This window comes from Argopecten irradians, chromosome 16 (genome assembly GCF_041381155.1).
Source record: "Argopecten irradians isolate NY chromosome 16, Ai_NY, whole genome shotgun sequence".
NCBI lineage: Eukaryota > Metazoa > Mollusca > Bivalvia > Pectinida > Pectinidae > Argopecten > Argopecten irradians.
This window is the reverse complement of record NC_091149.1, coordinates 9,102,758-9,165,169: the sequence shown is the minus strand read 5'-3', so window position 1 is coordinate 9,165,169 and position 62,412 is coordinate 9,102,758. Positions and strand designations below refer to the sequence as shown.

Below are 62,412 nucleotides of genomic sequence, written 5' to 3'. Positions count from 1 at the left end.
CGGCTGCTTCTACTTTTGATAGCAAAAAAATACCATTCGTCAGCGGCGTAGCATCTTTAAAGCTGAGACTTATCAAAACACTATATTTGGCGATGAATAAACTTTGGTTGATTAAGAGAACGCTTTGATGGAGAGTCTAGATCGAATGATTAAACATATTCTCATTTGGACATTAGATATTGACTTAATCTATGTAGTATATATTTGCTAATCTGTACTGCATAGATGTATTGGTGGAAATCATCATGGTTAGTCATATACGTCTTGTAGTTCCAGCATGCAGATTAGTTTTATAATAACTGTTATCAAATGAAGTTAATAGTTTTCTTTAACATCGAACTCAATTGCATTCATTGTTAATTTATGCTGTTGTTTATTTTGATTCTTCTGGCATTTCATTTATATTTGGTATTCAGATGTCAATTTCCTCAGATCTTGTGCAATCCCTTGTTCTGCATCCAGTCGCCATGTTCAGGTTATTCAGTAAAACCCAGAGTTTTACCTCAGTATGACTGTGTAATCTACGACAGAAATTGCCCCTAGCCATTAACACTACATAAACATGACTGATGGGGCAAAATATATATATATCGATGAATAAAAACCTTTGTTTGAAACAAATTGCCAAAATTGAACTCATCAAAATTTAACTTTCGTTACAATAATTGGGTGGGGAATGCAAACAAGATATTCACTATAGTCATAACTCGATCGTCTCAAAAGTTGTCGTATGGGTACAGAATGGACTATTTAAAAAAAACATACAAATTTGTTAGGTTAGCTAGATCATTTTATATTTGGAAAAAGAGTTTAACTATGATTAGCCTAATCGCCGTTAGAACAACTGGCCACTGGTGTTTAATGTACATGGTCTTTTAGCTTCATTGTCATTTTATGTGAGGCAGACATTTTGTTTGCAAACTGGATTCTCACCAAAGTTTGCAAACATAATTTATTTCATAATCCAATGAAATTAAAAACATAGTGACATCGATGTTTATTTATAGTTTTCCAGACTATTTGATAAATAGGCAATACCAACCATATGTGTTGATCTGACGAGTCGGATCGTATGAGTTTGTTGTGCGGAGGAAATATCACGAGTGATATTTTCCATCCGCGCAACAAACGAGTGCGATCCGACTCGTCAGATCAACATATATGGGTGGTTTTGCATTTATCACATACCGGGTACCAATATTATTGTGAAGTTTTAATGATTTTAAGTTTTAGTCATTACCGTTTCTCTTTAGGTTTACATATATTTGTCAGTATCGTAACAAAGTTGCCCGAGAACGTAAATTCTCCTTACTATTTGCCAATCTGAGTATTTAAACACGAATTTCGCATTTAAATGATACTAGTCAAACTATAATTTAAGGAATAGATACATTAAATTTCCTTAAGCTAATGTTATCTCGTCGGTAACATAAATTCTCCCAACATAATCACTACGTTATACCTCGTCAAAACGCGTCACAATTCATTCATAAAAAATGAAAACACAATAATGGAGGTCACTCTGACAAAATCATGTGTCATATTGAATTCTACTGTGTTTCTCGTGTGGTATGAGAAGGAATATATGTAAGTTTATAAAAAGGACTGCGAAAAGTTGCAATATCTACTAAAACATCTCCGTGGCTATCATTTTAGTCGCTAGAATAACCTCGTCATCGTGGCCGGTTCATGCTAGTTGTAGTTTTCGTGATTAAATGTTCCTAGTCTAGATAAGTGCAGTTGGACGCGTGCATATAGGAACCGTTTAAAAAAATGGATAAATTCGTTTCCTATCAGGTGAGTAGATAAATTTACAGTTTGTTTCTTAACTCTTATTGGGTGGGTTTCATATCTGTACTGTACTGCGGGCTAAACTTAGTTGGTGAACCCGTGGACAATCGAACGCAATGTTTAACTGATACAGTGAATGCTTTATCCAGAATTCTCGGGAAATGCTCCATTAAGCTATGTTGATAAATACATATGCAACGTACTTCTAAAATATTAGCATGGTATTTTTGGAAAGCATTTAAATACAGGTGTTGTGTTCTTGATTTTCTATTTCATGTTTCGACTGCATAGGGGAAATGCGTGTATTGTGTGAAAAGGGAATTCCCCGTAGAAGTAGTTCCGGCTAGTAGGGTGATACAAGATGTTGTATCACACATATGTGATATAATCCAACAGAAAATCTTCAGCGAAGCTAGTTGTATCACTAATGTAACATAGCATAGGTATGTGATAAAATAAAATACATTTACATGTACGATTTCATTGATTTTCCAATGGGTTATTTTTTCGAATCAATACAAAATGTCAATGTTTCTATTGTGACGTCACGACAACGTCGGTTTTTCGCGCCATTCTCGGATTTATTTTTCATAGTGGTATGGAAAAAAGAACCGGTCAATCAGAAAGCCCAGATTAAGTATGAATACAAAGAAAAAATAATTATTATCTTATAACGAGGACATACTGTCGTATATTGATATATTGGGATGTCTCTGTATGGAAAGACATCCAAAAGAAATCAGAACTAATATTGAAATTCGCCACCATTTGTGTCACATAGTTAACCCCAATGATTAACTTCCGGTCCTCGTTGCCATGGTAAAGCTATCACCACAAATGCGTGTCGTCTGCTTCCTTCTGCCTCTTTGTACTGTGTGTGAGGATGCAGTATAAGTAGATATGTGCAGTCACCATGAGCCGGGAGTAGCTACGGAAATAACTGGGTTTTGACGCCAAGTCCATGTAATGAGAAAAATTATACATAGCGAAGAAACCCAATATGTTCCGCAGCATAGAAGCTAAATAACTTCACAATTCCAGAAGTGATTTCCAGTAGCAATGCATTCCGTATATACATGTTGATCGTCTTTTGAAAGATTACTTTAGAACCAAAATGAGTCGGTGTAAACTCGATAATAACTTATACCTCAACGCAGGACCAATATTTAGTACAGTAGACAGTAATGGAGCAACTTTTTTGGTGCTGATTTGAAGTGCATCTTCATTTAACGTGTATATACTATCAATGTTAGTTTACATCAGAATATTTCTTAATACCGGTATAAATGCGACAGTGCAATTAAAAGTGTAAAATGAATTCGTACAAAGATTACAACACTGTAATTTCATATGGTGTAAAATAATTTACAGCATTATGCTATCATCGTTGAATGCATGATTCGTAATAAGAAAACACCCACGTAAAAGTTTTATCATGATGCTGTTCCCGATTATGTTATATGTCGTCGTCGTTATTCTATCACATATTACGCGTAGCAATTTGGAAACCAAATTTCTTTGTAGATTGTAGGTCGATGTTTTTCCTTCTAATACTCCGATTTTCTGCCACATCAAATAAATATAACTTGTGCATCCTTAAACGACCATTGGTTTTAATAAGAAAATCAGCAAATTCAATCATATATATGTATATATTTTTGATGTATTTTCCCAGTAATTGATTCAGACTATCCAGCGGCCATGTTTTCTTTTCCAGTTGTCCCGTTTTCATTGCAAAGATTACTAGATCTAAATTAATTGTGTGTATGAACTCTTGCTTTAGAATAATCCGCTAAGTGCGTTCTTCTATCACTCGGTCTGTCATATGTCATGCTATGCTTAATGTAAGAGAGATGTACATAGAATTCGACTGTGTTCTATATAGTTATCTTAGAGAGTGCACTCAATAATGTTAGTTGTGTAAGAACCCAGAATGTTATCGGAATAATATACATCTTTCTTGAGTTGTATAGATTCGTATTTTATGAGGCGGTTGATGTGATGTTTGAAATAATAAATTAATAATGATATTGTAACGTTTGAAATAATATAATATCACTTATGGAAATCAACGCTAGGTACATGTAGTATATTCAGAAATAAATGTAAAGATAAGATGATTTTTTGATCAAACGAAAATATGTTAATTGGACATTCAATCAAAGCTGAACATTTCGAAAAATATTTAAGGGAAATAAATGATTTGTATGGATATATGATATCAGCGTGTAAATTTAAAATACTTTCTTGGAATTGTTTTATTGAGTTTTGTCCTGTCTTTTTTTTTATAGAAATCGCAATTTTGTTTACCGAGAAGGATATACATGATTTCGTGTTTCAAAATAAATATATTTTATGACTAGTCTTTCAAAAATGATGCAACATTAAAGTCATGTTTTTGTTTTCTTTGTAAAATTTGCAAACATATATTATAATTAATTTATCAATCCTTGTAAACATAGCATGAATTTGAATTGTGATTTCATCAGTGAAACATATATGAAATTCTCTTTTTTCATCGTTTTAGTGTATAGTTTTCTCACGCAAAATGGTTCATATCCCATTTTTATAAAATTTCTGCATTTTGACTACAATTTATATTTTTACCTTTATAAAAGTACATTCAAACTATAGTTAACATGAACGTAAAGGTCGCAAAACAATCGACATAATTGATAATCCTGATAACGATTTTCATTTATGAATAATCAAGCTGTAAGGCTTTCCTCCTGTGAATTTATCTAATATACTATCCTTTAAATCCGCTGTATTAATTTCATATCTTCCGTATGTCTGTGGGATGGATATAGTGTTATTTGGCTTCGAAAGTAAGACTAAATGATATGGCTTCTGCAACGATACCACTGCTAAACAGGATATATGAAAACAGGAATGGCTTTATAACTGAATGCACCGAACACCCATACCTCAGATCTAGTCGGAGGAGGGGGAGGGGGGCAACAACAATGTAGAGAGGTTAACGTTTTTGTTATAGTCTAATGTAAACATGGTTACTGGTGAATGTCGAATAGCACATGTCTAACAGCCGTTCCCTTCACGATTATGGCTTCCCGTCTAAATATGGAGAATAAATTAAATTTGCGATCACAACACTCCAATATTGCAGACTTTGCTCCTAAAACTCCAATTAATAATTGACATATCAATATTTAATCTAATAACAAGACCATAACGCACCAGGCGAGTAAAAAATAAACTGCCGCAAGGACATTCCCTTTTTCCTTTAATGTTAGTCATGAAACATTATTATTTGTAGTGTAAATCAAAAATAAATTAATAACGCGTTATTTGTAGACAAGTCTTTTGCAAGATTGATTGAAACATTAACTCCATAACTGTCACTTTCTGGACACTGATTTTGTTGCTATAGCACTGCTAAATAAACGCAATATCACGAATGGTCATAATCACAAGTCGATGTGTTCCAGTTATGGAAACGATCGGCCTCATCTGTTTAAAAGGAACTGCTGTAAATCACTCGTTTCCTACGTTACATAAGAATATGTCTTTTTGCTTTGCCACTTACATACATGTATGTGGTCATAATGTTGCTTCTTTCACTTTTTTCTCTCACAATAATATTTCAAAAATAAGGTACTTTTATCAGTATTTGCATCTTAAACACAGTTGATTATAAACAAACACAAATGAAAAGTTTGCTAAAGAAAACGTCGTTACATTGAAATCATAAAAGTAACATAAATTTATTCCGTGGATGTTCATTTTAAGTTGTTTTCTGGTTTTTGTTTTCTGTAGAGAATCGATTAAGAATTCCATAGAATATTCCTATCTCTATTCGATTTAGATTTTCGTTTTACTATGGTTGGTCATCCACATCAGTCAGAGTTCAGTATGCTGCCAGGTAGGGCTACGATAAATAAATAACTTTGTTTTTCCCACCGAAATCCGTTTCTTCTGTTTTATTTTTCGCAATGGATATGTGTAATATACATCGCAATACCGACCATCCAGAGGGACACTTCCTGTCACATGACGTGACGTCATCCCTCTGTTGGCTGGAGTGCTATACTTCCGTTTTTCTTAGCAGTTCCTCTGTTGTCACAAGTCCATCACCTACAAATAGGAGCAAGGAAAATTGAAATTAAATAATCTAAATTATGAATTATATATATATTTAAAAGATTATGTCAATATTTCGTTATAACGGTTTATTGTAATTTAATACTTTTATCATTTTAGACCATAATGCTGGTAATTAAGTAACATTGATGTCGTCACTGAACTGGATTTTCAATACTTGACGTTGATGCTATCTAATTAAAAAAATAAGATGTCCACTTATATCAGACTTAAAATTTATTTACCGTTTTGTCGATAAAAAGAAAAATGACCATTTCATATTGTTCGGTATATTATTTTTTATGTGTATGTCCCTTAACGTAAAGAAGCAAAGTGATACTGGGAAAATGTCATGCCATTTTATAGCATAAACATTAAGATATCATCAGTTACATATAAAGGATATAAGATACTGTATATCAAGCTATTTTGCGGGTCAAAATCTTTGAAACTTTAACTTAAATCTAAAAATGAAATTTTAAGTGAATCATGATTTCGCGAGTTGGCTTCAAAAATATACATAATCTAACCGTTTCATTGATATTTTACGGATCATTTTTTATCGACCATGGCGATGACCCGAGAAATAGTGAAAATAGGATTCCCTCAAAAATAAGCAGTTATACAATATTTTACTATTAAAGTCATTTATGTAGATCACATACCATTTGTATCTACAAACTTTCGAATCAAGGCTTCGGCTACTTCCGGATGTTCTGCTAACTGTTCTGCTAGTTCTTCCACTCGCATTAAAACCCTGAAATGTAATTTGTCAAATTTAATAATGCTTCGTTGTCATACAGTGAGAGTTAAATACCATGTAGTGTTAATGCATAACCTGTAAAGAGATAATAATAAAAAAACATCAATACAAAACATTATATGTTTCCACTGTTTTTCCATTACTTAAAAGCTATGTCGATAAGAATTCCCTATTGTATTTATACCATTACATAATCACGTGAGATTCTGTCAAAGGAAATTGTGACATTAACACACAGGTCCCTATGGACGAGAGCTCCTAACGCTAATAATCCTATATAACACACCTTTCTGACATCTAGGAACACATTTATGGTTTCGAGGCCCTTCAGAGTGAAGATTCCGTAACAACGAATGCATTACAAAGTGTTTAACATGCATCTTTATATTGTTATATCTGCAAAAAATAGGTGACAAAATTCAGGATCATTTTAACAAACCTACAGAAAATGCTTTTTAAACTTAAGAAGCGTGATTTCAAACTCGTCCAAATGTCCTTTCTATTCTAATGTGATCCCGTTGTCTCGAATCAGACGATCCTTTCACACAATGCAGTCATATCTAATAGTATCTTTGTCACAATTCAGTCACTACTAATGGTGCTTGTAACATTTGAGTTGGCATAACGCAACCATTATGATATTTTCCGTTTTGCCGAATGCCATTTACTGAAGAAGTTGCCTTTCAATACGAACATTTAATATCAATTTGTGTATTTTCTAGTGATAGACAGTTCAAGTTCCCTTTAACAATATTTTTCTATATTCTTCTGTTTTCTGACGAAATTGTATTTGTTGCGTTAGAAACCTTTGAAACGTTATAGGAAATAACAACTCCCCTCAGTTTTGGTTATCATTAGCTTAACGCCCTATTAACAGCCAGGGTCATTTACGGGAGTACCCGGATAAAAACTACCGACAGCGATTAGTAGCTGGCAATTGGTCCAGATGGGATTCGAATTCGTGACCCAGCGTTGTAACTCTTGTGGTAATATTTCGCGACATCTTAACCACTCGGCCACCGCGGCCCCATATTTAATATTACATGCATAGTAGAAATATGAAAATATGTCGAACCACCAGGCCCCATTCGGTGTGCCTTCATAAATATATTATGACAAGCATACATGACCCGTAGGAATTGTTTTCCCTGTTATCTTGCATTCCTAGCATGACTTACTTCATTATAAATTGACTAGGTGCCGGGTTGCACTAATGAGTGATCGGTCGAAATCTTATTTGCAATCACCTGTTAAGATTTAATGCAAAGTGTCGATTATATCTTTCAATGTCGCGAGCATTTTTACTCAATGACATTGAACTTCAGATTTGTTAGAGAGATTTAAGCTATTACAAAGTAGATATTAAACAATACTACAGGATAACCTATATACACGATTTGGTTAAAACGTCAAAATCATTAAAGGATGCGTGTCGCGCCAAGTGTAGATGGTGGATGAAAGTCGGAGTACCTAGAGAGAATACCACCGATCATTCATTTTATAACATTTTCTGTTAATAGTCTGAACTAGCAAAAGTAAACAGTAATTTATTATAACATTTTATTGTATATAAATAAATATTCCCTTTAACGGCGTACCAGAATTAGATGACGGAGGACAGTCGGAGTACCTAGAGAAAAACCACTGCCTTGTGGTCAGTACATGACGATTGGCCAAAATGGATTCGAACTCAGGTCCCAAAGGTTAAGGGTTTGAGGTAATATGTTTGAACAGCTTAAACACTGCTGTCTCTTTTACACAAACAAAACCCAAACAAAAGGTTTTGTTATACCCCTATGAAATAGTTCCTATTTGAACTCTATTGCCAAAAAAGCCAATAAATGAACTGTTCCGTCGAGCGGTCCAAAAAACTGTTAAAATCGACTGTTAAAATGTGCTGTTGGACCGGAGTGACGTCACACCTACAATTCGTGACGTCAATGCATTGTTTTGAGTCAATGGGTATAACAAAACAGTTATCGACTGGGATTTCGGGCAACAGATGATTTGTTGGACCCTCACACAAACTGTTGCCCTCGGCCTTCGGCCTCGGGCAACAGTTTGTCTTCGGGTTCAACAAATCATCTGTTGCCCTCAACCCCAGTCAACAACTGTATATTAATGATAAAAGTTCTGAAACGTTGTATACAGCTTAATAGTCTTTTGTTGCTCGGCCTAATGTTACGAACCAAAAGTACAATAAATCGCCGAGAACAATCTAATAGAATGTGTGTTAAATACATGTATATATGACTAGATGAATTGCGTAGGCTGATCGTTCAGATTCCAATATTCTTTGTCTCCTTAGAAACCTCACTGCAATTGGTATCTTATGGTCGACGATAACGTAATTGAATGAGCGACGATAACAAGACACACAGTAAAACGACAGCGATAGCTGAGGTTGGTCATGTCCACAGCAATAAGCGAGAGGTGGAGTGAAAATACGGCAAACAATTCAGTTAGTGGTTTATGATTAATTTAGTTTGTCTTTCAAGCAGATGCTTATCACCGTCAATTGATTAATATAGTTTAAATTAAGACGCTGTCCACATGTTTGATAGACGGTCGTTTTGGTTGTAATTTGCTTTGAGTGAACATGCCGCTCCAATTTGAGAGAGCGTGTGCCAGGTCTGGACCACCGGCGAAGCGCTCTGTTGCTATTAAATACACTGTCGTTTAAGTTGTGGAAACTTAACATCGTCTAAACAAAACTTGGGATTTTAAAGATATTTCTAAATGAATATGTGAAAGCTTCCATTCCGAAGACAGAAACTTTTTCGATATCGTTCCTACAAATGCATTGTTACTGTCATTAGTGAACGTAATACACATTACCCTGTGTAATATTTGCATCTGTATAGACGGTTCAATAGAATCATATTTCTTGTTTCTCCTGTGTGGGGCAATTGCCAAGTATTGACCGTTAGTCGCTGGTTTATCTCCTGGTACTCCGGCTTTCCTCCACCAACAAACCTGTCATGTCTTTACATGACCCTGACTGTTGATAGGCCGCTAATCTAATCAAACTAAAAACCATCTCATATATTTTTGGTTTGTTTTATAATTTGGCATGTATGTCATTTATATACCACATTAACCAAAATGAAAAAATAACAATCATGTTATACTATTTTCATGATTTTCACTATTTACAGAAAACCAACTTTCATTGGCATGTGATTTATCTTCGCGAATTTCACAATCCAACTTTATTCGCGAAAGTTCATCTTCGCGAACTTACATCTCAATTATGATAGTTTTTTGTTCTTTATTTGCAAATGTTAATTTTCGCAATTTATTTTGAAGCGGAAACCGTGAAATTTAATAGCCGCAAAACTTTCGTTTGGGTATGTAATGGGACCGATATGCTGACATGATCACTGCAGGAATTGTCAAATTAAAATTTTGGATCAAAAACACAAAGTGTATATGATACACTTTGTTCAGTAAATATTAAATATCAAAGAAACACAATTTAGCAAAACATGGCAATTTATTGACGCATGCCCTATCTTAAGTTCCTGTAATAATTTATACCGCAGGACATCTTCAGATACAAGTCTTTTAGATTGAAATCTCGAATAGCTATATTTTGTAACTGCATGGAGTACCTAGTCTGGTTTTTTTATGTTTTATGTTTGTTTAAATGAGGTATACCTGTAGAAATCAATGTACAATTGCTAAAACTGTAATAATGTGAAAAGAAATTATAGACCACAAGGTTGCTTCATAGTCTGAACGTATGTACTCATTTCACTGCAATGTAGATTTGAATATAAAGATTATTGCTAAAAATCAATTTTAGCTCTTATTTGCGCTTTTAAAATTAAAATCTATGTATTGAAAGAATGATGACGGGGATTAACATATCGAGAGCACTTCTTGATTCGAAAATGTGAAACATTATAACTTTAAAAGTTAGGTTCGGAGCGCTTGAAGAGATGCATGTATTATGCCTTACGTTAAATAAGTGTGATAAATCACTTCTGTGGGTACTCCAGGCATTTACTAAACATGGATGTTCGATATTTCAGTCTGTTTGACTTACATCTGATTACTTTGAATGCACTTCTACTCTGATAAAGCAATGGAACCAACGCAAACATACTAAAGCACAGCTATCTTGGTACATGTATGTCCAGTATATCTGTAATCATTTAGGATATGAGAAAAACCAAAATCAACAAACCGGATGTAAGCAGGCAGGATCAGAAAACAAAACCAACAGACCGTAACGCATACAACATTTATTATTATGATGCATAAACTAACGCAATGTTATTTCACCCTGTCAATAACATTTACTTTGACAGGTGAGTTACATCAACTAGCAACAATTTGTGTTTGCAAAGTCACAAATTGTCTCCGCCTTTGTGTACAAAACTCAAGGTTACTATAACCTGCGCAAGTTTATATGTTATGATATCCAGTCATGTGAGCAGGCTAAATTAATAGTAAGATCAAACACACTTTTATCAACTAATGGTATAAACAAATGCCCGATAAATACACAGATTTACTGCAATGCTCGTCAACGGGCGATCCACAAGGGGATACACATTTCGATATTGACCTTTGAGATCGCCCCCATTGATCAATAGAATGACCAATTAAAACCGTCGTCTCATTAGTCCTTTGGGAGATTATATTGACAAAAGCTGCAACCAAGCAACCGAGAGCAATAAACTCGGCAGACTGAGCGTGATACATTAATACGGAATCAGGGCATTTGTGGTCAAATGATTCCATCAGGAGTGCTGCCTGTCTCACGTGCAGGTGACTGATCGCCCCATGGACCAATCAGATGGCCGCTCTTATCGCATTTTGTCATGTTGTGGGATGAATAGGATGATGCGTATTGTGAAAATGTTAGGGTGATTTTGAAAGCATTTGTTCAGCAGGAGTTCACAAATATTAAAGAATTTAGTAGTACTGTATTTGAAATAACAGTCGATGCGTCGTTTACGTATGGGTGTACCTTTTTTCATGAATACTCATTTAGATAGTGCAATGACAAAATACGAATTGAAATACAATGCCAAATAGTCTTTTTGGATGCAAAAGATGTGTTTTCTTTATCATACATGTAAACTGATCGATTAATGCAATATACCAATTATTGGATAATGTTGTGTTTTACAGTGAAATGCTTTATTTTTTATTCAGAAGTTTTACGGCCTATCGTATATATTTTGTCACACATTTATTACACCCGTCGGATCACGATAATCAGCAGTTACATCTTATTACACATTGTAGTAATAGTAGTGTTATACCTATGATTATGTTTGATATTAGTTTTATGTCCCTTGCCCCTGCTCTCTTGTACAAGAACCCCGGAATAAAGAGATGGACACACAAGGTTGCTAGAAACGTGTTTACGTTATCGTTGGTTATAAACCTGCCTATCGTCGTCGATGTGCTGCGATACAGGAAACCATTACACACATCAATCTCAATATTCCACCCATGGACTATGTCATAATAAATCCAAATGCATTTCAGGAGACAACGAAATATACTGCATCTTTTGAAGTTGATAAAGAGAGCGACTCATAACTAATGGTAGTAATATATATCCTTCAATTTGGTATCTAGGTCTTCTAGATATCAATTTATGATTAAATAGACTTTACTCCTTGAGGTATATCATAACGTTGTAAATAAGTGCTATGACTTTACACTTCCACAAGAAGCAATGTGACATATTTCCACGATATAACAACACAAATGCTGTATCATTATGTTGGTGCACTTGATCTATCAGGCCCCGATTTCTCGAAACAAACTTAAGTCAAAAACTGACTTAAGTCAATTTGATTCACATAAGTTACATAAGGAGAACAACTTAAGTTTTGATTTTGACTTAAGTCAGCACTTTTTTTCGAGAAATCGGGGCCAGGACGGTATACAATGTACATACAGGGCTACACCTAGAAAGAAACCCTAAAACTACTAAACGGATTACCCACGAATGGATTGAGGAACATGATGATATGAGATAGACCCAGTGCACATCAGGATGACACACCACGACCCTTCGCGTTACTCCCACAGTCTAATATAAGTGACACAAGAACTACTATCATAAACATCTTTATGCAATAAATCTCAAGTTTGATATGGCAAAACATCATCATCATTTAACAAAACTAGGAGCAGTGGGTGTTTATTCATATTCCGAGGCAAAATACTATTGAATTATCAAGAAGAAAAAAGCGTTACAATTGTATACTATTAAAGAAATATTAAAACCCTATAAACGTGTGCAATAACTTCCACAAGAAGCAAACCATATTTCCACAGTGCAACAATATACCAACACTGATGCATATGGAAACAGAGGCTGTATAACATACTCGATTACACTGTGATGGGAACCCTTCCACCAATAGACGGGTTATTCACAAATGAATTTAAGAACATGGTTATATAAGATCGACCTAGTCTATTTCAAGATGATATACTACAATTCTCTCATTTTATTCTCAAAGCCTGCAAATGTTACTATGTGTTGGTCACAGCGTAAGAAATGTATGTGTGACTAGACTGAAGTAGTTCTATCCAGGAACTTGTCTCATCAACGTAATTTTCCTAGTAGGAAAACATTACCTTAGTTTAGGAAAGTTCTTTAACTCAGGTTTCTCCCTTGACTTATTCGATGCTTTTTACGGAAAAATTAGGTAATGATTCCTTAAATTTAAAGAAAGCTCGTGAAACTGGACCCGGACCTAAGTTTCATCATCTTAGTTGGGGTCCAGATTCATTAACATCCTTTAATTTTAATGAATTTCTTAACTTAAATTTTCCGATATAATAAACATTACAAAAGTTAAGGACAAAATCTTAAGTTTAGGAGCATTTTTATTTAAATCAGTAATGTTTTCCTATGCAGAAATTAAAGTTAAGGAATTCCTAAAATTTAAGGAATGTTCGTGAAACGGGGCCCAGGTAGTACCACTGGTAATGCTCCTGGTTCGAATCCAGGTCCGACTGCTGCTTCCATCTCCTAGCGTTTGAAATGCATTGCCAGATGTTCTTAATTTGACATCAATCATAGCAAATTCGATTGCAATAGGCCATAATAATTCTATGTACATAAGTCATCTAATATTTGGGTCTTTTAATTGTCATTTATTAGTTTTAGTATTGAAATGAAAGTTGTATCTGCAACACACATATAATGTGTGCGCTAACATAGAGATGTGCTATTACTATTGAGTGTAGTTTTTAGTGCACCACTTCGATTTTATTGCTTAATGCATTGCTTCAGTTAGACATATGCGAAAAAATGTAGTCTAGGGGGAAAGTGATAAAATACTGTAGTATTTTATTGCTGAAGCTTATTGGAAAGGCGATGTTGGAGATTCATCACCGACTGACAAGCCCTGGATGTAAATGATTTATCATAAACCAGAGACATTTATGGCATCTATGAAAGTGTCATACTAATCTAGCAAGAGAACATAGCACATAATCTGTCATCGTTGACAATGGTCCGGAAAGTAATTTAATTAAGACGGTCAAAGTTTACCGTGGGTTTATCGTCACATCACACCGCTTATAAAAATACATCCGAGTCTATGAAATGCTTGTCGCATAGCAAGTATTTAACACCGACGCAAGATCATGTTCACACCATAAAACATACAACAGACCGCGATCAAACCCATATTTCCGCACGTGTTGTATCAAGCAATAAAAACTGCACTGTCGAAGAGGAGTTTTGTTATTACACCACGTACAAAGCCTATAATCCTTACTGTGCATAAACAATCCTGATATAAACCAAATCGATATGGTCATGAGGATGTTGGAATTGGTGGTGTAATACTACTTCTACAATTTTTGCGTGCGATTTATTTTCGCGATTTTCGCAATATTTTATCTCGGTGAACAAATATCTTTCACATGTCTTGCACAGTCAAACTCAAGAGTACGCATTCCGATTCAATTTCAAGTCGCGAAATTTAATCTTCGCGGAAATTACTTTGAAAGGAAAATCGCGAAATTTATTAGCCGCGAAAGAAAGCCGATTCACAGTATTCTGAAAGGTTTATATTATCAAATTTAAACAAGTGATCTCTAACCACAAATAAAAGACATATTGTATTTGATTTGACATGCCACGTATATTTTGAACAAGGAATGATGAGTTATCGAGTAGAATGCAATCAGGTTCCATCAACCATTCACTATCGCATTATATGATACTCTGTGGGTCAACATATGGTTCAAAATTGAATGGGAAATATGGAGGAGTGGTTAAGTTGTCTCGATATATTACCACAAACCCTCTACCCCTGGGTCGTGAGTTTGATGTCCATGTGGCACAGATGTCAGATAAAGACCTCTGACGGTTGGGTTTTGTTTAGGAACTCGGCTTTTCTCCACCTCATTGATCTCGAACTTCCCTTAATTGTCATGTTTGTTTACATCATAACGTTAAACCAAGCAAATCAAAGTATTATTGGGATTTTCATAATTCATATACCTTCTGATCGTTCACTTCTTTCGATCCTCAATACTCCAGGGTTAACTTTTACTGTCTTTATATCCATTCCTGGACTATCTCATAGTAAAACTGGAGACGGGAGAAGACACATGTAATTTGATCCTTTGATGTACATCAAAATAATCGTATAAAGGTACATTGTGGTTAACTGTGTGATTTGAAATTAGGCGTCTCTTCAAAGGAAGTCTTTGAAGGTCTGTGATTGGTCAGATTTGTTTTCTTTTGAACTGCCTTCAGTTCTATTATGATATAATCCAGGGGTGGATATAACGTCATTGATAGTAATCCCTGGAATATCGAGGATACCTTTCTGTAATGTAAGCATTCTGTCCAATACGTTCTTATCATTCACATTGAATATCTTAAATCTAAGATTCTGATTTTACTTACTGTGATTCATTATCCTCTTCTGAACCTCGATCAAAATCTTCAAACATGTTATCTCCCCTTTTTCCGAATCCGTGTCCTATACGCATGACGATTCCTTGTCTGAAACCACGTTTTGTTCTCGTGAGAGTTCTTTGGGGGAATGCATCAATTATGGAGACAGTCACAACACATAGCACTAAAACGCAGCAACAGGTCCTCATGTTGGGAATATCTGTAATCAGAAACAAATGGCGTTAATTGTCGAAATTATATTTGTTTTACGATAAATTGTTTACGTAAAGGCAAAACAAGTACAACAGACCATCTTTCTTTTGCGGCTACTAAATTTTGCGATTTCTATTCCAAAACAAGTATAATATTCGCGGATTTGTCAACTGAATGGAGTGCCTTTCAAATTCACTTTAGGTGATATACAGCTGAATATATTGACAAACGTAAATCGCCTGAGAAAAAAAATGTTTACAGTACATTCTATAGGCATTTTTCAATGTATTAAAAAGTTGGTAAAATGCGACAAAATTAAAAAAATATATTTCTATCTGAATCAAAACGATGGTTAGACATGAGTCTATATATTTAAAGCGTTGATCAAAAGGTGATTAGCTGAATTACTTGATTTACTGCAAAAATTATTGTTCAATATTTTCTAAAATGAACAAGTATGTAGAGTATCGAATACTATGAATGTCATGAAATATTTTAACGTGTTTAAAAAAAAAAAAATTTATGTTGGTTTCAAAATTATCGTTACATGTAAGTTGTGATTAGTCAAATCTTCTTTAGAACAACTGGGCCAAGTATATCATTTGAATACTAAACGCACACTCGATACACACACCTATTTAAGATAATAAAAAAAATATCAAACAACTCGAATGACTCGAATACGGTCGATACGACTTTCAGATAACCGATGCCAGTTACCTAGTCCAAGAGGAAATAGCCATCGTGACGTAGAAATTACTGACTATGGACAATCATATCAATAATAATGACCTTGACAAAATCACTATGGCAACAGCTGGAATTTAAGCTGCAGTATCAAAATGGCCTGCAGGTTCGTATACTGACCATGCTGCCATAGTTCCTCTGAGCAGACGCAGATGGATTTGTACTCAGACGTACATCAAATCGTCAGATAATCTGACATGTGACCTGGAATGTCCTAGGGCCTCACTGGTTAATTCATGAATCAAGGCATGGACAATTAGACTATTAATTAACTTGAACACAAGCACTACGAACTACAAAAACAAACAGGATTTTCTATTATTGGACGTTAATAATTCATACAGCGCACGGAATCACAGATCCCAATCCTGCCCCGAGGGATCCTGCACACGATAAACCTTCATACAGTGTCCGACACATTATTTCGTGTTACTCCTAACTCGTGTGGAATAAAATAAAACCTGCATTATTTATATTCCGCTAGCTTAATAACATGCTTTGATTTTCAAATTATCATCGTGAACACCATGCAAAGATCACTTCTTCAAAAAGTACGGCTTTGTATCTGGTTAGTGAAACAATATGGAATAGAAACTTTGTATTTGAAAACTACTAGCGTAATGCGTTTGTTGTCCGTTCACAAATTTTATCAAATGTTACCCTATCCTATCACAAGACGTAAAAATAAAGAGTCACACTCAATCTCATGTTTATCATAATGTCTTCATGTTTTTAGCATCACGTAGGAAAATAAAAGACACATGTGATGCAAAAGTATTCATATCTGTAATAACAGATCTGATGACATGTATTCTGTTTCTCGTAAGTTCCAGTTTTGGTTTTCAGTATATTGTCCATATCTTTGCGTTAATGTGGTGGAATTATCAAAGAAAATATAGATTTGTATCTACCATCTATTGACAAAAATGTCTCTATGCGAATGGGGAACATGTTGTATAAAATAGAAATTTAAAAAAAATGATATTGTAAATTTGAAGATTTTGAATAAGTCTCTTCTACCTTCACACAAGAAGAGAATTCCATGTATTGATATTATGCTGCATTAACTGATTTCTATCTTCAAATACACGTTCGGTTTTTTGGTGTGCACTAAGTGTAAACTATTACATTTGATCACCGAATTCACACGTTTCGGAAGTTTTCAACACGTAACCTGTTTTGATGTTCTACTCATTTTCTTAACATCACGCCAGTTACTGGGTTCCGCTAGCGCCTAGGACGTGATTGTGTGTCATAGCACCACCAACAGAAAATTTCTGCATCGTTTCCATTAATCGTCACAACGATGTATTATTGATGAATCTGATTCAACTTTCTCAAATTTATAGTAGAATTAATGATGGTTGTGTTGGAAATATTGATCTTTTGATACCTAAGGTTTTTTACCCCTCTTTAAATCCAATACTGATGTATCAAATTTACTTATTAGCGATACACTATGGCATAACGCGATACAAGAGCAAAACGTTGCATTATTGTTTTTTTAGTTTGCAGCCTCAAAAGCATGTTCTGTCTTTTCTGCACACCAATAACAGTCAATTACAAAAAATATTATGTTGACGTCTAAGTCTACATGATAACGGTATATAAGGCATATTGGGGCACCACAGATTTTATTTGTGGTTACATGAATTAATTGATACCCAAGGAAAATATTAAAGATCACGAATGAAGACAGGTGCATAATGAAGCTCTTTATGATAGACCGTTGTGGATAAGCTATAATAGACCGCGAGGGATGCCATTTAAAACATATAAAGAATATAAGGAGTCTAAAACTATATTCCGTAACATGCATCAAATTGCGTACATATCATATATGGACACAGTTAACAACGAACTTAATAGCACAGCTGATCTTGATACAAATTGTTCTGTCGAATGATATGGAACACCAAGGTAAAACATTTGTTAATATCTTTAGGTCAACTGATATAAGAGTTCACAAAAGAATGAAAAAACAAAACAGTTAACAAACTTCTTTTGCATTTAAGAAATGTGTGGTTATCGTGTTGTGAAGAATATTCAAGGAATACAACGTATATAGCAGTACCAAACGTCTTCTGTATTCTCGAAATGTGTGGTTCAACGGTAGTAAATAATGTGTAAGAAAGACAACAGAGAATGCTCAGAATATAAATTATACACACAGAAGGTGGAAAGGAAGTTAAATTACGTTCCAATAACTGATATCGATTGATAGAAGGCATTCTGTGTCTTAAGATAATACTTCTCAATTCATATTTTCTGTTCAGTAATGGGAAAGTTGATTTCATTCAAGTGATGAAATCATGTATTGCTTTAATCCTACCATATCGGGACTTACTAGGAATTCACGTCCAAATTCTTATAGCACAAATGATAAGTAAGAAAGGTAAAGGAAACCTCAATACCAAATCTTCTTCATTCGAGAACTTTGTCGGGTCTAGTGTTATAAAAATATGTAAGAAAGACAACAGGGCATGCTCAGAATGTAAATCCTATAAAGAGAAAGTAGGAGGGCGCTAAATTATCTAATTTGGATTCCATCGCCCCTAATTGGTACAATATCGATTTCTATTTAGATAAGCCATCCTATTAACGATAACTAGCGTAGCCACATACGTAACCATACCATTAAATGTTCCAATCACTTATATCGATCTAAAGAAGCCATTTCTTGTCTTAAAAGAATGCTTTGCAATTCGTATTCTCCAGTTAGTAGGCGAGTTTATTTCATTAGAGTGATCAAAACTGTTATGACTTAAATACAAATTTGAATTCTGCCTTTGATAGAATGCATGTTTTGACGATGAAATTGTTGTGTTTGTTAAATGATCAATTACGTATTACTTTAATACAGATTTGAATATTATTTTCGACAGAAAAAAACCCATTATGACAAGGAATTAGTTTTTGATTAAGCGTACAAAACATGTATTATTTCTATACAAATTAAAAACTGCTCTTTAATAGAAATCGTGTTTTGTTAAAGAATTTGTTTTTGAGTGAGGTCAAAATTACAATTAACACTGAATGAAAGACATACTAGCCGATGTATCGATCAAAACATACTTTGATAAAGATTCGGTTTTTTGAGTGAGGTCAAAATTACAATCAACACCGAATGAAGAAATTCGTAGACGATGTATCGATCAATTGTATAGTTGTCAGTCAACCCGAGGCACCATTAAAATGGATTCACGAAATGCAAAACCATGTGTGAAAGAGAATAACATGGAAAATACTTTCGGAATAATGATAACCGCATAGAAGGCATCAAGATAGTGGATATATTTAGACTGTGAAATAAGATTCAAAAGGATGAATATTGATAACTGTCTACGATGCATTAAGGCTCCGACAAAATATGACCACCTTGATAAACTGTTTTGTTTTCGTAATATAAAGAAAATTGTTTCATTTTTTTTTTGATATTTTTCAAATTTTCAGTAAGCATATATCATGAGATAACATTATATTTTGGTTAAGGCGAATCCTGTCTCAAATATCCAGAACAAGTTGTTTTTCAATCTACACAAATTGATTTGGAAATAACCCAAGTATTTAAAATTATCACTGTACTTTTGTATTTCATTTTATCACACAATTTGCCTGATATCCAGTAACTTCTTCCATATAAAATTGTTTGCATTTGTCGCTAGTGTTCTGTAACCTGGAACATGTTCTATTGGATGGAAATTCAATTTGACGTCATGATTTGACAATAGCAAAAATGTCGTCACGTCAGGATTCGATGACGTCGTGACAAAATGTCGGTCTCTGAACGTAGTTATTAGATGAACTGTATTTTACATTTGAGCTCATGGTGTAGCTGGTTTAATAGCTTACGATTTACAAACTGAAAATTTCAATATGATGGTGGAGAGATTAACGGGATGTAACGTTCAGTCACTAGCCAATAGCTTCGATTTCTCAAAATAAAAATGCTTACGTTCTCCTCATGTAACCTTCACGCAAAATTTTAACTCAAATCCATTTTTGACTCAAGTTTGTTTCGATAAATCGGGACCTGGTATGGTGGTTGCTATTTCGGAATGAGGTGACTGGCAGATACTGTTATAGTAAGTCGTGGGTGTATTTTGTATTCTTGATTTCCTTCTCCCACTAAACCTAACAAGTCCTTATAACATATACAACTATAAACCAAACCATTATCAATGGTAGCCTCATCATTTGTTGCTCGTTGACCTGAAATTATGGTTGATAGACCAAAACTGATGACACCCGTTAGGCTGAGCTGTACCATCTAAGCCATTGGGAGAAAGCATTCTCGTATTCTGTCATGGCTGTCAACCATCTAAATGATATCCCACTAAACCATTGAACTTTAGACATCCCATTTGTAACGATATGGTTCATTTAGAGTCTTCCTCACCGTACATTTTCTTTCCATAAATAATGGATATGGGATATGTTGGTTAACAGCCTAGGTCAAGTAAAACTATTAACAATGCTGACCTCTAGGAGAGTCTTTGTAATGCCGTTTTTAAAGCACTGATATGGTGTCATTGGGATTTGTAAAACGTCTCCACGCAATAATCATGAATAGCAGAAGCAGAGTAATTTATTATAACACTTTGCTTAGTATATATTTGTAGAGCTATTCATTACATTAGCCCTTACTACTGTAATTCACTTTATTTTAGCGTGTGAATAATGCATCCCGTCTCCGCTAATTCAACACTCGCGTTTCTGTTAATTCAACATTTGCGTCTCTGTTAACTCAACATCAACATTTGCGTCTCCATTTATTCAACAATCCCGTCTCTGTTAAATTCAACATATTCGAAAAATATTAATTCTTAAATAGAATTACATATATATATATATATAAGTTTCCTTGTGTCATAGGTTTTGTATATGAATTCGCAAAACAGTTGAATTCGCATATCAACTTAACGCGAAATTACACAAAATTTTGTATATCGCAAAAAAGTTATTTATGGTATTTGCATTTATGTATTAAAAGTGATTTAATTAAATGTATAATCAAGAAATGATATGCATTTGTAAGCTTTTGTAAGATATGTGTTCTTGTCAACATTGAAACCAAACTTTTATATAACACCAAAGGCTGAAGACAGCAGTTCGGTTCAAAGTTATAACAAACAATTCAAACATATCTGTTACATCACCATCATTCTTTTCCCACTATAGAAGAGTGAAGAGAATGAAGACAGAGGATATGGTAAATGAATTTCTATTTTGAACAATTTTATTTAAACGAAAGTGCACGTACCATATGTCGGAACATGCATTTAAATTGAAAATGTTACAATATCATTGCAGGTATCAACAGTGCGGTGATTCAGAAGAATATGACTTCACTATATGTCCCATCATTAGTGCGTGTGTAGGAAAACCCATGACAGACTAATCCGTACGTTCTAAATATTACTGAAGAAAATCGCGTGCATGAGTGCAATAAATCAAACTTGAAATGGCATTATATTTTCTAATAAAACTCAATTTTTAAATTTAGAAATTAAAAATAAAGTCGGGCCTGCAAGACTCCAGTAAAATTAGCTTCCTCTTGTTAAAAGAATAGTATCTCTAGTTCGTTGAACATCCATAAATAAGAAGATCATAAAGTTTCCTGCATATCTTAATGATTTAAAACGGATTCCAATTAGTAATAGATGTTGATGAGACATAGGGTGAACTATCAAATGTGACTTCCAAACAAGCATGTTTGCTGTGTAATGGTGAAAAGTGCATGTATTAGTCCAAAACACCCACATGCAATTAAATGTGGGGACCAACCCAGAGGCCATTGCATCAGGTGTAGCTTGCCGTCTTAGAATGACAATAGTTGTTGATTGGTAGTTGATGCAATATCAGAAACAAGCCCAGGTGTAGTAAAGCACAAAATCTTCAATTTATGCCGATATGAAGTGGAAAAAGCACATGAAAATAGAAGCGGAGGTGTCACGGCGTCTGGGTCAACGAAGATTCCCTCAGGACCCAATAATTTGCTCCATCCGAAAGAATCGGTATCTGAACAATCGGGCGTGAACACCTCGTGAAAGTGTATTTACAAACTATTACTGTTTGTCCTTGGAAATGCACGTGCAGGTTACCCCTGACAATGCTATTAGACTATGATAGATCGATGGGCGGCCGGAGCTGCTTCTAACCGACGCTGAAGATAATGCGACAGGTCAAAGAGACAACGCGAGGATTGAAGGATTACCAAACGGATATATGATGATAATGAAATCTGTTCGGAGAGTTTTTCTGTTAGGCTGTAGGCAAATTGTCCATCATTGGGCTCTAACTATAACTATTATATACATAATATGTTTCTGCTCGGTTGTCTAGCATTGTAATAATCTGTATGGAATTTGATATACTGTGCTTGGTGTTTGTGAAGCGACAGTTTTGTTCCCGGTATTTCATGTGATTAACTGGTGATATCTTCCTAATAATAGAAAAGTACAAAGTTAAGTCGGAGAAAATATACGTAACAGAACTCTATCTATCGTTCTTTCTTATTGATTCCCATACCAGGCTATAATGAATGACCGCTTCGATTATCGGTGACCAGGTATCTAAGCTGTTGAACATTAGGCCAGTGTTCGGAGGTCCCGGGTTCGAATCCTGTTCTGCTCCTACATGTTCTTCTCTCCTATAAACCGTTTCACCATTACCTTAGATAGCGGTATTTGGGAATAGCCAGTCCATAGTCGTTGGTTTTCACCCAAAATTTCCATATAATTTGTGTACCCTCTGTCACAGTTTGTGCAGTAGACCAAGTGCATGCAGGTGACGCCTTTTACGCTAGGACCGAGTTCTGGTCGAATATGTTTGTAAAGTAGATTAAAATAAAAAATAAAAAATAAAAAAAAACTTAGACATATTAAAGTTGTATTTCCTGTAAATTTCACCATCACAAACTCTCATAAAACATACAATATGTGTGTATGAATGCCTATATATGATGGTTCAGATCCATAAAAATAACAATACACTATTGACATAACGGTAAATGTCGCATGAAATATCACACGTTTTGAAAGGGCCGCCACAGTCAACGCCATGTTTCAAACTTTCGGGTAATATCGGAAAACCGAGTTTCATCATGTGACCGATATCGACGATACTCGTATAGATCGGAACCTCCCGAGCCGTATGGCGTGCTCAATATCGGCAATACTAGTACAGATCGGAAAAGATCGTCACAGTTCAAATACGTCCGAGCTATTTTAAACGTGTACACGTTAAACAGTATTTTTTTTACTTTTATAATTAAAAATACTCCCAGTGCTATATAAAAAGTGGTAAAAATATAACGTTTAGACCTCGGATAGACGGAGAAAAATGTGTATAACACTTAAAGAGTTTTCACTATGACAAAAAAAAGCGGAATTGATAGACCATGCAACTTTTACGTGAATGATTTAGAATTAGCTATTGATCAGTTACGTTAAAGTTCAGAAGATCTAAAACCGTCATATTAATCGAATATATATAATTAATATGGAATATATCTCCTTGGGTGGTAACCTATATTGTCACATTTGGAGTCAAAAATTATCTTTGATAAAGAATAGTGCATAATTAAGCACATTTCCATAACGATACATATTACAATTTCAAAATGGTATGGATATGAGATATTATATACGAAAATAAATATTTGAAAAATATGTTAGTGATAGTAAAACTTTGACTTCTCAGTAGAGAAGATTCTCAAAATGTTTTTGTCAGGACGTCAGCACCAAGGAATTAGAGCTAGGAAAATTATCATACAATTAAATTTGACATTAAGATAAAATGTTAAAGAATCTAATCGACTATTAAAATGACATAACACAATATTCAATTTCTAATTGGTTTAGTACATGATACTGCTACCTTACATATACCACATAAAACAAAACACTATTTCCACTCTGAAACTATTTTAACTTGACCAACTATATAAACAAAAATAAATAAATAAATAAATAAACGAGCTGACGATAAGACGCATGGTCTCATATCCGCTTGCTCAAAAATATTGTAGATGCAAGTGAATATCAACATAAAATACAAAATTTATATACATTAATTGACTTGACATATCGTTTTACTATTAATGATCGTTATAGTATCATTTTGAAAAAAAAAAAAAAAAATGAAAATAGATAATACTCCCAACGGGATGAAATGCGGCAAATGCATGAATTTCCCATCGGATTTGATACTACTGTCGAGCAAGGACATAATTCACCTTGGCGCAAGTAAAAGCTTGACGATATGTCAATCAGGGTGTAAATCTCCAGGTGTAATTCTATTCCCTATCGCACAATCTATCAAATACCAATGATATCTATAGATGTATAAGCTGCAATACATTGTGATTTATTATGTCTGCTTGTAATAAATAGTACATAAATGGCTTTGTTTTGATGCAAATTTGAAATGTATTACCATTTGTAGTGATATTGAAAAAATGACTTCATAAAAAAGACACCTGAGTTTCAACAATGGAGTGATTCAGTTTAAATAATGTTTATGTGAGGCAATAAAAACATACGATATACGATGCATGAGAGACATAAATTTGAAGATAGTTAAATGATTAGGGAAATAAACACCTGTTAGAATGTACGTATATCAAGACAATTTCATTCCTCATGGTTACCCCATGAATCACCTTGGTGGACAATTCAATCTCAGAAGAAGTATTCTGTAATTGATGGATGGTGATATTATCTTTGCATTTTATTATTCATTTAAACATAGATGTCACTATTTTTTTAAAATTTCAACGGGATATGAAGAATTTTTTGTTTGCGAAATGTGTCAATCCGCCGCTAGGATTCTCACAAAAGTTTGCAAACATACCATTCCATTGATTTTTCAAGGGATTACTTTTTTCCATTTTATTACGCAACGTAGATGTGTATATTGTGACGTCACGATAATGTCGGACTTTTGCACCATTCCAGAATGTTTTTCCATAGAGCTAGGAAAAAATGCTTCAATCAGAAAGTTGGATTTCGTATGAAAGTAGAAAAATGAATTATTGTCATTTTTTATATGTTATACGTGTTTAGTTTGACGATATCTAGATAAGGAAGGTTAATCAACATAGTCCGTCTTTGCATATTACAGAGTTAGCTCCCTTGCAGGTAGTTGTTGATTGTGACCTCATTATTTTGTGAGCGCAATTCACGTCGTTTTCTCCGAAAAGTATGACGTTACGCTCGGAAATACATGACGTCACAAAATCTGTGGTTTAAGTGGCCGGAAAATCTTCGATAATAGTTAATAGTAAGTAGAAAATACTATATACTGATCAATATACACAATCGCTTTAATTTTAAGGAATTTCAAAGTCAGGAATAGATTCGTTCTAGTGTGTTAATCGGTATTCATATGAGTTACGAAGTACAAAGTCGTAGGAGTGCAAAGCCTGTTTAAGCTGTATTGACCATGGTTATATAATGAATACAATAGGTATTGACGTTTAATGGATACTTTCATAAGTGGTATAGCCACAGATGCTGCAGCTATGTGGTTTCGAGTAACAACATGATCTAATATATTTACATTCATTAGTCACTTCTACTATATACTTTAACAATGCAAAGTGAAGTCAGTGGGTGTATAACTGACACCCAAAACGTGACCATTATGACGTCACTAATGTTGATATAGTAACGTCAACTGATCACCGTTAAAATGGCTGTTCCATCTTGTGGATTAAATCGTCGTTGATAACCAGTGTTTCTGTTATAACTGAACAAACAAGGCTAAGTGAAGTCAATGGGGGTATAACTGACACCAACAAAGTGACCATTATGACGTCACTAATGTTGACATATTTTCGTCAACTGATCACCGTCAAAATGGCTGTTCCATCTTGTGGATTAAATCGTCGTTGATAAACGGGTTTTCTGATCTAACTTAAACAGATCCCTGAGATGAGTTAATAATGTAAATATAAGTACTAAACTATCTTCCTACATTATTTTATGGAATCCATATAGACCAAATATTCCATTGGAAGACAGTTTAATGCTTTATATCCAATGTATTTGCTTCTAGTTACCTCGTTTTAAATTCATATATTTACATTTACAACTACTTGTCACTTCTAATGTGAAATATTTGCTAGTATTGTTATCATAAAACAAAGTAGAGTTTACACGTGTGCTTCTTAAGCGTATATTATATACTATATTTATAAAAAAAAAACGACGATGGCATAAAAAGCATTTCAAGACAAAGTGTAGAAGTATATCGTCGTTAAGGAACGATTTTCCAGTTTTAACCTAATAATCGTTAAGGCAGAAACCCGCAAATTGAGCTAAGAGTTAAAAAAACAACCCATTAACATATATTGTTCTTACATTTATGGTATATATAAATAGGTCTGAAGAAGGTCTGAAGAAGCATCTACATAGTTTAATGCGTAACTTTATCAATTTAGTAGTACAGGGATAAATATACGGCAACGTCAATTGCTCCTGACGTCAGATGTCACAGTTTATCGTCTAAGTCACCAAAAACCTGATGGACTAATATTGATCCAGCGACACAATCAACTGTAAATACATATAAGTATTTTATACAATATAAATAGAGAAGTAAACAGTTATTGACCGCTGATTGATGTTTTTTCTCTGATGAACTTACCTCCATTTTCTAAATATATCAGATCATTTAATGACTCTGGCTGTTAAAAGGCTAGAAAAAATGCAAAAATAAATAAAATCCAGAAAATAAATTATTTAATTATTTTTAACGATTAAAATTACCGTTATTCACATTTTGTTTCTGATTGAAATTGGTTAATTAGAACACGGTTTAATTTTCTTTTAAACTCAGGATGGCTTGAAATATTTTGATGCATTTTAAAGAAAATATGTTATTATATGTTTGCCTACTGATTGGGTTTTGTTTGTTGCTTTCATGAAGGCGTGGATTGCATTTAACATTGACAAACGATAGCGGTGTATAGAACCAGTGACATGTTAAGAGTAGAAGAGGCCAAGGATATGGCTGCTCGCCAATGTGGTATCCAGGAACACTCCGAGTGCTATACAGTCAAATTCAATATTGACAATCCCTGATACATGTATGATGCATTTTATTTCCCCCTTTTCTACCCGAGATATGCAAGCTCTATTGTAGGAGAACAATGGATGGTCTGGTATTTCTTTATAGCTTTGGCTATAGTCGTTATCACCTTATCAATCTAATTGCATTCATTGCAAGCATGACTACTTTAAGCCCACTGTAAATATTTGTAATTAACACGGCCGTTTCCAATGTAATAACATTTATGTAATTATACATGACATCGGTAAGTTAAGTGAATAAAATACCAAATATATATATTTTTATTGGATACATTTAGATGTAAATTTCTTTTTGTGATTATCAAATCAATATTGTAGGATTATTCTTAATGGATATATGTAAATGTGAATTTTATTTTATGATTATCAAATCAATATTCTAGTTTAGTATGTGACTTATAAAAACTTAGATTAAATGGATACGTTTGAATATGAATTTAATTTTGTGATTATCAAATCAATATTCTAGTATAGTATGTGGCTTTTAACAAATTGAGTTCTGATTAAAAATAAAAATTTGACATCGCGATCGAAATCAAATTACCCAAAGAAAACGTCTTTTATTACAACTAGCTATAATATTGACAGTTATACTGGTATCGATGATATACAGCCGTTTGGCATTGTAATGCGATATTATTGCGTTTGCTATTTACAGTTTCCAGATTAACATCAAATGCACGACCATTACACATTATGAAGATTCCTGGCACACTATAATATACTCATGACATGGAAACTGATATGGATTTTTTGTCATACCACTATGGTTTTGATAACAGGCTTCGAATGCTAGTTTAGTTAATAGCGGTCTCTTGTTGTTTCTTCACTGCCTTAGGTCCAGATATAGGAGAAAATTATATTTCCAATCACAAATGCAACGTTACTGTTATTGAGCTCAATGTGTTAGGAATATTTTGTATTTAAGTTCTTAATCTATTTATCGTGATGCATAAAACTTGTACTTGAAACGCTATTACTTGAACGCATGATAGACATTGCTACATGAATTTGTTGTCTACTATAGCTAAAATCTATGGTTTCGGTATCTTATCCGTAAAAGTCAAAACGTTTAAGCGAGAGAATACGGAAATATCAAGAGGACTTGTTAATAACATATAAATGCTGTTTTTTTTTCTTTTTGAAATTTTGAAATAAAACTTAACCACATCACAGACATATAACTTTTATTCATTTTTTGTTTGTGTGTGTGTGTGTGTGTGTGTGTGTGTTTTTTTGTGTTTTTTTGTTTGTGTTTGTGTGTGTGTGTGTGTGTGTGTGTGTGTTTTTTTTTCTTTTTTTTCTTTCTTTTTTTTTCGTATCCGCAATGATAATGAAGGGAAATACATCCATTCTATGAAGCATTTCTAGTAGAACTTGTATACGTTAATACGAATTGCTGGATATCTGGAAGTCTTTTGTATCTACAATATTTACATTTTTATTGTAACCACAGTTAAATTCGCGGCAACGGAATGTGAAGGACGATCCTATATAAATACATATGTTTTGTAGAATATTTCTCGAAACATTTCAATTCGCATTCAAGACCTTTGTAAAAAATGTGTATCTCTCAAAAATTTGTCTTTTACAGTACTCTATTTTATATGATATTTCATAATTGAAAAATATGCGTTATCTAGTTACTTTCACACTTTACCTATTATTTATGGTATATATTATTCTTTTTTGAGAATGATCAAGATAAATAAGTTTCAAAGGTTCGATATTTCCTTGTCGAAAAAGTATCATGTCTGAAAACTGACATGTTAAGTTAAGAAAAGTGGTTTAGAACTTCTGTCGTCTTTATCAGAGGGGTAGATTTTAGATTTTAAAATAATAGTATATTACGAGTTGAAACTTGAGGAGCATACTGGTTATACAATAGCTCTCTCCCTCCCCCACCTCTCTCTTTCTCGTTCTTCCCTCACTCTCTCCCTCTCTCTCTATCTCAAATACAACTTTATATATTATGTATATATTCTCTTGTAAATGCCATCTTGTCTGTAATTTGAATGTTTTATTATTTTTGGGAACGGGCTTTATATAAGTTGTATAACTTGTGCCCAATCCCATTGCACATTTTGCAATAAAATATGTTTAAATCAAAATAAAACTGACATGTAATATACAGTTATGTAAAACACGTTGTCTCGTTATTCACTTTCAGAACGTTAAATACGAAAATAAGGTTTGTTACGATAAACATTCAATACCCTAATATGTGTCAATATCGGCTATTGTAGCGCTTACTCCTACACTCAATAGCTCTGTAGCTATGCCAGATTGATTGATAGTAAAACTCAAGATACGATGGTCTCTCCGAGTTTCCCGTCTCAATTAACCGTTTCCGGAATCTTCGTCACGTCTCTTTTACATCCATCACTCGAATACAACCAATCACACACTTCCGGTTTCAATAGCTTTCGATTTTTATGTCGAGATGCACGATAAGAGCATGGCCGATTGGATTTCCGGTAATTCGATAAAAGTCAAAGAAAAGCGCGTCAAGTATGCACTTGATTACATTTTCGACATTTAATTATATAAACATTAATAATCGGCCAGTTTTATTTATAAATTAATTGTCTCAACATAACGAGAGCTGTTACGTTACACCTACAAACACGAAGACAAGATTGTTACAGTTATTACACGAATAGTTTGATTTATCGATGTCATTTATCACCGTATGTATCGCTCTGACTCCTTCAAGAAATGTCAATTTGAACTACGCAATAGTGTCAGGGTTCGTAATTCAGAAATCTGCAACAGCTATCAATCATGTTTACTTTGATATACGCGCTTAGATGTAATTCAAAACGCACTTCACGAACGCTAATTTTTATTAAGAAAATTAATCAATAAGGAAATAACCTTTTTTAGGTAAAATGTGAGAACTCTTTCTATATAATGACACCGATACCATATTTCTAAATTTAAATGTAACCGAACAATCATAAACATGTTTTCGATAAAAGTCCCTCCCACTAGACTTGAAACTAAAAAACTGGAGGTTTTTCAATAATTCAAAGTGATCGATACATATATTGGAAAATTTATTAATTAAAAAGTATCAAAATTCTGCATATTACTGTTTATAAATTTAAACTGAAAATAAGTCAAAATAAATCAACAACTTTAAATACAGTTACCAAATATCCTAGACTGAAACATTAAATTGACTATTGTGATGTGGTTCCCCTTACTTTAACAAAAGTATTGAGCCTGAATTTTCTTCATTTCGCATCAAGCGTATAATATTGTCAATATCACAAACATATCTAATGGTTTCTCGATGAGACAGCGGTATGAATATAGGAATTTAGTAATATGTCAGGTAATGATAGAGACAGGTGGCTAGTGACCGAAGGGTCAAGCTGAGAAACGGCAGTTCAGTGGTGGGTCATCTGATTTGTGATAGAAGTATTACCATTAGCATCTATGTACTAAGATTGGGAATGAAAATATAGATCAATATGGAAATAAATTAAGTTCACTAATGACGGTCCTTGTGCGTTACAGCAGTACCTCCCTTTCGGGTAAGTATCAATTATGAGGTCCTTATTTTATTTGCGAAATTCGCATCATTTTCTCTTGAAAATATTACTCTCACAAACATATAACACCACAATAAATTCCCAAGGGTAGACAACTCTGTAATAAGCAAATGCAGAAAAGTAGTTTTGATGTATTTTATATATCAGTTGATTAAAAAAATAACTTAGAAACACATGGTTGGTTAACGAATAGCTGCTTGTTGATAGACGTCGTAGTCTAGTTTACTGCTTTATGCAATCAAGTATAGACTAAGTGGCTCAATGGCAGGGGACTTGACAAGAAAGTCAAAGAAATCGACAGTTGTCCAGTTTTAGGAAACAAGCCTGTGTTAGAGCACTTTTTATCAGATGTTCAGTACTAGACATGGCTAGTTTAGAACAAAAAATAAAAACAAACTAGCAAAACCCACTTGAATATATATTTAAAGAGTCATCATCAATATTGGTGATCTGGTTTTATGACACTGCACTAGAGTTCCAAAGGTCGAAGGTTACGGTTAAAAGAGCTAAGATGTATGACAGGAAAGATGTTTAACGAGTAGTAAAACGGTAGTGGTAGGTCATCCGGCTAATGACCAGAGGCTGACTGGTTGATTGGTGACATGGTAGTTTAGCGAGTAAATTGCATTAGTAAATGTTAAAGGTTTAGTAGTGTAAATGTGGTACAGAGGTTTGTAGACTAGGATAGATACGACAGGTTGATGGGTGGTACAGAGGTTTGTAGACTTGGCTAGATATCACAGATTGATGGGTGGTACAGAGGTTTGTAGACTTGGCTAGATATCACAGATTGATGGGTGGTACAGAGGTTTGTAGACTTGGCTAGATATCACAGATTGATGGGTGGGTTTGTAGACTTGGCTAGATATCACAGATTGATGGGTGGTACAGAGGTTTGTAGACTTGGCTAGATATCACAGATTGATGGGTGGTACAGAGGTTTGTAGACTTGGCTAGATATCACAGATTGATGGGTGGTACAGAGGTTTGTAGACTTGGCTAGATATCACAGATTGATGGGTGGTACAGTGGTTTGTAGACTTGGCTAGATATCACAGATTGATGGGTGGTACAGTGGTTTGTAGACTTGGCTAGATATCACAGATTGATGGGTGGTACAGAGGTTTGTAGACTTGGCTAGATATCACAGATTGATGGGTGGTACAGAGGTTTGTAGACTTGGCTAGATATCACAGATTGATGGGTGGTACAGAGGTTTGTAGACTTGGCTAGATATCACAGATTGATGGGTGGTACAGTGGTTTGTAGACTTGGCTAGATATCACAGATTGATGGGTGGTACAGAGGTTTGTAGACTTGGCTAGATATCACAGATTGATGGGTGGTACAGAGGTTTGATGGGTGGTACAGAGGTTTGTAGACTTGGCTAGATATCACAGATTGATGGGTGGTACAGTGGTTTGTAGACTTGGCTAGATATCACAGATTGATGGGTGGTACAGTGGTTTGTAGACTTGGCTAGATATCACAGATTGATGGGTGGTACAGAGGTTTGTAGACTTGGCTAGATATGACAGATTGATGGGTAACATGGTGGTTAAATGATCAAAGGGAGTAAATGTCTTTAGTAAGTGTTAAAGTGTAATGTGAAGGTAAAACAATGGTTTGTAGACTTGACTAGATATGATAGGTTGATGGGTGACACGGTGGTTTAGTGAGCATCTGGCTTTAGTTAATGTTACAAGAGTAGTGTGAAGGTGGTACAGAGGTTTGTAGACTTGGCTAGATATGACAGGTTGATGGACGACATGGTGGTTAAATGATCGAAGGGAGTTAGTAAGTGTTAAAGTGTAATATGAAGGTAAAACAATGGTTTGTAGACTTGACTAGATATGATAGGTTGATGGGTGACACGGTGGTTTAGTGAGCATCTGGCTTTAGTTAATGTTACAAGAGTAGTGTAAATGTGGTACAGAGGTTTGTAGACTTGGCTAGAAACGACAGGTTGATGGGTGACATAGTAGTTTAATGATCGAAGGGAGTAAATGTCTTTATTAAGTGCTAAAGTGTAATGTGAAGGTAAAACAATGGTTTGTAGATTTGGCTAGATATGAAAGGTTGATGGGTAACATGGTGATTAAGTGATCAAAGGGAGTAAATGTCTTTAGTAAGTGTTGTAATGTGAAGGTAAAACAATGGTTTGTAGACTTGGATAGATACGACAGATTGATGGGTGGCACAGTGGTTTAGTGTTTAAATGCCCTGAATAAGAATATAGGAGTAGTGTGAATGTGGTACAGAGGTTTGTGGACTTGGCTAGATACAACAGATTGATGGGTGACATGGTGGTTAAGTGATCAAAGGGAGTAAATGTCTTTAGTAAGTGTTAAAGTGTAATGTGAAGGTAAAACAATGGTTTGTAGACTTGACTAGATATGACAGGTTGATGGGTGACATGGTGGTTAAATGATCAAAGGGATTAAATGTCTTAAGTAAGTGTTTAAATGGTAATGTGAAGGTAAAACAATGGTTTGTAGACTTGACTAGATATGATAGGTTGATAGGTGACACGGTGGTTTAGTAAGCATCTGGCTTTAGTTAATGTTAAAAGAGTAGTGTGAAGGTGGTACTGAGGTTTGTCGACTTGGCTAGAAACGACAGGGTGATTGGTAACATGGTGGTTAAATGATCAAAGGGATTAAATGTCTTAAGTAAGTGTTAAAGTGTAATGTGAAGGTAAAACAATGGTTTGTAGACTTGGCTAGATATCACAGGTTAATGGCTGACATTGTAGTTTAATGATCGAAGGAAGTAAATGTCTTTAGTAAGTGTTAAAGTGTAATGTGAAGGTAAAACAATGATTTGTAGACTTGGCTAGATATCACAGATTGATGGGTGACATAGTAGTTTAGTGCTTAAATGCTCTGAATCAAAAGTATATGAGTAGTGTGAATGTGATACATTGGTTTAGTAGCATTATCGGGGACTATTGATAGAATGTACGCTAAAGTACAATGGTAGGCTAATTGGCTAGTGATCGAAATGTCGCTATCTAAATCATTCAAACAAAACTCTGTTTAATCATTAATCATTCTCTTTTTTGTTTTTTTCCTATTGCTGAAAAATCTGAAATTCCACTTGGAATGAAATTATCATAAATTGAACATGTTAACGTTATGAATTGTAATTTGTGAATTGATATATCATTATTCAATAACATCGATCATGTTTCGTCGCCCTGATAATACAGTATTTAAAACACTTACTAAGTAATACCAGCTGGACGAAAAATAATCTATAGGTAAACCAAAGAAAACTAATACACTGATAAAATAATTCTGTATTTGTAAATTACAGAGTTATCTGTCCTTGCGGGTAGATACGAATTGTTTCATCATGTGTTTGCGAGCGTAACGCCATTCCTTTAAGAGTAAACGACGTGAGTTTCGCTTACCAATTAATGACGTCACAATATATACCTACCTGCAGGGGATCTTACTCCGTAGTATACAAAGACGGAATACTTTTTACATGAGATGAAAATAAAATACACTGATATCATAATACTTAATACATCGGATGAAAAAAAAATTGCTTATGTCGAATGGACAAAATATAATCTGGAGGATAATATACCATAAGAGCGAAAAAAATATTGATTGTTACCAAGATTGCGAACCAGCATCGACAACCGAGTTCACCAGAGTAAGATTCCTATACCGTATCGGACACAACTTTTTCTGGAAAATTAAGAACATAGCGATAGGTGATGCACAGTGCAATTGAATAATCATCGAACATGCTAGACTGATGTTTAGCTCAGACTTATAGATACTAAATGAGATCGCAGCATCTCTCATGTTTCTCATCAACTTGCATCATTGTAATTCCTGTGACGCATCTTTCGCCATCTCTAGGTATCATTTGTCACGAATATCGTGCCAATGTCTGCATGGTCGCTAATAGAGAAAAATTGAATTATTTTTTACATCAGGTGTATAACCTTACATGTGTGATATTAAGTGACGTACCGATAATGTTTTTTCTTCCCTATTAATGACTCATCAACATGTATTCTACAAAATCTCAATTTTGAGCTTTCTAAACGACAGTTATGTGTTTCTTACCACATTTAATCTACGTTCATTTTTAACAGCAAGTAACCTATTTTTAACGAAGTATTTTTTCCGTACAGCTTATTAGACAACAATAGCAGTTCGCACAATGTCATTTGCCTATTCATGGGTTTTTATCTTAAAATAATGATTTTTATCTTTGTCTAAAAATGTTACATAATCTTTAGAAATGGAACAAACAAATAAAAACTTATCGGCAGTTTCATCTTTACTTTTAAAACGGCAATATAAACGCCGTATCTCCAATGTAATTTGGATTGATAAGGCCAGCAATACCCTTTACGATCATACGATAGGACGGCCTACTGTGCATACGGTGTATTGCGTACATGAAACGCGTGCGTAATTTTGGTACTTTTTATACTTTATAGTATTGGAAATTTTGCCCTTTTCTTAGTGCTATTGCACTGAAACATGCGGTCAGGGACCTAAGTATTTACTCATCATTTGAAGCAACGACGGTTTTGGGTGGATATTCCTGATATATAAAGTTAATTGTGTACCATGTATTAACGCCTCACAGCTTGTCATGAACACTAAAACACCCTTAGTCATTGCTGTGTATCAGTTACATCGATAAAAACTATTTCCTTGTTTATGACATTAATGCGCATGTTTGTTTAACGAACTGCGACAATACTGTATAGAAATATATCATCTGTGATTTTACTAATAATTTCTACCGTTATACATTGCGGTTTTACCGTTAATGATCTCCATCGAGTTGTAAAGGTCACATGTTTGTCATGGTAACGGATTGATTAGAACAGGTAATTTGTACGTTTGACCGAAAAACAGAATTAATCGTGATGCAATGTGTCATTATCAGGTCAATGATTCTTAATCACCAATATTCTTAAAATTCAGATCCTCAACATTCTGTCTCTTACATTATTTATAATGGTTTGATAACCTTTGCCGTAACATGTGACATTATTCCCATAATGACAAGTACAGATAAGCTTTTAATATATGATATTTAATATTATTCGTCACAAATATTACCTGAATTATTTGAAAATCTTTAACAAGGCATAATATTATAAAGACATGTAACAGCTCAAAGTAAATTTTGGCAGTATTGCCAAAAAAGTATGACATGTATATGTATTATGTTGACTATGGTCATGTTAAGACACTAAGTAGTGTTCTACAGCCTCATTTCAAAATGACGACCATCCAGAAATGGCCTACCATGAGATGAAACACATAGAAATCTTGAGCTGTGAGGAACTCAACCACATGCATAATCTTTCCTAAATGTTTTGTGATATTTTGGGGAAGGCGTATGAGTGTGTTTATCAAATTGTTGATAGTACACCTTGCTCAAGTGAATGCTTTCCTCTCTCATCTGCCTTATTCTTTTATTAAAAAGGTAGTGATATCTGTTTGAAAATCCATTTGTGAATAAGTGGATGGATATATATGACACTGCATATATTGTATATGTTTAGTTGTGTGTATCATTGCTTCAATGAATGAAATGTCTTTGAAAATAAAACAATTTAAACGAATATAAAAAGGACGACGTTTGAGAGTCTCCATGTCGCAATGTAACTATTGGTGTGTATCGCTGCAATACTTATTGTTGTATATGTTTCCTCATTGAAGTAGACAGCCTGAACAGATGCAAGAGCTGATAGACATAGAAATCTTGTGAATTTTTTTAATTGGCTAGCTGTCAGGAATTCAACCATATGCATATTCCTTTGTTTTGTGATGGAAGGGAAATCTTGATAAGTGTTAAATTAATATAGTTTGGTTATCAACAGTATAGGTGAATGATACCCTCAGACTATGCACCAGTGGATATTCGCAGCACGAACTTTTGAGTGTATCTTTGTCGCAATCGAACCATATCCAACTGTATACCGTTATCTCACTGCGGTATACTTTCAGAGATCCCAAACAGTAGTGAAAGATGGATATTGAGGACCGACAAGAACAGAACACAATATTCTACAGTAGAGTGAACACACCATATTAGCGATTTGATAGTGAGGGTTGTGGTAGAGTGCTGGATAGAAATTAACGTAAGCAAGGATATAAACATATGGCACCTTTTGTTGTAATACCATTATGTATGGTGCAATAGGCTAGGGTCAGCATTCTGTCATTTATTTTTGCCAAACTCATTGATGATTTATACCATGTTCTTACATTTCTTACACCTAATCATTTAATGAATAAATGAATAAAATGTTTTATTGAGAAATTTAGCCATAAAGATCACACACAGTTCTTGCATATTTATATTTTGTGTATTTCATAAAAAAATGTCAACTCTTGCATAACTGTTGCTAAAGCTATATAACACACTATTAATTTCCAATTTAGTTTTGTAAATTAATAAATGTTACAAACTGTATGAATAATTTCTTGAAGGATTTGAATCTTCAAACGTAAATTTAAGAAGATAAGTACGTCTACTTGTGTCCTCCCAATATCATCTTCAGAGAAATTACAAAGTTAGTGTAGAAAAGCTACCGGTATCACAATGGATACAATTAAACGAAATTTATCTTCGATTCACATTAGAGTATCTCATTATCTTACAGAAATAAGTTAACAAGTTATATCGTCTCGGTATTATCTACTATCTATTTAGGGAAAAGTCTTCAAACTCACTCCTCATAATCTCATAATTAAAAAAAAAAAAAAAAAAAAAGAATATAGAATTGAGGCAATTTGGTAAGATACACCAGTGAAAATTTGGAAATAATTAAGATTTAGAAGTAAATACTAAAGCATCACCAGTTAGGCTATTTAACCACCGTGTGTATCGCACATGGAAAATATTGACTTTTGCAAAGAAAAAAAAATCGACATATGATCCATTGATGAGTACCGGAAGTAGACCGTCCCAAAACCGGATATGAAGTGACCTGGCTTCACATATAATCCGTATGGAAATTATTGACGCCAAAAAGGCTTGGTATAGTCGGTCATTATGTATTTTATCAACTGTTTATATCAATTTGATATCCATTGATTGACATTTTATAAATTAATCAATCTGGGAACCAATCAATGGAGCCATGTTACCTGTTTACCTGGAAATATCCTTTTGATTTCTGATAAATAATGAAGCTACAGTGTCAAATAATACCCAAAGGAATGCGGTTACTGAAGTGTGTCATATTTCTGTTAGAGTCAGGGGACTAGAGTTATCGTTCGTTCCTGTTGATTGGGAAAGTCATCACGTGACTAACATGATGTGTTTTATTTATTGAAGCGTGACTTCCGGGTTTGTTATAGTAACATGCACCGGTGATTAACCTCATGGAATGAATGTACTTGTCAAGTAAATATTTCATCATGCCTGTTTAATTAACACACATGATACAGTTAGAGGTAAATATATTGAAATATTGTAATTCGATCTACTTTTAACATATTAGAGAAAAAAACAGAGTTGAAATACATGAACAGCTCCCCCGCCACTCTGGACAATCTCTTTCCCATGTAGATAAACCCGAAATCAGACGCACATGTATTTAAATGGGTATTGTAGTTTTAACCAATGTGAACTACTCCTAGTTCTCAGTTGATTGTTTGATTATATTCACGTCCTTATGGCATTCAGGTTCATATAAAGACGGCATCTTATGTATGCTGTGTGTTATATTTGCGAAATTTGTGAGTTTTGAAGACTGCAACATGTTCCTATTTTGACTCATTGTGATAGAGGAATTCTCGGTAGTAGTCACTGAGGTCCACACAGTCACATTATAGTGACAACCGCCAAACCAGTCGTCCCACTTCCTTCACGATAGAATAAGCCCATGACCAACGTACGACTGTGGCGTGTATCTTTCAGAGGACAGAACCAAAAGCCTTCCTCACAGGGTCGTTTAATATGGCACAAGCAAGCCTGCCTAGTTACATCATACTGACAACGGCCATACCATGACGTATCTAAGCCAGGTGATTTAACCCAGAACCCTTTTCATAGGTGCGGGAGCTCAATATGTGGATTTTATTTCGGTATGGTAGTTTTAGTCTATTTCAAATATCTTCAAAACTTGTTAATTTAGTCTGTATCATGGTAAACAGGGCCTATGATAAAAAGAAATATAGAATATTGTATGTTCTCTAGTTTATAAAGTTTCTATTTTTACATGATAACGTGTACTTTGGCTAGACACAATAATACGAGTGGTTTGATTGGTAACTTGGCTAGACACAATAATACGAGTGGTTTGATTGGTTAAATTAAGCTGTAACACAAACACGCCTGAAAAACTTGCCATGGATTCGTAGATAGATTACGTTCATGTGATTTATAAGAACGCAGTAAGTGTATTAAAGATAAATCCGGTTGGTGAAATCCTCATCAATATGTATGGAAGCTGAGTATTTTGAGATTATATCAAACTGGAAGCCAAGTTATTTTCGCGTAACCAAAATTTTCAATCTCCATTTTTTTTTCATTTTAATCGCGAATTCTGTATTTGCATATACAAAATTATCTGCCCTTGAGGGTAGGTATTGATTGTGACGTCATATATTTGCGAGCGAAACGTCAGACTTTTTGGAGAAAACGGCGTGAATTGCGCTCATAATTAATGACGTAATAATTAATACCTACCCGCAACGAGCTAACTCCGTCATATAAAGACGGAATACTCAATCCGTTTTTAAGGTTAGAACTGACAATTGTGCATTCATTTTTATACAATATCCACGGATCCGTGCAAATTCGCGTTCAAATGCTCTCGCAAAAATCGCGAAAACTTTATACTTGTGAAAATCATGTTGTTAGCAGTACGTTAAAATGTGTATCTGGCTAAAATTAAGTTATTTTCAGTAGTTTCAAGCATCAAATTACACTAAGATTTTTGTCTCAACAGAATAAAGTGATTTTCAGTATGTCGGGACATTGATTTTCGCGAACATTTGCATCCAACGAAAATGAAATGGTTAGCAGTAGTATGATATCTGAACCAACAGACACAACACGTTTGTACGATATATTATATATATTTATAACCCATTGCCTTGTTTCTTACAACTAATTATTTATTGATGTAATAACTGTGTGGAATACTTTTTTCACTTGTGTGGTATCATTGGGCACCGTAACAGGTCCGCATCTCACTTATATAGCATTAGGCATCGTAACAGTTCATTCTCTCATTTATGTAGTATTTAGGTACCGTAGCAGGTAAGTCTCGCCGTTGTTATTCATTCCGCGAATCCATACTATTATATCTAACCCATTAATTTTTCATAAATACGAAACCCTTAACCAGTTATTGTGTTCCATGCAATAAAGTAAACGGGCTTTAGAAGTCCTATGTTACGCACCATAAAACTCCCATTAATTCTGTATGAGATATATGTCGATTTCCACAGAACATTTGAAGCAGGTGAGAGGGACTGAATGTGATTTGTCCCGGGACCTTTGTCCCCTGCCCCAGGGGCTTCACGCGATGTAGCCGACATTATTATCTCTTGCCCAGGGGGGTGGTAGTTATGTAGAACACTTTTAACTGTATTTGTATTATGGTATTATTGACTTCAATGTGAAGTAAATTGTCTCTTGCAAATTAATGTAATGGCCTGTTGTCTGCGAGGCAATTTATCGACCATTGGAATTATTCATGAACAATAGAACGTGTTGAATTTCAGTTTCAATGTTAGAAATCAACCATTGGGTGTTGTATCATTAATTCGAGAGTGATTTGTCGTATTTCGTTGTTATCAGAAATCTTTATTAATACTCATGTCCTACACTAACAATTCTACGAGTCACAATGATCCATTATTAATACGTATATCCTACACTGACAACTATATAATCCATTATTAATACGTATATCCTACACTGACAACTCCATGATCCAATATCAATACGTATATCCTACACTGACAACTCTATGATCCAATATTAATACGTATATCCTACACTGACAACTCTTTGATCCAATATTAATACGTATATCCTACACTGACAACTCTTTGATCCAATATTAATACGTATATCCTACACTGACAACTCCATGATCCAATATTAATACGTATATCCTACACTGGCAACTCTATGATCCAATATTAATACGCATATCCTACACTGGCAACTCTATGATCCAATATTAATACGCATATCCTACACTGACAACTCTATGATCCAATATTAATACGTATGTCCTACACTGACAACTCTATGATCCAATATTAATACGCATATCCTACACTGACAAGTCACAATGATCCATTATTAATACGTATATCCTACACTGACAACTCCATGATCCAATATTAATACGTATATCCTACACTGACAGCTATATAATCCATTATTATATGTATGTCCTACACTGACAACTCCATGATCCAATATTAATACGTATATCCTACACTGGCAACTCTATGATCCAATATTGATACGCATGTCCTACACTGACAACTCTATGATCCAATATTAATACGTATATCCTACACTGACAACTCCATGATCCATTATTAATACGTATATCCTACACTGACAACTCCATGATCCAATATTAATACGTATATCCTACACTGACAGCTATATAATCCATTATTATATGTATGTTCTACACTGACAACTCCATGATCCAATATTAATACGTATATCCTACACTGGCAACTCTATGATCCAATATTAATACGCATGTCCTACACTGGCAACTCTATGATCCATTATTAATACGTATATCCTACACTGACAACTCCATGATCCAATATTAATACGTATATCCTACACTGACAACTCTATGATCCAATATTAATACGTATATCCTACACTGACAACTCTATGATCCAATATTAATACGCATGTCCTACACTGACAACTCTATGATCCAATATTAATACGTATATCCTACACTGACAACTCCATGATCCAATATTAATACGTATATCCTACACTGACAACTCTATGATCCAATATTAATACGCATGTCCTACACTGACAACTCTATGATCCAATATTAATACGCATGTCCTACACTGGCAACTCTATGATCCAATATTAATACACATGTCCTACACTGGCAACTCTATGATCCGATATTAATACGCATGTCCTACACTGACAACTCTATGATCCATTAACAATACGTATGTCCTACACTGGCAACTCTATGATCCATTATTTATACGTATCTCCTATACTGACAGCTCTATGAATGAAATACTTCAAAATTCCGTTGAAAGTCTTTGTCTAAAACTTCAGTATTGATGTCACCATTTGTTTTTATCGGGGTATTGAAAACATGTTTCTTGTGAATCAGCGTAGCGGACTCTCAAACAAGTTAAAAAATTATTCCATATCCCTATAAAAGTAAAAAATAGTAACATCGTTGCTTATAATTAATCCAGATCTCTTGATGAAATAAAATACATTTTAAAGTACGATTACATTGACTTTCCAATGGATTATTTTTCTATTATGACGTCACAATAATATCGATTTTTCGCGCAATCTCGGATTTTTTTCATGGTTGTATGACAAAAAAGAATCGGCCAATCAGAAACCCAGATTTGGTATGAAAAAAAAATAATTATATTGCAAAAAAAATTAAACGTAAATCTTCATCATATGAAAATTATGGAAATAAAGTATGCACAATTAAAATATTATCAAACAAATGTATTCATTAAGGGCACGAACGTAAAAAGAAAACGATATTTTTACATTAAGAACATCATCATCCTGTTAAATGAACATCAATCATATTTAATTTTACGCATATACAAGATGTACTATTCTCCTACGATAACTTTGTGTTGAGAATGTTGAAATTAAAATTCCTGAAATTAACAGCATAAAGTCGAAAATTCAACGATGCTCACCAAGGAAAGAAAACGAAATAAGCTCAATTGGGTATAATTCTAAGACTAATGTTTGCGTCCTGTAATGTTCAGACACTCGTTAATTTTTTCAAATCGCGTTTGGGCTCTTCGGCGTATTTAAGCGAAAATTTCCATCTCGTAGTTATTTTGTAGTTTGTAGTATTCAAATTGTGTTTCTTATTTCTGAAATTTATGTAAAACGAAAATGTAGAAGTAAAAGTACCCATTCAAAGATCATTGTGACAAAACCTTCAACAAAAGCAATACGATATTAATTGATGTAACATATTTCATCTTGTTGACAGCTCTGTGGTTTTACATATTCTTCTTAATATATTTTGTGGTGTCCCCATGGGACCAAGTGCCCAGTCAGACTCCCAGTAAATAATCGCGCAGACTACCTACGCAATATTTCACTTACGCTTGATATATATTTCATAAGTGTCTGCAGATCGCCCCATGATTGATCGCACAGACAATACTATCACCGGAAGCTGTTTTCAAAAAACATGGACACTTTATAAGAATTGCGATATGTGTCATTGATCTGAGGAATCCACCGCTAAATATACAATAATGATCAGTAAATAATTCATGTCTCGTGCGAGCACATTTAGGCCGAAAGGCAATCAGTCCATCGTTGACGTAATCATACAAGAATTCAAGGAGAAACACATGTATCACAAAGGTATGTTTTGCTAGAACATACTTAAAACGAGACCAATTACCTGTGATTTACAGACTCAATACGTACAATATTATGGGTAATAAGATGTTGACTATTCAACAATTAAATGATGTTTTCGAAAGATACTTCGTTGGCCAATTTAAAGAAAAACACTCTCTGGTATATATATAGAGTCTAACATGTTCTACGGTTCTAAGATCTCATCTGCGATATTTCGAAAATGAAATTATTTCGTTTTCTGTATTACATTTTCAGGAAAAAACATTGTATCTACTACCCCTACTGTATAATCTCATTCGGCGACTTATCTGGTGTTATGTTTCTTCTGCTTTATCTATTTGCTCTCTGTCATGACCACCAACTCACTTGGGTACCCGTGAGGACAGTATAGTATTATTGTGTTTAGATTTGTTAGTTATTATCACAATAAGTCAAAGAAGTAATGTAATTAGTAATATATCATTGTCTGACATCTCCCCATTTTTTACTTCAATAATTAAGTATGTTTCTTTATATAGTTCATGTTTCTTGATAGAAAGACAGCATATCCTATAGAATTATTTCTTTGACTCGGGCCTATCGTTCAGCATAGAGCAAATGGAGAGACTGATGTTCTTGTTGACTATTTAGTTAAGTAAGGTGAAATATGTAGTTGCCGGTACGCTTCATTGAGGTAACACTACAAAATGATTACAAACGTCAATGATACAACGAGAAGCGACATTCACCACACCTTATACACTAATTGGCATTATTTGTTAATATACGTATTATAGTTTTTTGAATCTCATAAAATCAAACCATGACAAAAAACAAAAAACAAATATTGCTAAGATTTCATTTTGGTTTTGAGTTCACAGTATGATTGGTTGTCTACTTAAGCATTGAACTGAACACACTAGCGCACGTCATACATTTTTTGATGAGAATGTTGACATAAGTCTTCGCATAACTGCCAAATAAAAGCGGTGGACATTTAAATATCCGTTTTGGTTATATTTAAGGTCATTAGGGCGACATTTAAGTTTTGTTCTGTGATATCGTGGTCTTTAGGTCTGGCATGTGCTGTATTGCCTTAGTGAAAAGCGTGCCAATGTTAAGGGGTACGCTTCCACATTGCCAAAACAGTCGTCCCACTCCGTTTATGTTAATCATAAAGCAAAAGTAAACATTACAGTTGGGTGTGGCTTAGCCATTGGACTAAATAAATTCCTGACATGAACGGAGTTTCAACCAAATGCAAAATTCAGCGATTCGCAATGTACTATAATCGTGTGTTAATCCAATGCAATTTTAACAACTGACGTGCACGGATTCTTAAGCTTATTTGTTGGGGGAATATTTCTTAATGTAAATTAGAATCGGTGTTCATGGTTATACATAAAACCGTCCATTCTTCGTTTAGCATTGATTGTCGTTACTTAGCCCAGTGCTGAATTCATGTGTTCATGAGTGCGATCGTGTTTAAAAGATCATATTTATAACAATCGTTATATTTCAACTAGATGTTTTAATGGCTCAATGCAATACGTTCCGAATGATGGCGTATTGATTTACAATGCACAAAAGGTTTGTGATGTCAAAAGTATTTATTTTCATTTGAGGGGCAGCTAGTCTATTTACATAAAAATCGATTTCAAAATAGATTACAATTAGAGATGTTTAATTTCATAATTTTCAAGAGAACCATCAACGCCTTTTTTTCGAAAATTACAATAATACTTCAATAGATCGCCATATTATCTTACATATCAATATATAGTTTAATCTAAAGTAATTTTAACTAAAAGCTTAACGTCAGTTTAAGCAGCTAATGATTCAAATGCTCAATTATAAAAGGTGATATTGCATTTCACAGATGAAGAATTGACAAGAAATATTTACGCTTTGAAGCGGATATTAGTTTAAATGATGCAATATCGACTTTTGCGAATGATGAAATATTTCGTCAACAAAGACTCAAAATTCTACCTCTTGGCAGTAAAGAGCAAATCTTGATGAAACATCTACTCTAAATATGAATTTTTCAAATAGTTAAACCTTAGTCTTTGATTTTCGGAAATGACAGTACTATGTAAAGATAGATATTTACCCCAGTTCTTAATTTCTTAGTGACAACGTTTGCAGCAGATTTTTCAGATATACCCTGCAGTGCACATTGTATTTTATGGTCTGTATCAATAGTTGTTCATTAGAACTAGTATATCATTGTGACCTCCAACATATACCATTTGTAATCTAGTAGTTTAACGTATAGCACCAACATACCTTAATTATCCTATAAAACCTTATAATCTTAAATTTCGGTCCTAACTGACCCCGATCGTCTGCCACAAAGTATCGCAAACATGGAGAGAATCAATTGCATTTATATATCAGTTTTATTTATTAACTTTATCAGATTGTATATTTATTTGTTTTGCAGTCCTATATGGGCCAGTTGCCAGATAATACTGGTCGCTAGTCGGTGCTTTTTCTCCGTGTCCTTTCTCCACTCTGACCCTGTCTGTGATGTCAAACCAATCAAACCGAATCAAAAGTAATAGGGATATCTGTTTATGTCGCGGTGTTTGGATACAAGTCGTATTTCGTGGCTTAAAGTATCCTTTCGAACCATAACGTTATTATATCCCTAAGCTCTACATGTAACCTTTGATAAAACAATGTACAGAATGTCCCCAACTTTCAGTTTTATCTGTATCGTATGCTCTGAGATAACGCAAATGTGTTAATTACAGGCAAAATAATCGTTGTTTATCCTACGTATCAACTAATTTTAGATACAAAGTTTGCAAAGGGAATGTCTAACAGATTACGAAGACATGCGGGATAGGTCTTAAGTTTGCTGACAATTTAAAAGCATCTTCACGAAATGGTATATACTGATAGAAAAACAATGTGTTTATCTTCTGATATGACTTTGTCGCGGTGTTTTGGTGAAAATTCGACAATCATTTGTCCGCCATGTTAGAATTACTTCTTTGTCCTATATTTACTACCTTAAGTAATTCGTATCCTACAGACATATATCTATAAGGATCCAGTGTTATGTGGAAAATAACTGTTGATATTACTTCCTTGACCCATACTGATATGACTTTATTATACTCGACTCGCTCATATCAAGATTATGAATTTATAAGTCGTCCATTATATTTGTCAACCTGACCGTGGTATTAGAAATGTCATAGACATATGCTATGCGAAGCTTTAAAATGACTCTTCGTTGAAAACATGTGTTGTCATTCTAAAGAACGCATGATCACTAGGTTTACGTTCTCATGTGGCTGGTGATACAATCGCTTCTTTTCATTTCAAAAATGTTTTATTAAAAAATATTCATTTTGGATCGGAAAGGCTACATACGCCCTTTCCACATGATTACATTAATGAATATAAAGGATGATTGAACTGAACTGAATCTTTAAATTTAAAAATTACTTTTAGAATTGACACAATTAGTGCATGTTATTGAAAAAAACCACATTAATACAAAAGTATGGACATGTCGCTTTCTACTGACTAAGCAAGGGAACGGATCAGACGTTTTTAATGCCTGTGTCAACAAACATTGGCCGTTCGTTGGTTTTGTGAGCAGGACTCCGGATTTAAGGTATTTGCGTGACCCTTCAATGTATTATTGTGTTGTATTTTGTGAAATAAGTAATTTATTCATTACAACATGATGTACTCATTGCTTTATCTGTATCATAAAATGTCGTTAAAGATTATCATCATCCGAAACGCTGTCACCGTTGATACGATATTAAGACTTCTATATGCATTTTGACTCAAACATTAAGTTTTATACATAGTTTTAATGTTGTAATGTATATTCGAACTGGAAAGTTGAGTTTTCTCCATAAATATTGCTATATTGAACATCCCACTAACTTACGGTGAACACAATGAAAAGCTATTTTAGAATCTCTCCATTTGATTTTGTCATCTTTTGACGGCAACAAGAAAACACGACAGTTTTTCCTTGGCTATCAACGTCATGCTCCCTGTTTCAACAATTTGAACATGATCGGCTTTTCTTTGACAAATCTCGGTACACATGTGAGGAATGAAATAAAACCTTTACTGTGTTAATATAGATGACAATGTATTTGACAAAATAATGATTCGTTTATTTTAGTCAGTTTAACCTTTATAATCATAGATCAAAAATAAAGACAAGCCTTGGATACCTGGTGAGCGGAAAACTAGTAGACGCATCTTAGCTGGACTCTTACTGGTAAAGGTCAATTCGTGATTTGGTTAATTAATGATACTAAATAAAACCATGGATGTGGTCAAGAATGGATCACCAACAACTGTCCGTCATAAGTCCATTATAGAATTAGAGAGCGAGTAAACAATATTAATTAAACAATATTAATTAAATAACATTAATTAAATGTTATCGCGCAAATAGGGTCTTTATAGTTAGCAAACAACACGTGATAGACTAAATATCTCCCAAATCAAACGATTGCTAGACAATATGTAGCCACGCCTCGCGGTTGCAAACGCACATGTAAATATTTAATGTCGTATGAAATAGTATAGTATACACAATGCAAAATGCAAAGTCACGTGCGGTACCCGGGCGTCTTGATTGACAGCTGGCGATCCGTCAATACGATCATCTGAACAAACAAAGCTCATAAACAATGATAAACCACGCTCGATGCCTTTAATTGTAGTATGGTCATAGAGTAGCCGATACCGATTGAAATCGAAGTTTTTAATCAACAGCATCAAAACTATGTACCTTTCGGCCAAGCTCTCGCTCAGATCACCACCAATTAATCGATCATGAATCACGCATCGCTATTGCTCTAAGGATACTTTGTTCTCGAACAATTATTAAATGATTTATATAAATGAAAAGGTCAAGATCTCCACAACACTGGGCGGTTTGTACATGCGTAATGTATTTATAATACTGATCTATATGACGGCTGACTATCAGTTCACTAGTGTACGTGGTCGAGATACGAATTTGTTAAGTGGTGTAGTGTTCTCCTTGTTATCCAAAGAATCAATAGCCTTCTACCAAGTATCCAGTAGCAAATAAAGAAAAATGACTAAAAACACCATCTCGCTTATGACCTCATGTATATTATATGTTCACTTCAGAGAAAGGAATATTGAGCGGCGTATTTTTGGCGAAAGTAAATGCCAAACGCAATAACCGGAAATATCATTTGTTTAAGGTTTCAGACTACATATTTTATTTTTTAGAAAATATATAAGACAATAGAATGTATATCAATATAACCAACACACGCTATTATTTTGATAGTACCATTTTGAAAATATATAATCAGTGAAAGTACTAGTATGGTTCATGTTGTATTATGTCATAAACCATGCGTTCAAATATTATTACATTTAAACTACGACGTTTATAGAAGAAACTATTTGCTCCCAATTATAGAATCATTTATGTAGAATCTATATATAATTTAGCATTTAGCTCCCTTTCATTCATGTTAAAGATATAGATATAATTATCACTTCTCTAGGACTAAGATCCTCTTATAACTAGATTGTGAAATCAACCTAATAATTGCTGTTTTGCAGATTACTTTTGTCTTTATGAACATTAGCGAGTCTGAAGCATTTATTTATAGGTGATTTGTGCCTTTTCAGGAAGCCATTAACATAGATTTATTCTTAGTTTTGAAAAATAAATTACATAAATGTTACATAAATAGGAATTAATACTGTTTTATAATACATGTAGGACGTGATTTACATCTCGGTCTAGCTCTGACTTCGCACTCTGTTTGATGATAAACACACTCATTAAATATGATAACTGCTTAATTTTATAGATTGTATGCAGCAAACATGTCTTCCATGTTGATTATATTCTATTCTCTAAAGGGCTTATTTGAATTTGATATCGATTAGCATTGAGAGCGGCAAGATAACGTATTACTATGATAGACATCGTAGCAGTTACCATATTTCAAATATACTTTTAGCCTTTTCTTCATTTTGGTTATTAAAGGGGAGATAAGAGATTCACTTTTAAGATATTAGGTATATCGCTTAGTCCTCGGTAAAAGAAAAGCCTACGCGTGATTATCGTAGGCAATTCAGCAAATTTGCTTCAAGCTACCAGTAAACCGTTTATTACCATTTTCTAAACAGTTTCATTTCTCCTGTAGGAATAAGGTGAAAATGTAGAGTGAAAAAAAAATATTATGCATTTCACTTAAAACAAAAAGGGATGGCATACTGTATTTAGAAAATATTGAACTATTCCTCTTGTATCATTGTTGTTTGGAAGTTTTTAAAAGTGCATGTCCAAACTTGATTTTAATCATTTTCCGTGCACTGCTTATCTGGCAGCATTTTTGTTCGAAAGCCTCTAAAAGTGCCTGTCCAACCTGATTTTAACTTTTTTCCGGTGCACTCCAAATCTGACAGTTTTTTTGTTTGTTCAAAAGCCTCATGTCCATCCTTGATATTGATAATTTCCTGTGACCTTTTCCCGATTAATTCCAATATATAAATATAACGTACATCACGTATTCCCTAATCCTTTCATGGAATTAATACATTCATCAGACGTAGAAACGCGACACTGTGAAATCTAATACTGTAATTGATATATCTTCGGTAGTCATACATATAATGTAACACATCGTATACTCATATAAGTAGCTGGGGATGAAAAGGAGCTGTCGACAGAGATGCGAAGAGTAAACATCTAGGGAGATATAGCAGCGTTGACACGGTTTTATGAGCATTGCAATCCACACGGGATTTCTTTTTTATTACCAGTCACACGTGTAATCCGTTTCTTGTGGATCATATTCACTCCTTTTGTCTTGAAGAAATAGAAAATGCGAGATGGAACGGATTCCCAAATACATATCAATAATTCTCCCATTGGACATATTTACAGTATCTGAGTCCATCACGACAAGATTTAAAATCAGCATAACAGGACTCTTATTTCCAGATTAAAACAACGAAATATTGTAGTAGAACTCGCGTTCAAGGTCAAGACCTCATTTCGTCACATAAGTTGAAATGAAATCACATTATTTCAAGATTAAAACAATGAAATATTATAGAACTCGTGTTCAAGGTCAAGAGCTAATTTGCCTCATAAGTTGGTATCAAATCACGTTTTTTTCCAGGATAAAACAATACAAGATTGTAAAACTCGCGTTCAAGGTCAAGACCTAATATCGTCACATAAGGTTGTATAAAATCACAATTGTTTTCAGAATATAAAAATACAATATTGCAGAACTCATGTTCAAGGTCAAGACCTAATTTTGTTACATTAGGTGAAGTCCAAATGGTATGACAGAGCTCGTTTCCAGTTTAAAACAATATAACATTTTAGAACACATGCGCAAGCTCAGGACCTAAATTCGTCACATAGATGAAGTTGAAATGTTTTAAACGTAACAATCTAAGCAGCCACATCGCATAGGTGAAGTATATCCGGTCCTGAGAAACCCATCGAATAGCGACAAACGAAGAGGATCGTTTATTCAATAATTTACGAAATTTCCATACATCATGAATATGTTATAACATATGTTTTGAACCTCCATAGCATATAACTGTGTGTTCCTTTTGTGGCTTAGTAAAATGGCGTATCGCCCTGATTTGTGATAAAAGACACGTGTTCTATTAATACACAAAATTAATACAAGGAGAAGAAATACATGAAACGTTTACCGATTCATCCATCACTATTTCGCAGAAAATAAAAAAAACAATATTATTTTGATTCATCCTTGGTATGTCTATGTCTGGTTTTGAATATTCGGTTTAACAACATAGGAGACAAATACTTATTCTTCTCTTGCAGAGTTCAGATACCGTATGACATGAAATGTTTCGTTGTGCAGAAACGTTTCTTGTTGTCATGGTTACTGTGAAGGACGTGAGTATAATTTTTTTATTAGTATGTGTGAACATTTTGCGACTTTGTTATTTCGCGATAAATGAAACTTGACCTTTTGAACATAGTTTTGTATACACACAAAATATTACGCCCGAGAAAGCAATGCCGCTAAAACTACTTTGGCATAATAAGCGTAAATTTCTACGTTTAAAATATTTTGTCGTTCAAAATTTCAATTTCATTCTTTGAATACACTGATCAATATGAACTGCTAATATTCTCAGGGATTTAACTTCACAGTTCATTGTGTAACATATAACTGACTGTCGTATAAATGACGCTACAAAAGTTTTTCGTGAAAACCAGTAAAAACAGTAAATTAAGAACGTTTACCACATCCCCCAACGACATTTCGATTCCGATAACATGCCATACATTCCATGGATAGAAATGTAATGACTACTAACAACACTAAGTTGGTTTCATTTAACGATGAGTTTTAATTGAAGACGAGACATTAGCCTAACACAAAGTTTGCTTTTAAAACTGCTGTGCCTAGCTTCTGAATTCACTGTCATTTGGTTAAAAGTCACGAACGTTGTCCCAACATGCCGAGATAACCTAGGTATGGATTAGCAAAGAATGACTTTTAAAACATGCGTAAGGTGTAACGTTAAATACAGTATTTCGAACATCTATATCACAAAACGATTTTTGGTCAACTTAAGACATGTATTTTTGAAATCTGGAGATACACTATTTCATTGTTTTTGTTTTAATTTTTAACAAAAGGTCAAACAATCGTGAATCCTAGCATCATATTTATGTAAATAAATAAACAAAAGATAAACAGAGCACACACACAGTATATAGTCAGAGAGTTTGTTTGAACACGGTTTTTATATACCACACATAGTTCTCCAAACACAAGTCCCACATTGTTAATTTTACAAATAAATCAATAAATAGAATATTTGTCGGGTAAAAGCCGGCTTTGTTATTTAAAAAAGTCAATCAATGAAAGGTCGCGATTGTTCCGATACTTGTAGTTCAACTTAAATGGGGAGTCGGATAACGGACAAGGCTTTTCCGGACAAGCTTTTAAAATCCCATTTATATATTGACCGATGAAATAGTACCATAGCAATGATTGAAAGAATGCTGGTTTTATTAGCTTAAAAGCACATCCATTCTCGCTAATGAATAATAAAACGTCCTTTAAGTTTCATACCATAACTCTCCGGAAGACACAATTATAAAAAAAACGAGCAATATGATTCAATGATAATTCACCTACAACATTTTTTTTCTAATTAAAAAGGCATCAAAATGAAATCGTCTCGAAAGAGTGCTTTCGTTTCAATAGAAACGCCAATATAACTATCATTGTCTCTCCACGTCCTTAAAATGTATCTGCGATCAATGACTAAAGATTGGGTCAACTTTAGAAAGACAATTTAACAACATCTAGACACAGTGTTTACAGCTCAAATGTTAATTTCGCGAGTTCGGCTTAATAAAAAAAATCCTTCAGAACGAAATAATAAAATCAAATTAATGTAATACTATCTACACATCGTGAGGTGTTTTAACATTCTCCAACATTGAAACTCAAAATCACGTGTTTGTAAGGCACTTGAGACATAGATTAAACCATACTGATAGTTTATCTTTGGGTCGTATGCTACGTTCATAAATACAGTTTATTTCAAACACAGATTGTTTATATCTCGTTGAGATAATCTTTATTAAATTCAGTCACCATATTTCTGCAGAGAATACGAAAAACAGCAGAAAGTGCCGCATTTTAAAACATTATTTCATTCTATAGTATAACTTGAATAAACAGATTATGATCGATTTCGACTCCTGAACAAATGTCAAGTTTTGTATGGTTGAAACATAAACACCATTTTCGTTTTCTTAATCTCTATACCCTTTCCTGTTCCTACCTAAGAACCTTAGCACAAACACATTATAGTTAATCAAGTTACCTATTTCATGCACATTAATATATATGTAGTTGTATTAATATTTTCTACTGGTTGCTGAATCCAACCTTTCTATTGTACTCTTTTATTTTTTAAAATAAACTATTATTAAAATTACAGCGTAATAGGTTATATAATCGTTGTTCTTTATAACACTACCGAAAGGCTAGTAACAGTTTAAAGACAATTCGTAAATCAAGATTAAATAAATTCTAGTAATACTAACTGAACAAAATTTTATAAGAATCTTAAGAAATCCATTCTTTATCTGCATCTGTGGATCGTCCATAGTTGAGTAACAGCGGTGTCTGATAGCATCTAGATGTACTTATTTTAGAAATGAATTGAGTACTTGAGTCCATTTTTTCAAAGGATAGTTAGGCTTATCACAACTTAACGACAATGTTCAAATCAAGATAATTTAAAACATTTTCTTCTAATACTAAATCTACAAACAAGAGTTTTTGTAACTGTATTTTGTACTATTTCCTGATTTTTAGTAACTGCATTTGTACCTATTTACTGATATTTAGAAACTGCAGTTTGTACCTATTTATAGATTTTGGTAATTGCATTTTGTACGTATTGACAGATTTTAGTAAGGTTATAACCAAATGTTTTACAGCAAATGAAAAACCTAAATTCCACAAATCATGTGACAAACCGAGTCCTGATATGTTATATATTAAGCTTAGGACGGAACAACAGGTACTTACCGTTGTCAAAGTTGGTGTTAAATACGTAGTCCCCTATAGAAACGTTCTATAGCCAGTTCCAGTAAGGTAAAGATTCCAAATGATCAGGCACCAGTACTCTCCTGATGTATACTCACTAGTCGACTGCTCCTATCACTTCTAGCACTGACTGTGTTCACCTCCAAAATTATATACTCAGTTCCGGAATTGCCTGTCCCGTTTTTTGCGTTGGTGGTTATTTAGTTACGTTTTTATGAAATAAATTTTCGGATTTTTCGTCGCACTTCAATAGACACTTTTTTTCTAAATCAGAATCATAATACCGTTTCAAATCAATAACGTCACAAACTACGACCCATGCTGAAGTCAGATACTTTCATATAACTAATTTATAGAGATGAAATGGAATGAGATTCGTTTACCATTGTTTTATTCTCCCACGAAATTGTGACGTCACGGTTTGTGCGGGACTGCTGTCCTATACAGAGTGTGCGCAGCTTCAACCGTCCATGTGCTTAATATGATACGTCGTCTAGAGGCTCATGGGGTCGTATGCATATTTCAGAGTTGTTATTGATGTATCGAACGGAACGAAGCAATCTGACGAGGCCTTGTCGTACCTGCAAGTGCCGATTTGAACACTAACTAGTCTACCGTTATGGGTGTTAATTAGTGTAGCTTGAAAGCGTATAAAGCCGATAAATATTGATTTTCCTATTTTATCACAATATTTAGTTCAAACAGTTTCAGATACAAATTGGTGAAAATTAGACACCTTATTTAACACATGAAGTTGCTCTGTAAAATCCAGCAGTTCAATTTCCTCTGTTGATTTGCTCGGTTATGTAGACTGACATATCGTAGTTAACAACAAGAGTTTAACGTTTAACAAGTGACCGCGAAATAGGGCTCAAGTATTATGTAATTTGATACCACTCATGTTACAAGATAAATAGCTCTTTAATATAATTTAAACACGAAAAGCAAAAGGAGGGCGACAACTTTTAACAGTGGAAGCAAAATCGAGTTCATAAAATGGAAAGCAGCGTTTTCTATATAAGCAGTGTAATGCATTGTGCAGAGATCGAAGCCATATTAAAGGCACTGCTTGGTATAGCAGTGTGTATTATGAAACACAGCAAGACATGTAAAGTTTGGTTTATTTTGAGGAGTACACTTTTGATATTTTAGATGTTAATCATCTGTTGTTATCATCACCAAGTACTGTACCGTACAGCTGGCTACTTTGGAGAGTCAACATTTTCGCGATTTAGATAACAAAGGTAGAAAATTTAAATCTAACAGTGTTAAAATTTCACGATTTGGCTTACAATGGGTATATCATTGATCTTTTTTTTAATATTTCGTTATTCATTTTTTTTGCTTCCAGAGATTTGCCCTGCGAAATCATGACAATGTTTGCCCGCGAAGAGCCAGCTATTCAATAATTATTTAATAACCAACATATTGCTTTATAAAGCATATTTACCTTGGTAAGTAGGTAACAGAATATCTGTGAAATATCAAATAACCTGCTGTATTTCTTTCTATTTTTGTAACGGAAATTGGAAGTTCATTGATAAGATGGAGGAAATACGATGAGAAAATGTGAAACTTTAACTTTGTGGATATTTCATGAAATGGAAATGCCAATCATAACTTATTTTTAGAGTCTCTGCACTTCATGTAAATAAGTCATTATACAACTGGTATATACATTTCATTTGTAAAATAAGTACAAAGGGATGATATCAGACACCATTGATACACGCCCTACGTCTATATAGGACGCTCACATAGAAACCATTTAACACCTCTAAACATGGCGTACGGTCAGCTGATGTAACAGCTGTGGCTGTGGATCATATTTACGATGATTCGCCTTTCCTCGATTCTACACCAGACAATACACGTAACTAGGAACTGCTAAAGTTATCATAAGGACGATAACGAATCGCCCTCCGTCATATAAATGACACGGCGTACATGTAGTATTATCTACTATTCATGCAGGAACCATAAAGTTGATGTTACTTCACCTATACTACTTGCAATTTTTATGCATGGTATTTTCATCAGAATAATTATTGAGGTAAAAAGGCTATGTTAACTGAGGGTGAGACATCTCAAATATAATAATTAGTAGTTTGTCCAGAAGAAATATACAATTCATATCATGTTTGAGATATAAGTTTTATTATAAAGTGTTCTGTAAACTATGCATACATGTATGTACTGAAGTGAAGAAGGAAAATAAAAACTGTGTGTGAACAAAAGATAATAGAAAAATCATTCAAAATGGAGCCTCGTCATGATTTAAAGAATATAAGCTCTTTTGCTGCGAAGTCAACGAGGTATGTACATACTGTGAATCTACTTTTGTCGCGTTTACTAATTTTCTCGTTTTATTTTGAAATAGGCATTTATTATTTCATTTTAAATTGACAATATGTAAATATCAATTCGCAGAGATTTACTTTCGCTAATTTACTTAAATTGCGAAAATCTCGAAAGCTATCGCATGTGAAAGAAAATTGGCTTACAGCATAGATATAAAATGTGAGTATTGATATAGTATAATAAATCGTATTAATATGGATCTTGTTTTGTTTTACCCGATGTCATTTACATGCATTTATATCAGTGTACGCATTTGTACAGGGAAAAAAGTTATTCCTAATTCATTTAACATTTTTATTTATTTTTTGTTGTTTCAAATTACGATATATTTAAACTATTCTAAATAAATGGTGCAATGCGGGTTCGCTTAATTTTGATTTACGTCTTATTTATTACTTACGTGTCTATTGAGACAGTCCCCTAGTTAGTGTGTGCATGCGTGTTGAGATTGCGTGTGACTGGGGACTACGGTAAGGTCATATGTTGACCTCGCCTGACGGTGAGATTGCTTACTAATTAGTCCTACTATACACTAGGAAAAATGTTTGTCCCGGTTACAATTTCTGGTATCTAAAGCTATTCAAACCGTATTTCATATTGGAAATATATAGATTTTAATGAACAGACTGCAAAATTTGCTGCATTTTAATTTGGAAAATGTGCGAGAGAAATATTTTTGTAAATATGAACGCCTAGTACATTAATGCACATATCAAATGTAATTTGATTTTTGATAGTTGTAACAAATTCTTGAAGTTATACTTATGCTTTATAGTTCTCCATCTTACAATGATTGTACTTAAAGATGCTCCACCGCCATCAACAATATTCTTCATTTGGACAATAAATGATGTTGAATCGTAGATATATATATAAATATATTTATCTAATTAATACAAAAATACCTCTAACATAATTTGTTTTGCTTTTAACAAGTAAAAGAACTTCCCGACTTACCCTATTCAAACCGATTACGTCATCTTGGATTACCATCTCTAGAGTACTGACGTAAAAGAGCTGATGTTTTACAAGTATTCAGAATTATTAATGAAATTGACAAAACCAGTGATAGAGGCCGAAGCATGCTGACCATTACAGAACAAGGGGACACAATAAAAGATTACTGAAACCTCATACGAGACTTAACATTCTGAAACATTCATTTGCAATATGAGTGATCAACGACTGGAACTCCCTACCTTCGGAAATTGTTAATGCCGAGTCGGTGAACAGATTCAAGACCCTAAAAACACGTATTGGAAGTATTGTGACATTTAGTTTTACCATTGCTGCTATTGAAGACATTACTATAAGCAGGCTAAAACAAGGGACATATAGTGTATATATTGTATATAAGGTATAGAACTGGATGTGCTTAATATTTCATTAGTGCAAATTTTTGAGTTTTGCGCAAATATAATTATTATTATTATGTACAGACTATAGATTTAGGTGGTCAAGAAGCTTTGCTTAAAATAGACCGAAATCTGGTATACTGGTATATTTTGTTGTCATCGATATCAGCTCTTCATTTTATATAGGGCATAGTAACAAGGAGGTTTATTTCGGGATGCAAATAATTATTTTCGAAGCTTTTAAATTGAAGTAAAATAAGAAGATCAAACTTTTCTTGAATGGGATAGTTTAAAGTAAGTAACGTTTGCTACGATAGAAAAATGATGATTCATCTGCTCCTGTTTTAATAGACACAAAAAAAACATTCCTCGGCGGTGTAAGATTTTTAATCATATTATAATTATATAATTATCATAAAATACAATAATTATTGGACATAACATATGTCTCAATGTGACAACTACAATATTATCAACTTTTTCTATCTGTACATCGACATGTTCGGGACTTTTTGTCACCATTTTCAAATGGTCATTTTTACTTCGCTTAAATATCGAATTCAGTGGGAAAAAAAATTAAAAAAAAAAACTGTTTAAGATGATACACCGTTGACACAATCATGGCAAGAATCAGATCTGAAGTGATATCGCTTGAGGAAATGGTTCAAATGAAGGCAGCCTGCTGCTCGATGGAACAACAATGGTATTATGTGGTGCATGTGAATTGAATCAATATAGAACAAGACACGGTACGATAAATAATTAACGAAGAAACTATCGTGATTGCAGAATGATATGTAAATTACAAGCTTATCGAATTAACTTATTAGTGAAATGAAAATCAATGTCAATTGTGTGCTGAAAAAAAAGACCATATACATTAGGGACGGAAATATAGGAACAGTACATCTGCTGATGGGTCTAAATTTTATTTAAGATTATCAATCTTGAAGTCTTTTGATGAGTTGTAGCTCTTTCAGAAGTTTCTATTAATTTTGCGTAACGATATTGCATTCTACAGTTGACTTTTAACTTAAAACGTTCCTTTGACTTCCGGTTTTGAAAGGATTATCCGCCGAGAAGGCGACCACATGTCATGGACTGAAATGGAAATTCGTGATAATTTCTTTTCTCAATACATGCATATTTGGAGAAATGGAATCCTTCTACATCACGCAACTAAAATAATCCAATCAATTAGGACTTTAGTCCATGTCATTATGTCAGATGATATTATGGTAGCTTGTGGAAATATTACGTTATTCAGGTTGATTATGTGAGTTCAGGAATCAGCTGTTTAATTTGTTATATTTCTTTCAAGATATCATCCTTTGTCTTATAGAGGCTTCATCGATATTGCTGTACATCTGGTCCCTTATAAGTGTTTGGTTCTGTCATAAGGCCAAGACAGAAAAGCGGAAGTATCGAATCCTGTTTATCATTAGAATAGAGTGAGACGACTGGTTTGTCCGTCGTCTCTTAAATTGACTTTTTTGTTCGACAACAAAGTTGATATTTTCAGATAACTAACACAAAGGTGGGACAATACAAAATGACACAACAACACATACCGCATCCTCCCAAAACTAAAAAAGCAAATTGCTTATGCACCATATTAAATATTGTTACCGTAACATCAATTATTTACTGTGTCATCTGTTGTGATTTAAACTTAAATTAAATTTGAGTGGTGTTAAATTTTCTGATTTTTTTAAATATTATCATGGATCTAATTTTCATAATAATAGAAAACTGGCTATACGGTGACTCTGTATTTGGATATTACAGAGTTATCTGCCCTTGCAGTGTAGGTATTGATTGTGACGTCATGTGTTTGTGAGCGTAGCAGTGTACAGTAAGACCGAATGGCCATGGGTGAGATTTTTATTAAGCAGAAAGCCCCTGTTTTATTATATGCATAAAAAATTAAAAAATGTATATGTCCTAAAATTGTTGAATTCAATCTAGAGAATTATATGCAGGCTTCACATTTGCATAAAGAAATTCCCCAAAATGGGTTCGAGATTAATGGTTTAGAGGGTATCCGAATGTGCGTCTAAGATGGAAAAACTCAATACTGTAGCAGCAGAAATTGATAGCTGGGGTACGAGGTAAGATTGCTCAAAAGTTTAATGATATACCTATGTCGAAATAGGCTCAGTTCCGCTATCACGGCAGTGATGCTTGGTTTTAAACTGTGTTCAAGAAAAAAAATTCTCCTAGAGGGGGTGTAATTTTGGGTTGAAAATCCCAATTTTTTGCATTTTTTCAAAAAACCAAATTTGGTTACCATGGTTTTTACAGGCTCACAAAACCACAAAAAGCGGACCTGTCCAAAAATGAACTCTGCATAACTATTGCAAATGTTGTGTAGATTAAAAATATATATACTTTTATATAGATGTTATTTAAGGTTAAAAAGCTATGTGTACATAATTAAAGCCTGCACTTAATTTTGCTGAATTTTTCAAATCTACTGTCATGTGTTTGTGAGCGTAACATCATACTTTTAATAGAAAACAACGTAAAATGCGACAACAAAATTATTACATCACAATGGATACATACTAGCAAGGGAGCTAACTCTCTCATATGCAAATACAGAATAAGCATGATCAAACAACCCATCAAAATCTTAACAAATGTTTGTTAATTTCATGTATAACTTCCTGTTTTAAAATTTTTAACATACTTACTATTGATTTATTCAATATCGGACTAATTTAATATGATTTGAGACGGATTTAAAAGTTAATGTTTATAATCTGATGAAGTCACTAACAGGCATCACCAAGGAATTAATTACAATTTCTGATATTTGACATTTACAACGTGGAGTAGAATTAACATGATTCAGATACGTAAACGGATATAACACCAAGGATTTGTTGTTAGAAAGCCTATAACTGGGAACCGGAATAAGGCGATTTACTGGAATTATTTATCATCTCTGATTACATGATCTATTACATGTTGTCGTGAGGAAAATGTTTAGGAAAAGATCAACAACCTGTAATATCTTAACAGCTTTTGTTGTCGATAGCAAGTTTGTTTAAAATACGGTAACACCTGTCTATAAAGGACAGACCTATCGATCTCCTATGATGCAATTAACTACATTATCTTCATAAAGAACACCTGTCTATATAAAGGACATGTTTTCTATGTTCATTTGCTGTCCTTTATTTTCATGAGAAGTTCACGTGAATTTCATCTGAAAAAAAATCACGTGAATTTCACGTGAAGAAGTATTGCCAATGTAAAGGTGCATTGGGACATACAAATAAAAAAATGCGAATTAAAACTGCCGTTTGGTATGAATACGCGAATATAAATCTTATCCACCTCAGGATTGGTATTGGGTATCGGTATGTCGGTCTAAATGTTGACTTATTGCATAACTGAACGAATGCAATTTATGAACTTTGATCCACATATAGAATCTATACTGATTTGTTTTCCTTCAAATATAACACATGTACCAAGTTACATATTTATGCGTTAACCGATATGTCTCAGTTACCGTCCAAATGTCGCCAAGACGACACAGATTCAGTTCTTCGCAGACATTGATTTCAGGAAGATGAGTTTTGATTCCGATCGAATTCGATATGTTATTCAATTAGGAATGAGAACATCTTAAATGAAAGCTACCAGCAGAAAAAAAATGTAAAACGATCGGCCAGTTTGTACATGTATATGTTTATCCCTTAAATGAATAATTTGATTTTATGCTGTATTTCATATTAGCTATTATTTCCTTGTAATATCTACAGTAAGTGAAATAAACAATCAATGTAGCTTCTTTGATATATACGTTACGGTGACGTACAGTGTCTGCTTGCTACGATCGTCTGAAATAATTATATAAATAAATTAAAATATTCCGCTTCTTTTCGCGTGACAGCGATATACCTAATGGGAATTTTAGATTTTTTGGTTAGGTTGAGGGTTTTATATGTTCAACGTCCTATTAACAGCCAGGATGTGCCAGGTTTGTTGGCGGAGGAAAGCCGGAGTACCCGGAGAAAAACTACCGACCAGCAGTCAGTACCTTGGTTGGTTAATTTTGCGTAACGTCGTATCTTTTAAAACAATTAAGGATGAACTTAATTCTATACTGCGCAAGCGTGTGTGGCGATTTGGGTGTGGCATGATGCGTCTGTGTATGCGTAAAAGTAAGTGTGTGTGAGGGTGGGTGTGTAGATGTAAATGTGTGTGTGTCTGGAGAGGGTGTATGCGGATGATGAAATGATGTAAATTGGATGAGAATATTTCTGTATCTACACTGCGCATGTGTGTGAGGCGGTGTGGGTGTG

The 62,412-nt window shown here is 34.0% G+C and overlaps 1 protein-coding gene across 1 annotated transcript; it reads right to left on the bottom strand.

Annotated features, from left to right (window-relative positions):
* Positions 1-4,992: 4,992 nt before the first annotated feature.
* LOC138310628 (allatotropins-like) lies at positions 4,993-54,911 on the bottom strand. The gene is made up of 4 exons (XM_069251909.1): positions 54,360-54,911; positions 15,564-15,774; positions 6,558-6,649; positions 4,993-5,886 (listed from the first exon to the last, which is right to left on the bottom strand). The coding sequence occupies exons 2-4, from the start codon at positions 15,761-15,763 to the stop codon at positions 5,837-5,839; spliced, it is 342 nt and encodes a 113-aa protein (XP_069108010.1). The 5' UTR covers positions 15,764-15,774; positions 54,360-54,911; the 3' UTR covers positions 4,993-5,836.
* Between the last annotated feature and the right edge of the window lie 7,501 nt (positions 54,912-62,412).

What these genes read in the sequence shown, in the direction of transcription:
- LOC138310628 (XM_069251909.1), bottom strand. Translation starts at nt 15,763, where the DNA reads ATGAGGACCTGTTGCTGCGTTTTAGTGCTATGTGTTGTGACTGTCTCC. An exon ending in GAAGAGGATAATGAATCACA is followed by an intron (nt 6,650 to 15,563) that starts GTAAGTAAAATC and finishes ATTACATTTCAG; the next exon opens with GGTTTTAATGCGAGTGGAAG. An exon ending in AAAGTTTGTAGATACAAATG is followed by an intron (nt 5,887 to 6,557) that starts GTATGTGATCTA and finishes TCCTATTTGTAG; the next exon opens with GTGATGGACTTGTGACAACA.